The sequence below is a fragment of the Lactuca saligna genome, chromosome 6 (assembly GCF_052625555.1).
Source record: "Lactuca saligna cultivar CGN05327 chromosome 6, ASM5262555v1, whole genome shotgun sequence".
Classification (NCBI taxonomy): Eukaryota; Viridiplantae; Streptophyta; class Magnoliopsida; order Asterales; family Asteraceae; genus Lactuca; species Lactuca saligna.
The window spans coordinates 58,814,513-58,886,601 of NC_136422.1; the positions used below are offsets into that span (position 1 = coordinate 58,814,513).

General features: G+C 36.7%; 2 protein-coding genes and 1 long non-coding RNA gene across 3 annotated transcripts; all 3 read right to left on the reverse strand.

Moving 5' to 3' along the window:
• Positions 1-21,113: 21,113 nt before the first annotated feature.
• Positions 21,114-21,659, reverse strand: LOC145002616 (uncharacterized). The gene has a single exon (XM_078961852.1). It carries the CDS (start codon positions 21,657-21,659, stop codon positions 21,114-21,116), a length of 546 nt encoding a protein of 181 aa, XP_078817978.1.
• An 18,660-nt stretch (positions 21,660-40,319) lies between these two features.
• LOC145001702 (uncharacterized) lies at positions 40,320-55,430 on the reverse strand. The gene is made up of 3 exons (XR_013661688.1): positions 54,827-55,430; positions 54,532-54,750; positions 40,320-40,423 (listed from the first exon to the last, which is right to left on the reverse strand). It is a non-coding gene; the product is annotated as an uncharacterized LOC145001702 (long non-coding RNA).
• On the reverse strand, positions 53,139-53,821 carry LOC145001686 (uncharacterized). Its single transcript, XM_078961032.1, has one exon. The coding sequence runs from the start codon at positions 53,808-53,810 to the stop codon at positions 53,301-53,303; it is 510 nt and encodes a 169-aa protein (XP_078817158.1). The 5' UTR covers positions 53,811-53,821; the 3' UTR covers positions 53,139-53,300.
• Positions 55,431-72,089: the final 16,659 nt, after the last annotated feature.

Below are 72,089 nucleotides of genomic sequence, written 5' to 3' on the forward strand. Positions count from 1 at the left end.
AATTGTTATGCGTGCTGTGTATGCTTATATGGGCCGGAAGGCAATATGTTATGGGCCAGAAGGCGATTATGTTATGGGCTGGAAGGCGTTGTGTAGTGGACCGGGAGGTCAGGGCCTGGAAAGGCGTATATGTGTAAGTTGTATATTGGGGAACTCACTAAGCATTTATGCTTACAGTTGTTATGTATGTGTTTCAGGTACTAGCGAGGACCGTGGGAAGGCGCCGGCGTGATGCGTACACACTGATTTATGTTTTGAGATCTTGGGGATTCTATGAATTGTATTTTCGACATAACACTTGGAATGATTATATTTAGTTTGAATAAAAATACTTTACCTTGTTTGAAATGAAAATTTTGTTTGAAAATTTGTGTTGTTACATTTACAAGAACTGAGACTCCAAGACCAAACGAGCTAGGGTACCTACACCTTATACTAGATTAAACATTTTTCTTCTCCTGACATAAATTGCAGTGCCCAAAGCACTTGCTCCTGAAATACTTCTAAATCCTTGACTAACATTAATTGATGATGAAGAACAAATACCCCCCTTATCGGAATGGACGGATCACCAATCTAACAATTTACTTGTCGAAAGATTGATGCACCTAAAACATTATCAAATGATACAACACGAACGCTCTTAAAAATCTTTGCAGCTGTACAAATCCATGCAAAAATGCATCACCCACTCCAATAGGTTGATAAGTTATACCCGTTCTTACGGTACTAACGAGAATGATCGGTTCAACAAGCTAACCGACCCTTCAACTAAAATCCCACTTGAGTAAAAAAAGCAACCTTGGACACTAGCTCTATTTTACCAGAAAGAACAACAAGCTACAATAAGATCTTTCTCTAGAAGCCTTTGATGTGAAGACCACACGCCCATGTTTGAAAGCATGAATATGACAACAACTCCATCTGAGCGCACGTTCTGACCAATCCCTTATACCTCTCAACGATGAGAGGTGATAGATGCCATTTTATACATCTTTTAGGGTAGTTTTAATTATTATTTAGCATCATATTTTGTACAATTTCATGTCATTTGTTTACATAATTTTTAGCTCATGTGTTTTATTAGAATTCTCTTACTGCTATAGTTTTTGTGTCATTTTTAGATATTTCGAGTGGAGCGGTACTTCAGGAGAAGGTAGATGCATATTAGCCTAAATGGATATTGGAACTGAATAAAAGTTCTAAGAAATGATTAGAGGCTATTTTTGTTAAAAAAATATTCAATCGAATTGATCATACAAAGATAGAATGCTACAATCTAAAGCCAAAAGGATGTAGCTGGTAGCTTTAACCCCCTGTAAGTATATTGACCATATCTCATGATTCCTACCTCTGATTCATAAGGTTAAAAATGTTCTGAAAACTAGAAGAAATTTTGTACAACTTTCATGTTTACTTAAACTGAAAAATCACAATAGACCTGGGCCGAAAATCCAAAAATGCAATCACATTTTTCATATTTGCGATCACATAAATGGGACAAAGTTTTCCAGGGCCAAAATAGGTCGTCTGAAAGCAATCTGAGAAGAAAAATAAAAAACTATGATCGCATAACCCTCTTTTATGATCGCATTTTTTCCAACTTGTTATGTAAGCTTCTATCTTGAGTATAAATACGACCCTCATTATCATATTAGAATGTAAGCGGATTCAGGATGTTCTAGACAACATAATACCCTTCTGAATGTGATTTTTGATACCTTTCATCAATTTTTTTGAGATCTAAAGGCTGTGAATCATCTCATTCAGTAGGTTTAAAAGATTATTTGGTTAATGTTTCTCTTTATTAGTTTAGTTTTGTTTTTAGCCACGTTTGGCTAAAACCCTAGTTTTCAGCTCTGCATTAGAGTAATACTTTTCATGTGATTAGCTTTGAGATATGGTTTTCTTTTTGTGTTTCTATCTAGATTTTTCAGCTTTGAGCATAATAAATGTTTGATTTTAATTCTTATTAGTGTTTTAACCTAGCTAGGGTTTTATCATTTCGCTCATCAGTTAATAAAATTAATAATTGTTCTTGTCAAATGGTAACAAGTAACAAGTCTTAGATTGATTTCATGTTTGGGATTAACTTTGGTATAAACTATAATAATTCATATCTTTACACTTCTGAGCTTGTGAGAAGTATTGGTTATTGTTGAGTACTTTTACAGAGATGATAAAGCTACTTTTCCTATTTAATTAAGAGCTTGTTTAATTAAACAATATAAATTTAGGGTTAATTCATATAGCTTGTTTTGGTTGACTAATTTAGGTAAAAGAGATTATGTTAGAGCTTGTTAGTTATTCTTAGTACCAGTTTAGATACAACACAATTTGAATAACCTGATCTGAACTGATTGCATGATTTGGCAAATCGTAAGAGAACTGAAATTGTTTTTATTATTGATTTTCGTTTTGTTTATTTTGACTGGAGTTTTGATTTTTTAGTTTAATTTAAAACCCCTCTTTTATAAATTCTGTTTTATCGACTAGAATGTGCCTGATGCAAAAAGGCATTGATCGTTAGGTTATGTCCCTGAAGATTCGATCCTAGTTCCATGTGTTTAATTATTAGTGCAACCAATAGTGAAATTTTATTTGTTTAATATGCTCGCGACAACCTATTAACAAATTGGCACCGTTTCATAGACAATGTGCTTTCTAATAGTTTAATGCCAAGGAATTTCCGTTTCGGTACACCTCTAGCTTTTGATCCCAATATTAAAAGAACAACAAGGAAACTAAAGAAAGAATCAACAAAAGAAAAAAACAATCAGTTAGTTTGTTTGGTTAATCATCTTCAGTATCTCCTGAAATGACAACACCACAAGGCATTCCATTGTGGAACGAACAAGATCCATTTTTCCAAAAGTGCCCACAACTTTAACTTCAAACAGTCCTTTTAAAACATAATCTTCATCATCCTCAGTGAAATATGAAACCAAAAACACTTTAGAAACCAAATTTTAAGAATCATCCATGATTGGAGACGAAGAAAAAAAGACTCTCATAGAGTGAGCAAAACAAGAACTCAATCATCAGCCCCATTACTTTACTTTTCCAAAATTAGAGCTTTTAAGCTGAAATCTATGTTAATACATATTCTTCCCACATTCTGAGGCCTAAAAACGAGTATCCACATAAATTCCTCAAGGAATTTCATGTGATATGTTCAGAAATGAAACTGCATGTTGTTATTGAAGATCATACAAAGTTAAGGGCGATCCCCATTTCAATTCAAGAATCAGCAAGGGAATGGTTATACGAGCCCCCATCTGAATCAATTTCCACTTGGAAAAAACTCATGAAGCAATTTTTGGAGAAATATTTTCCAGAAAAATGAGTTTCCAGTCTCAAAAGAGAAATTCTTGGTATCAACCAAGGAAAAAGAGAAGCTTTACACACTTACTGGGAGAGATTCAAGAGGCTTCTGGTTCGATGCCCACAACATAAGATCAGTGATTATAATTATACAATGATTTTTGTGAAGGTTTGACACCTATGGAGCGATGTGTGATAAATGATTCTAGTTGCAGTTCCTTAGGTGATATGACACCAACCGAAGTCTGCACCTTATATAGCTATACACTAATAATCAATTAATGGGTGGATAGGCGCAATCCCGATTATAAAATGGACTAAACAATTATACAAAATGACACAACACTTAAGCCTAACAATATCCCAAGTTGCATCAATTGAGGCGGGAGCCTCTTCATGGCTATGTCTTCTTTATGGGATTTTAGTGATGTCTGATAAGACATGAAAGTGTTGGATCCCGGGCATAGAGGCCTTCTTTCGAAGTTAACAGAGACTAACACGTGTCTTTGTGGTTTCCTGTTGAATTACAATCAACTGTGTCATAAGAAACAGTGAAATGCATATTTTCTTTAGGCATACAGGGTGGCTTTATCTTCAACCAAACTCCGAAACTTGATTTAAGTACGAACGTTTGGATGAAGTACTTGAGTGGCCAGTGTAATCAATTGAACAAGTATGCTTTATTTTAGTGGCTTTGATATATAGTATCTCAAGAAAAATAAAAATGGATCTATTAGGAAGAAATGTCTTAGGAGTAGAACATTTCATTAAGATCTCGCAGAAGAAATAGTGATTTCATGGTATAGACCACAAACGTGGACTTTCATCAGTTCCATGGTGAAAACCTAGAACATGTAGTTGCTCACCATCAATTCAAAAGTATGTATTGAATTTTGGGTTTCACTTACTTCGTGGTAGTAATGAAATTTAATATCATTTACTCAGATGTTGTGTAACCATAAACCTTAGCGGTAATAACTAAGAGTCTCAAGGGCTATGTTCATCAAGGCGAAAGTGATGGAGAAATTCTAAAGGTGGTTCCAGAGAAATAGTGTACCTCTGCTATGTGAAAATGACCAAGAAGATAACTCTTTTACTAAATATGAGAAGAGTAAGGTTGCTCTTGAGTTATGTGATATCGCATCCTATTTGGGAAGAAACGATTGGTATAATCGACTTATTAAGTCTTCAACATAGAGTCTAGAAGGCTTCAGACAACATGCTACAACATGCTTCTAGGGATACTTACCTAGTTCATAGATAAAGAAATTTATACCTTCCCCATTATTCGTGATTGAAGAGTAAAGATTTTGGTTTCAAATCGGCATATATAACTAATATTTTGGATAATTTTATAAAAATATGAACAGACAAAAAGAAAATATTTTTGAATTTTGAGTTTTTCTGAGAAAGAAATAAAAACAAAAAATAAATATTTTTGGATTTTTTATTTTTCAAAAAAAAACATGTGAAATGAATTTGTATTTTGATTCTGAAAAGAAAATAAAAACAAGAAATATACAACAAACATAAGGATACATGAAGCTCCGAACGAAAAATGAATAGCGGATTACGAATCATTGCGAGCATTCGCACCCTTTCGCAGTACAAAGATGACTGTGAACTGCTGCGAGCGTTCACGCCAATTTGCAAGTCACTAAAAGTTCTACGAATACGAAATAGGTTTTGGAACAGATTGAGCCTCTATCATTCCTAAGCCTTGAAGAATACAATTGAAGGTAGGTTAAAGTAAGGCTTTCGTAAATATGTCGGCCAACTGCTCAGCGGATCTTACGAAATGTATTTCAACATTACCATCTTCCACGTGATCTTTGATGAAATGATACCTCAGTGCTCTGTGTTTCATCTTTGAGTGTTGCACTGGGTTATGATAGATGAGAATGGAGCTTTCAGAGTCGCAATATAAGGGGATTCGCTTCATGTTAACACCATAATGACAAAGTTTGCTTTGAATCTTAATGACCTGTGAAGTGCAAGAAGCAGCAACTACGTACTCTGCTTCAACAGTTGAGAAGGATACCCAAGTTTGCTTTTTAGATTGGAAACTCACAAGTTTTCCATCCAGAAATTGGAATCCTCCCATTGTACTGTTTCTATCTAGATCACATCCTCCAAAATCAGCATCCGAAAATGCTTATACAAAGAAACCTGAGGTTGACAGATACCATATGCCTAGTGAGGAGGTTTGGTTTAAATGCCTGAAAATATTCTTGACGACTACCATGTGGGGTTCTCGAGGATTTGCTTGGAACCGAGCACAATAAAAAACGATAAACAAAATGTCTGATCGACTACCGTTAAATACATCAATGATCCTATCATCTAACGATAAAGAGGCATATCATCAACTGATTTTTCCATAGAAGGAGTTAGTTTTGTTTTGAATGCCATTGAAACCTTCACTTTTGAGTTTCCTACCATTCCAAACTTATCGAGCAACGTCTTTGTGTAGGCCTCCTGGTTGATAAAGATACCTTCTTGACTTTGTCTTATGTTCAAACCCAAAAAAAAAGTTAAACAGACCCATGTTGCTCATCTCAAACTTAGTTTGCATCAACTTTTAGAATTTAGCTACTAAACTGGGGTTAGTAGATCTGATGATGATGTCATCAACATAAATTTGGACAATCATCAAGTGGTCACCATCTTTCTTGTGAAAGAAGGTTGGGTCAGCTGATCCCTACTAAACTTTAGCTTGTTTTTAGAAGCGGGTTTGATTTTCATACCAGGCTCTTAGAGCTTGCTTCAGGCCATGGACCTCTTTGTCTAAAATACAGCAGTAGTTGGGATACTTCTCATTTATAAACCTTTGTGGTTGCTCCACATAAACTATCTCTTCTAGCTCCTCATTCATAAAGGCACACTTGACATCCATATGATCAACTTCAAAGTTATTATGTGATGCATACGCCAGAAAGATGCAAAAAGATTCTAGCCTAGCAACAGTTGCGTAGGTTTCTTCGTATTCATTTCCTTCTTCTTGACAATACCCCTTCACAAGTAGTCCCACTTTGTTTCATATAACATTTCCATCTTTATCAATCTTGTTGCGAAACACCCACTTTAACCCTACAATGGATGCATCATTTGTAGTGGGAATCAATCTCTAGAACTTTTTTTCGTTCGAACTCATTGAGCTCCTCTTGCATCACTTGTACCCAGTCTAAATGATCCAGAGCTATCTGAACATTTTTTGGGTTCGACTTTGGAGATGAATGGATTAAACATGAAATATTCCACTTTTGAGAATAAAGCAGTTTGCTTCGTCTTTTTTTTTTTTTGTGCTCTTGTAAGAACTCCTAAAGAAGATTTGCTTATAAGTTGTTTTTTTGGATGATATCTAGTCCATTTAGTCAGAGGAGGCTAATTAGAATCATAATTTGGATCCAATTCAACAATAATGTCCTCAAATTTTGGCTGCATATCTGAATCATCATTTTGTACATCCGAATCAACATTCGTATTATCTTTCTCCCCCTCGAATGATGTGAATGTCCCCATTTCAGGTGTTGGATGCTCCCCCTGGAGTGGAATTTCATGGGTTTCTTGTGGAGTAGAGTGCTCCCCCTGAAAACTTGCATCAGAACTCTCCCCCTAGAATGTATGTTCATAGCTTGAGGGATATTTGCACTTGGCGGCTCCTGGTACATATCTATCGCAACATTGTCAATTATTTTTTTCAATTCATCAACTTTGTTGTCAACTGATTTTGATTCAGATGATATATCCTTCTCAGGATTATCAAATAGTTGCATGAATTCCTCATAAAGAGTGGAGAGTGGAATCGTAGCTGGAGTTGGTATAGGAAAGATTTCCTTCAATTGACTATTATTCGCCAGAGTCCTCTTCAAGTAGTTGTCGTTGATCGTGACATAGTAGGTTTCTTTGCTATTTTTAGATCATTTGTTGAGAACCCGATACGCCTTGGAGGTCAGTGAATATCCCAAGAAGATACCTTCGTCAGCCTTCACATCGATTTTGTTCTGTTGTTCCTTTGAGTTGAGATGAAACACCTGGAGCCAAAAATGTGGAAAAACTAAACGTTAGGCTTGCAATTATTTAATATTTCTAAAGGAGTGATAGAGAATCGCTAATTGAGGACAAATTTGTTTTGAGTGAAGCATGTTGTTGAAGTCGTATCTGCCCACAAATAAAGAGGCAAATTTGTGAAAGTAAGCATTGTTCTTGAAACTTTGAATAAGGAGCAATTTCGCCTTTCAACAACCCTATTCTGTTGCGGAGTATAAGGAGCAGAAAAGTTGTGTGATATGCCCTTTTTCCTTAAGGAATTCTTCACATGCTTGGTTTTTATATTCCAAAAGATTGTCACTGTGAACATTACGAACCAGTTTTCATAGTTGTAGCTCAGTCTGCTTTATGAAATCCTTGAGCTTTGGCATTGCATCAGATTTATGCTTAAGAAAATACACCTAAGTCAAAAGTTAAAAATCATTGACTATAACAATAATATACTTATTACCACCAACGCTTTCAATCGCTGAAGGATGACAAAGGTCGATATAAAAGTTCAAGTGGTTCAATGACTTTTGCAATTACTATAGTTGGATAACTCTTTCTGCTTTTCTTCTCCATTTCGCAAGCTACACATAAATTATCATTTTTGTATTTTAGGAGAGGAAGCCCTCGTACATGATCACCAAGAACAAACTTGTTGATGTATTTGAAGTTCAGATGCGAAAATATTCTATGACATAGCCGGTTATTGTCTGAGTGAGCTTTTGTTAGTAGGCAAACGGCACGCTTCCATCATAACGAAATTAGATTAATGGATACATCTCGCCTTTTCACTTTGACTTTAGAATAACTTCTTTGGTCTTCTTTTTGTGATTTCAGATCCTTCATCGTGAAAGGATACCTTTAATCCCGTCACAACGACCAACTGTGAAACACTGATGAGATTGTGCTGCAGGCACTCTACGTACGCTAGTTCAAGAATTGAAAATTATCCATTCGTTATCATCCCATAACCAATAATCTTTCCAAGAGACCCATTCCCGAACATCACATTTCTACCATATTAAGTTTTCTAAATTCTCGTAGTTCCTCCTTCCTACCTATCTTGTGACGCGAGCAGCCCCTATCGATGTACCATTCAGTGTCAAACTTCTCGTCACGAATTACTTGCAGAAATTAAGCAGATTTAAGAACTCAAAATTATTTGGGTCCTTGTGAGCCTTTTACAGAAAGAAGAGAAGTAACTGCATGATCAACCATATAATTACGTTTAATAAATGTGGTGCTATCGTTCTTTGTTATTCTAAAAACCTTTATCCTATTATTTTTCAAGTTCGTATCTTTGGAAGATGACTGTTTTTGTTTATTCTTGATTTGATTCTTCATGAACCCTTTCTCAACTTTCATTGAATTAGTTTCAGACTTCTCGATTGGAACTTTATGATCCAAAACTACCTTTCTTTTTCCTTTAACATCTTTCGATGTCTTGGTATGCCACGAAGCATTCATGGTTGAGAGTAATGAGATTTTGGTTTCTCCATAGGTTTCTTTTCATTTGAAAAAGTAGGTTTTTGAAAAACTTTCATTTTGGAATCCTGTGGACTGCGAGAGAGACTTCGCGAGAAATTCCAAGGGTTCGCATGCGAGGAGACTTTCGCATTTTGATTTGAAAGTTTTGCATTGCGAACAAAGTTGGGATTCTTGGATTGCCAAAACTACTTCCTTTCCTTGAGATTTTTGTTCTATCTCGCATTCCTTTGCCGTTTATGAGCTCCGAACTGCTCCACCGATTTCTGAATATTGGACTTTGCTTTTCGCTTTCTAAATGCAGTTTCATTTTGTACATGCAAAGTACCACTAGTAACATTCTTAGTTCCACTGGGTCTTCGTTTCTCATATCTTGAATTGACTTTATTCAAGGGTTCTGCTACATATCTTCCTTTAACTCTCCAAGAGGTTCTTTTTTAAGGACCAATTGTTTCATCCGCATTGTAGATTGGTGCAGACCAAAAATACTCGTAACATACATCTTTTTTGTCATTATCGACCATGGACATTAATTCAGTTATTTGGTTTTTGTCTAATCCTTTAGTTGCAAAGACTTTATTAGGAATAGTTTGGACTTTAGGAAAAATAGTTTCTTTGACTTTCAAAACTTCAGGTTTATTTTTAGAAATATGTGCAAAAGTCAATTGAATTTTCAGAAATAAGACCTTTCGCGCGTTCAGATTTGCTTTTAGCAAACTTCATACAGTCAACCTCATCCTCTACAGAAATTTCGCTCATATCACTATCTATGTCAAATTCAGATGTATTTTCAACATTAATTTTATTATCTGAACTTAACTTGGTACTCAATAATTCAAACTTCTGTACAGTTTCAGATTTAATCTGCCTTTTTTCATTTTCATCAAAAAGTTACATTAACATGTTCTTATGGTCTTTAGACTTAATGTATGATTAAATTTTTTCCAGACCTATCCTGTAGGCATCTGAAGTTTCGTCATACGAGACGATGGATTCGCACTGGTAACAATCGGTGTCAATTTCGTATTCCTTTAATGCAAGGAATGATAATATCATTTTGTGAATGTACTCACCAATCTCACAATCAAGGTGCAACTGAGTAATATTAAAATAAATCTGTTTCACAATCAAACAAAAAATTTTACGTTCTTTCAAAAGCATTAAATTATCCCGTTGCAAGTAAATTAATTGATCCCTAGACTTAGATAAATCGGACTTTATCTTCTCTATGCACATGCATGTCCCCTCGCTCTTTAATGAAACCCTTTTGATTTGATCGATTAGGTTAGATTTTATTAAACGAGTTCTTTTTAAACTGTCACTAAAGCTTGAAAAAGTATATGTTAAGTCATTTAGTTCAGTTTCATACCTGGACAAAGGTATGTTAAGAGATTTAAAAATAGAATTTACCTTGTTGATCATGTGCTCGCATTCGCTAATTTGCTCATGAACTGGCTTCGTAGTGAAACAACTGTCATCCCCACGTCCATCATCTACTCCACATCCATTGTTGGTGGCATAACCTTGCATATGTGACACATCATTCGTCACCATCAAACATCTTCCTCCAAGCTGTGAACTCTCTTCCTTCGCAACAAAACTCTTACCATGAGTAGGTATGTGAACGTATTCATCTTCTGAATCGATTAACCAGACCACTGTTCCTCCAAACTCATTCTCAACATCATTTTCCTACATAATCAAAGTAGGCAAAGTGTTATCAGCACCCTTTTTCTTCTTAATCTCCTCCATCATTTGGATATGGAATGCTTCATCGTATTTTCCTTCCTTTCTGTCATTTAGCCTTTCCAACATACAATCCTTGACTAAGTGGTTTTTTCCGTGAGAATAATTGCAGTCATAGCCAGAGTCAACCATGACCTTCTTCTCCTTCTTCTCCTCTTCTTTCTGAGAACTGTTTGCACTTTCTTCTTTTACCTTCTCAGAGCCGTAACTTCCCCGCCAGTTTTGGTTCTTGATCCTGTAGAAGTTCTTCTTTGCGAACCTCCTTAGGTTAGACACCATCATTGCAAACTATTCATTAAAAGTTCACAATCGGAGAGTTCAAACTCTAAATCATCATCTTCTATAGCTTTCTTAACCTTAGCTACTAGTTCCAGCGAACCTATTTCAGAAACAATTTTCCCTTCATTTGTCACATCATGTTCATGTGACTTTAGGATTCCTACAAGCTTGGCCAGTGCATAGTTCTTGAATTGCTCATGAGTTTTAACTGTAGAAGCAATAACCTTCCATTACACCTTAGACCATTCATGAACGTGACTTTTTGCTCAATGAGCTCACGACCAATCTTATGTTTCATCATCCTGCTGAGAAGATGATTATAACGATTGAAGGTCTGATTCAAACTTTCTTCGGGATTTTGCACAATGGCTCCAAACTATGATAGTAGTAAAGTTTGAGTTGAATGTTCTAGATCTACGTCAGTAGAGTACAGTTCCTTAGGCCTGTCCCAGATGTCTTTCGTTGTATCACATGAGATAACAAAACCAAAAGGTGTCTAGTGGAAAGGCAAACCTAATTATCCTCATTTCCTTGACGTTGCTGATTAACTTGTTCTTCTCATCTTGTGGAATATACTTTACTTCAAGAAGAAGCATGTTATAGTCAGCCTGATTTTTAATAACTCTTCTAATTTCAGTATGAACAAATGCCCCAACTGAGATAGCATCCCAGATCAGACAGCCATTGTCTTCAGGCCATGACGTAGTCTTCAAAATGAAACACCCATACTTCATATTCACTGGGGAACAAGATAGGAATCATGGTTGTGGATCCAACACTACTTGAGAGATTTATCGAGTTAATGTGAGAATCTTTTGAATGCATGTTTGTTTATAGAGTAAAACCTGTATGAACCAAATGTGTAAGCAAGATTAGGGTAATATCAGGATCAAGATTAGTGTCAACAGTTTAACAAACGATGATGATGGCTGAAAAAATATCCAATAACATCGGAAACCCTAATAGCTTCTTTCAATAGAAGAGATGTGTATGGATTACAAAGTCTCCTGCTCTGATACCAATTGTTGAGATAAAATCTGTAATGATCGAAAGATTCAAACAGGTAATGAAAAAAAAGAACTCACGAATGGATAAAAATATGTTTAATGATTCAAAAGTCACGCCTCAGAAGAACTCGATTAACAAATACTACTATAGAGGCGTATAGGGTTACAATACTATTTCCAAGATTAACAAATCATGGTGCATGCATGAAACTTAAATAGCTAAACCCTAATAATGAATTAACGAGTGGACAAGCTCCATCCCGATTACAAATTAGACTAAACAATTATACAAAATGACGCAACACTTAAGCCTAATAGAATGGAACTTGGATCAGCCAATGGGAGCAAAACCAGTCAGCAATGCTCATCTAGAGTCCTAAATATCAAAATTAATGAACACGGTTCTGCTCCTAACAAAGGATAAAATAGCTGCAAAGAAACAATGTGGAATCTGCTTGAAGATAGAACATCCAATGAATATGTGTCCGTTACTACATGGGGATACTACTACACTAAAAGTTGTTAGATGCTATGAAAACAATTATCAGAATAGTTTTCAGCAGAAACAAAAATATTAGATAGCAATCGGATTCCATCGGCAACGAAATCATCAGCAACCGAATTTTTAGCTAACTTTTAAAATCAGAATCAACAAAATTATCAGAGTCAAACTTTTAGAATCAGAACTTGTATCAGCATCCTAGTAGTTCCAATGTGTCCTTAGAAGATATTGTGGAGAGTCTTGTCACGAGCAACCAAGAATTTCATAATGAAATTAGAGGTAGTTTCAAGAATCTGGAATAGTAGGTCTCTCAACTTTCCACTTCTATAAGGAGTCTGGAATCTCACGGAATGTTACTGGGGCATACTAAAAACAATCCAAAGCACAATGTGAGTGCTAGTTCCTTGAGAAGTTGAAAATAGTTAAGGAGGCCTAGGCACATCTGAACCAGAAGAAGAATATGAAGAAGTTTTGGTTGAAGAAGAAGATATAATATATACAGAAAAAAAAAAGATGAAGATTATAAGGAGGTGTGGGTTGAAGAAGTTGCTAAAGAAGACAAGAGGACATAAACTCCACAACCAGCTAAGCAGAATCTGAAGGAGTACAAGCGCCTACCTTCATTTCCATCAAGATTGAAAAATACAAAGCGTAAAAGAGAGCATGAAGACATTATGAAAAAATTTCGTAAGGTTGGGGTAAATCATCTCTTTTTGATGTTATCCATCACATCCCTCATTATGCCAAGTTTCTGAAAATTTATGTGTTTCAAAGATAACATATAAAATTAATGAAACTATCAAAGTTGGCAAAAATATTTCTGCTATTTTGCAAAAAGGCATACCTTTAAAGTGTAAGGATTCGAGAATTTTCTTAGTTCCTTGTAAGTTTACTTTTTCAAATATCATGTTTAGCTTAAGAGCTTAAGTTAATGTCGTTCCTTTTTCTGTTTTAGAAAAATTAAAAATGAGAACTTTATAGAAGACCAGGAAAATTATCCAGGTATCTGACCAATTGACAATACACCCAAAAGGTTTACTGGGGGATGTTCTTGTCTAAGTGGATAATCTGATCTCTCCTAGTGATTTTTATATTCTACACATGGGTAATTTGGACATATCAGATACAAACTCTATCATTTTGGGAAGGAGATTGATGAAAACTGCAAAAACAAAAATAGATGTTTTTAATGGCATGATTTCAATGGAGTTTGATCAAGAAGTGATTAATTTTAAACTTAATGATGATAATTTTCATTTTTGGTAATATTTACGTTAATTATCTGGGTACCATTAGTCATTTATCTTAGGGTTGCTATGATTTTTCTAATGTTTCTGTGCACGACAAATTTGTAGACAGAAAATTACATACCATATTAGAATAGTTGGATAAAAGAAAGCTTATGGAAAAAGAAGAGAAGTTAACTGCTAATAAGAAATTGAACATAAATAAGCTTAGGGAAGAGACGGAGCTAAAATTTGCTGAGGAAGAATCAGATAAAAATCGGAAAAGAAACAAACTTTTAAAAAAGAAGAGGCAAAATTGATGATTTTAGTTGAGAAAGTACTAGAAACAAAAGTGATTTCTGCAAAGGAAACATCAGAGAGAAATTTGAAAAGAAAAGAATCTAGAGAATTCAAAGAGAATATTTATGGAAATAAAAGTAAGATTAGAAAATGAAAGAAAACTAAAAATCATTTGAAAAACTTATCTAATAACTATATGAAGTCTTTCGGTTTGCGGAACAAGTTCCAGATCCACTAATGATGCCATATCGGAAGGGATTTAGAGTGACAAGGAAAAGAGTTTAGATTCAGAGAAGTCCTAACCACACTAGTTAGCAAATTTGGTTGGGCAAAGTCAATCCAACAACTTGAGGAGTAATTTTTTTTTTTTTTTGTCTTTTTTACACTTTGAATAAAAGGATGGTCGTAGTTCTAAGAAAGTTTGAGGAAAACAGAGGATCTTCAGAGTTGTAGAAATTCAGATTTTTCGCCAACATCATCGTCAAAATAAGAATTTCTGCAAACTTCTCAGATACATTTATTCCTAGTTGCACCTTTTTGCTTTTATATGCTTTATTGTGTTGTTCATTCTTATCTAAGCATTAACGAAAATGCATCATTTAAAGCTTGGTGATGGGGTTTGTGAAAATTTTCCATTTTTCGTTAAAAAAAATTAAAATTTTTAGTTTTTAAAGTTTTTAGGTTAAAAGTTTTCAAATATTTCAATTTTATTTTCTACATTTTATTTGTTGAATTGCATTTGCATATAAAAATTTGAAAAATCCAAAAAATTTATCTTCTTTTTATTTTTCTACATTTATAAAAAAAATCTTAAATAGATTTTATTTCAAGTTATTTTTAGTTTTTTAGTTTCTACATTTTAAAAAAGATTAAGAAAATCAAAAAATTAAATTTTTTTATATGAGATGAGGATATTTACTTACATTCGATAGCTCTGTTAAGATGAAGTGTAGTAGGAACCAAAAATAAAAGTCTCATTACAAAAATTTTAAGAAATATCTTTTCATATCATAAACCGTTTTACATGTTTTCGATATAAACCAACATATGAGTTGGATAATTTTTACAATAAAAGTGTGGGATGGAAAAACGAATAGTGTTTTACAAATAATTTCCCTGAATTCCTTAAAAAGAAACTAGATTTGATAACCCTTTTCTTTTGTTGAACTACTGAACCCTATGGTTTCTATGCCTTTTGAGGTTGCGAGAGAACTCTTGTTATATCTACACAATTTATTATTATTTTTGAAGTATTGAAGTATTCAATGTCAAATCCATGTCAAGTTAAAGTCGAAATCAAGAAGTAAGAAAGATAAATATGAAGAGTTGATCAAGACAAAGATGTGTGGAATAGTGAGATTGATACCTCAGTAATGGAATCATATGGGTAAGCTTGAATTTTCATCCCATAATGGAGCTTACCGCGTTTACTGGACTAGTTTGGAAAAAGGGAGTGGTCGGTTAAGCTAAGTCTTTATAAACGAATTTTCATGAAATTATTTTTACAAATACACTATTTTTACACAAATTTCCGATAAAGGTATTGAGACTATTGTCAAGGTAGTGATTTCATTGGAGCTGTCTCGTTGTGAAATCTGATCATGTGAGGGAAAAAAAAGAGTGAAGTACTATTAGTTCATGTTTTAAGCTTCATTTTATTTATTTCAATTTTTATTCTAAATTCTTTTTAGGTCATCTACATCTTTCCATTTTTTTATAATGTTTAATCATTTTTTTTACATGAGGCTAAGTAAGGTTTATGCTTGGAAATATTTAATAAATGCCATTTTATGCGTCCTTTAGGATAGTTTTTATTAGCATTAAGCATGATATCTTGTACATTTTCATGTCATTTGTTTAAACAATGTTCAACTCATCCGTTTTATCAAAATTCACGTACTACAAATATATTTGTGTTATTTTTGGATATTTCGAGTGGAGTGGTATTTTGGGAGCAGTTGGATGTATATTTGGAACCTAAATTTAGCTTGGAACTGAAGACGTATTCTGAGGAATGCATAAAATTTATTTCGGTCATGAAACATTAGAACGAATTTATCATACGAAGATAAATTACTATAATCTAATTCCAAAAAGATTTTGCGGGTAGCTTTGACCCCCTGTGAATATTTTTACCATATCTCATGACTCGTAACTCTAATTGACGAGGTTCAAAATGTTCCGAAAATTACTCAAAATTTTGGATAACTTTCATTTTTACTTAAACAGAAGAATTGTGACTGAAACGAGCTAAAAATCAAAAAATGTGATTGCATTTTTCATATGCACGATTGCGTATAGGGGATGACGTTTTCTAGGGCCGGTATAAGTTATCTAAAAAACATCTGAGCAGAAAAATGAAAAACTACGATCACATAACCTTGTTCTGTGATTGCATTTTTCACCAACTTGTTTTGGAAGCTTCTGTCACACCCCCAAACCGAAACGGCGGAAACGTCCTAGGGCGAATTACTTTATGTACAACATCATAAGAATTGAATATAAATGAAACATAGCATCACAACAATTACATTGAATGTTTAATAAGTTTACATTGTGCTCGAATATTTTTTAAATGACATCAATTGCATGTGACAAAAAATAAAGGAAATGATGTGACGACATTCCATCCTCCAAATTTGTCGTGATTACATGTTACTGATTCATGAGAATACAAGTGATTTGGAAAAGCATCAAAGTTTAAGTTGGTGAAATCATAAGCATTTTGTATGAAAAAGGGTTTGTAATGCTCCGTTAAAATGATAGTGTATACTTCCAAAAAAGCTAATATTTTCATAAAAATGAGTTGTAAGTCATAAGTACCAAGACTCGAAATGTTACAAATATTATATTGTAAACTCTTTTTGTTTGCAAATACTGTACTCTTGTGGGTACGGTGAAGCTAACTCTCACAAAGTTATATCAGTCGATTTATGTATACTGAAAACTCTTTTTATTTGCAAATAAAATAATTATGTCTTTAAATAATCATTTAACTAATACAAAACGATAATATAGTTTTTTGACACCCAACTATACCCATTATAGTTCATCATGTTTGATTGTTGAAAGTTTTATATAATATTTTATATAAATATAAGGTTGTCATCTTGTACTCAACATATATAGTCAAAACATAATGTTTTTTGGATTATGACCTACCAAAGTAGTATAAAGACCACAAAATACCCATTGTTCTTAGAAAAATACCTTTATATAGAAAGATTTCAAAAACCATGTAGTTTTGCAAACCATAACCTTGGAATGATTTTTATAACCTATAATATGTTGTTCTTTTTGCGTTCTTACAAAAAGTATCATAAATATTTGCAAAATGGATAGTAATAAGGATATCTTGTTCATATACCGACTTATATTTTGACATTTAAGTAGGTCATGAAAATATATGTATAACAAACAAATTTATAAGTTGTGTCCCCCCCCCCCCCCCCCCCCCACTAAAACATAAAAATCTTGAAAAAGTGGGGGTATGAACTCACCTTGAGTGGGTTTTGTGGATAGTTTGAAGTGATGTGATGAAGATTTCGAGCATAGGGTCTTGGATGGATTTGATGAACTTCTTTGGAGATGTGATTATCCTAAGGGTTTAAAATATGATAATGTGTGTAAAGATGATGAAATTGTCATGAAAATGTGTTAAAACATTAGAGGATTACGAGAATACTTACCAAAATCCTTCAGAGCAGCTTGAAAGTTATGATCTTAGAGAGTTTTGGCTTGTTCTTTTAGGCGAAGGTGAGTTAAATTGAAAGAAATAGTTTTTGGTGGTGGTGGGGTGATCTTCTACTTTGAATTTAAATAGAGAGGGGTGGGGTGGTTTCATGGGTACTTGGGGGGGGGGGGTATTTGTATGCTTAGTATGGATGTACGGTGGTTAAAAGGGTGTAAAGTTGGATGGTTACTTCACTAGGTCAACACCTTGGCTTCCCCACCCAACTGGGATCCCTAATTCCAAGGAGGAGGGTATTCGGTCTCAAGGATGAGAACTAAGGTGCGATTTCGGTCTATGAAGGCCGAGAACTAAGTTGTCAGTTCCAGCCAAGAACCCTTGGTGCAAGGTTTTCGGTCCGAGGTGGTGGATGTTCTTAGTTGCGAGGCTTCCTGGCTTAAGGCTTGTCGGTCCAAACTTAACCAGCTCGAATACAATTTGACATTTTAAACTTCTTGATAAATTATGTTGAGTATCAGGTGTTTATTATGAATATGATTTTCAAGGTATATATATATATATATATATATATATATATATATATATATACATGTACTTATACACACATTTCCCTTTAAGAATCTATTGTAACAAGTTTTCAATGTGAATTATCTTGTACACGGTTACTTTTTAGACTTGATCCGACTGATTTTGCTGGTTGTCATATCATCCCCCCGTTAGAGTGAATTTCGTCCCAAAATTAACTTTAGAGTAAGCACTTATGAACTAGGGAAAAGATGTGGATACTTCTGTTTCATTTGATCTTCATGCTCCCAAGTGAATTCGGGCCCTCCCGTGGCATTCCAGCAGACCTTCACGATTGGTATGCGGCTCTTTTTCTTTTTCTTAATCTCCCTGTCCATTATTTCCACTAGTTCCTCTATGAAGTGTAGACTCTAATTTATCTCGATCTTGTTGATTGGAACCACAAGAGTCTCATTGGATAGATATTTCTTTAGGTTGGACAGGTGGAAGATTGGAGGTACATTGTTGAGTACTTATTGTAGGCGTAACTTGTAAGCCACCAAACGATTCTAGCAAGAATCTCGAATGGCCCTTTATACTTTGGGTTTAGCTCTCCAGGTTTTCCACAGCGTATCATTCAATTCCAGGGAGAGTCCTTTAAAAGCACATGGTCACCGACCTGTAACTCCAAGGATTTACATTTCTTATCTACATAGCTCTTTTGGCAATCTCGGCATACCTTTAAGTGTTCACGGATTTGAGTGATTTTCTACGTGGTTTCCGATATCATTTTTGGGCCAGTGAGCATACTATCAGGTACTTGTCCCTTTGCCAGCTGCTGTCCCTTTGCCAGCTGTGTGTCACCTACCTCGGCCCAACATAAGGGTAATGTGCACTTGCGTCCGTAAAGAGCTTCGAAAGGAGCGACCTTAATGCTAGTGTGATAGTTGTTCTTGTAAGAGAATTCAATGAGTGGAAAGTAGGTATCGTAGTCCTTACCAAAATCTATCACACATGCTCTCAACATGTCTTCTAGCGGTTGAATGGGTCCTTTCACCTTGATTGTCTATTTGGGGGTGCTAAGCTATACTCATATCAAGTTTGGTCTCCTTGGATTTTTGCAGCGACCGCCAAAACTACGAGGTGAACCTACTATCTCTATCGGAGATGATAGATATTGGCACCACATGTAGTCGCACGATTTATCTAATGTACGTCGTAGTCAACTTCTCCATTTTGTCGGTCTCCTTTATTGGTAAGAAGTGTGTGGATTTGGTTAATCTATCTAAGATCACCTAGATGGTGTCAGTCCACCCATCGTTGGAGCAAACCCGAGGGCTTTTAATATTCCACCTTGACTTTGGCGCAAGTTAGGCACTTGCGCACATAGGTAGCGATCTTTACTTTCATGTTCGGCCACCAATATAGTTTCTTCAGGTCCTGATACATCTTGTCAAAATCAAGATGAATGGAGTATTTTGTCTCTTTCGCCTCATTCATGACAACATCTTTATACCCACCAAACTTTGATGTCTAGATTTGATCCATGAGATAGTAAGCTCTATCATCCTTGATTACAAGGTTCTTCTCCATCCTTTGCAAGGATTCACTTATGACACTCTTAGGCTTTAAGGTTTCCAGCTGAACCTTTTTGATCTGTAGAGACAGGTTAGAGTGGATGGTCATGGTTAATGACTTACTTGGTAGCCCGAGTATTACTTTCGACTCAAGGCGTCTACTACTACATTGGCTTTTCCCGGATGGTACTCTTAGGCTTTAAGGTTTCCAGCTGAACCTTTTTGATCTGTAGAGACAGGTTAGAGTGGACAGTCATGGTTAATGACTTACTTGGTAGCCCGAGTATTACTTTCGACTCAGGGCGTCTACTACTACATTGGCTTTTCCCGGATGGTAACGAATTTCACACTCGTAATTGTTCGGTAGTTCTACCCATCGTCTTTGTCTCATGTTGAGATCTTTCTGGTTGAGGATGTGCTGCAAACTCTTATCGTCTATGAAGATAGTGCATTTGGTACCGTACATGTAGTGCCTCCATATTTTTAGGGTAAACACCACTGCTCCCAATTCGAGATCGTGTGTGTTGTAATTGACCTCATGGGTCTTGAGTTGTATTGAGTCATAGATGATGACCTTTCCTCATTGCATGAGTAGACACCCTAGGCCCTGTTTGGATGCATCACAATAGACCACAAAGTCTTCGGTCCCTTCTGGGAGGGACAAGATATGAGCACTGCAGAAAGCATGATTATGTTTTTAGAAGGCAACTTCTTGTTCTTTCCCCCATCTTAAAGTTACTACCTTGTGTGTTAAGGTTGTGAGCAGCTTTGCAATCTTAGAGAAACTTTTTATAGATCTTTGGTAGTAGCCAACAAGACCTAAAAACTGGCGTATCTCTATCGGTGTTCTTGTTGTTGCACAATTTGAAATCGCATTGACTTTGGAAGGGTCAACATGTATCCCTTCTTCACTGACTACGTGCCCCAAGAAATCTAATTTTCTGATACAGAATTCACATTTCGAGAACTTGGCATATAGCTTCTCTACCGTTAATGTCCCCAAAAAACCTATCATAAGTGTTGGTTGTGTTACTCCTTTCTTCTTGAGTAGATTAGTATGTCATCAATGAATACTATCATGAATTTATCCAGATAGGGTCGGCACACATGGTTGATCAGGTCCATGAACCTTGTTGGTGGAGTAGTTAGACCGAAGGGCATCATTACAAACTCGTAGTGACCATAGCGAGTTTGAAATGTTGTCTTAGGGATATCTTCCTCCTGGATCCCCAGCTGATGATATCCCAACCTTAGATCAATCTTCGAAAAGTAGCTTGACCCTTGCAGTTGATCAAATAAGTCATCGATTTAGGGCAAAGGATAACGGTTCTTGACTGAGAGTTTGTTCAGCTATCGATAGCCTATGTACATGCAGAAAGTTCAATCCTTCTTTTTCAAAAACAATATCGGTGCTCCCCAAGGTGAGTAGCTCGGTCAGGTGAATCCTTTATTCAGTAGCTCACTCAGTTGACTAGACAGTTCTTTCATTTCCGCAGGTGCTAAGCGATAGGGGGATTTAGCTATGGAAGTTGCTCCAGGAGTCAAGTCGATTCGGAACACAACTTGGCATATCAGTGGAATTCCCGGATGGTCTTCTGGAAATACATCAGGAAAGTTACAGACTTCGGGAATATCCTTGAGGTCTTTTATTTCTTGCTTCTTATCAATTACATGGGCTAAGAAGGCATGGCATTCTTTGCATAGATATTTTTGTGTGTTGATGTAAGAGATGATTTGTAAATTTCTTCCAAGTTTGTCCCAATAAATGACGAGGGTTTTGTCATTCGTTAGGTTAAGGTGAATGACCTTTTCATAAAACAAAATATCGGCATGATGGAGACTTAACCAATCCATACTGAAGATAACATCAAAGCTACTGATTGTGACCGACATTAGGTCGATTTGGAAGGAATGATTGTTTAGATTTAATGTGTACCCTACAAATATATCTTTAGTGTGTTCTGTTTTTCCGTTGGCCATCTCTACGGTGAATGTTTCGTTTAGTGTTTCGGTTTATGTTTGAGCAGGAGTTTAAACTGGTGGCTCACGAAGCTTTTCTCCACACCGGTATCAAATAGTATGCATGCATATGAGTTTTTTAGGAGGAACGTACCAATAACCACGGTGGCATCCCTCATGGCCTCCTCATGCCCATTTTCAGAACCCTTCCCATACCTTCACTATTTATGTTATGTGCCTTCAGGCAGCCCGTTTTGAAATGCATGACCTCACCACAGCTGTCGCATGTGCCACTCACCCTAGCATTAGCAGCTTCGGTGGTTGGTTATGTCGGGGCTTTGTAGAAACAGGCGGTATTCCCTTTCTTATGGTAGTTTGCAAATTGTAATTCCCAACATGCTCCATAGTTCTTGTTCGAGCTTCTGCATCTCGCTACTTGGACAGTATTCCTCGAGCATCATTGTTTTCAAGTCCTCCCAACTCTTAAAGTTGGAAATATCTAGAGTCAAAATTTTAAAATGGCCATTCCACCATGACAAAGCTGAGTCTGCGAATCTACATGCAACATACTTGACCTTGAAATCATCAAAGCATGTGCAAATCGCAAAGTTGGACTCATTTTTCTCAAACCATCTTATCAGGGTAATGACCTTGCCATGTCCAAGGTATATCCGAGGTTTTCAATTCATAAACGCCTTGTATGAGCACATTCGCTGGTGCCCTTGATTCTCGCATTGGTTGGAGTTATTGGTTTCATTTCTGCCTCCATTGTTGTTGTTGCTGATTTGAGCCACAGTAGCAGTTACAACAAATTGAAACACCGTAGAGTCCATTTGTGGAGGAGGTAGCGGTGGTGGTGTTAGTGGAGTTGTTATTGTGTTGTTCTTGCGCCTGTTTGACTTTCTTTGTGGCATATTTCTGCCATAAAGTATCAAGACGGAATGATGATAAGTTTTTGAGAAGCCTAAAGGTTATACATTATTGTAAATGAATGCCTTGTTTTGTATATCCATACATTTATCATAAAAATTGCAAGCAATTAATAATAGATTTTTATCACAACAAGAAAACAATTGCATAACAATTGACAACATTCAAATGAAATAAAACACATGTTTATTTCTTGAACAACATAGTGCTAGTACATATTTGTCATGAAAATTAACCTTTAAGAAGGTCTACATAAAAGAGTATCGCCAACACTTACTCATAAATACAAAAGGGTGTGAGTGGAATATGCCCTACTCATGACGGGTAGTCCACTGTGGTCCTTGAGATGAAGTCGAGGTTCTGTGTATCTCTACTAATCGGCGCTCTGCTGTAATCATCCTTTCCTCTAGAGCCACGTGCCTCTCCCAGTAATCCCTCACCTCTACTAGAGCAGTCGTAAGGTCCTCATAGAGATCGTCAATGAGATGGCATATACAAGAGTAGTCTCTCTCTAGTAGTCGAGTACGGGCATCAGTGGCCTCAGTAGCAGCCCCTAGCTCAACAATCTGGTTCGCCAATGCTCTAGTCTGGCCCCCGAGGTGTGAGATCCACTGAACCATGACAAGAAGGGCCCTCTTAGTCGAGCCTCCGTGGTGGAGGTTTTAAAAATCTCACTCCAATCCAAAAGGAGAACACTGGCATTGTTGCTGGCTCCACCTTTCCAAGTCTTCTGCTGAGCGGCGCGTGGGTCCATTGTAACCTAAATAATGTGTGGGGACTCGAGTGACGTAAGGAGGGTTAATGACCTTCGATTCTGCATCTGACTCCTCTTCTGGATCCTCCCTGTCATCTTCCTCCTCTAGGTCCTCCTCATCTTCTTCTTCCTTTGGTTCTTCCTTGGGCTCTTCCTCTTCCTCTACTAGCTCCTCAGGATCCTCCATGGGATCCTCTACGATCCATCCACCATTTCTATGGTTAAGGATGTAGGGGCCTCTAGGTAGGTGAAATCATGCAATGATGTCTGTGCGAGAATGGAGATGTGAGAAATATAAGAACGACTTAAGTGTATGATTTTGTAGTATTCTAAAACACCCCTACAATATTTTAGTTGTTCTTTTGATTCTAAAATTTTAGGGTGGGTAACTTTTAGATTTGTTATCCATCACGTCCATTCCTAAACACATGTTGGTCATATCTTACATAAATATAGTTGATCAAGCTATATTTATCCAATATATGATTACATAATTATCTAGGCTTAGCCGTAGTGTCTAACTCCTCTAAGTACTTTTATATGATTCTTATTATGACATTGTTCCTAGTATGCATGCATGTATACTTTTTATGAAAATATTATTATATTTTTAAAAGTATACTTTTAGTCAGAGTGTTTTAGCCCCATATTATATATTGTTGTATATTTTACTTGGTTTGATATACTTGATTTACTTTAAAAAATGGTTTGTTACCAATATGTCACACCCCCGAACCGGAACAACAGAAACGTCTGGGGGCGGATGACTTTATGTACATCATCATAACAATTGAATATAAATGAAACAGAGCGTCACAACCATTGCATTGAATGTTCAATAAGTTTACATTGTGTTAAAATATTTTTTACATGACATCAGTTTCATGTGAAAAAAAATGAAGGAAATGATGTGACGACTTTCCATCCTCCAAATTTCTTGTTATTACCTGTTACTGATTTCCTGAGAATACAAGTGATTCTGAAAAGCGTCAACGTTTAAAGTGGTGATTTCATAAGCATTTCTATGAAAAAGGGTTTGTAGTGCATCGTGAAAATGATAGGGTATACTACCAGAAAATCCAATATTTTCATAAAAATGAGTTGTAAGTCTTAAGTACCAAGACTCGAAATGTAACAAATATTGTACTGTAAAATATGTAAAGAAATTTTGTCTTTATATAAAACTAATTGTATGTTATCTCGTAAATCAAATGTGTTGTTGATACTCTATGTGAGTTATTATAGAAGAGTTTTGAGCATTCTAACACTCCTATGGTGTACATGCAACCCTAGATGCTTTGGATCTATATTTTCTCTAATATACATGCAAACTTTATTTTTCCAGAGCATCATCGTAACATGCATATAATTGAGTATCTCTACTACAAAATTCTAGTTAGATGACATACCTTTTGTTGTAGATGGAAATCCTAGACCTTTAAGAACTTAGCACCAATAGTATGAATGCCTCAAATAGAATCAAAACACACCTTTTGATAAATGATGAATTTTGAGAGAATATCTTAACACCAAATCGGCTCAACGATTCTCCAATAATACTAGTGTCCTATTTTGGATGCTAGAGGGCTTCTTATATAGTGTGGCAAGATTAGGGTTACACCATGTAAACCATAATGGCCATGACCTTCCATATTCCTTGGGATCCATGGCTTTAAACCTCCATGGATCATCCATGGGTTGTCACATGCGTTTAGCCCAACCTAAGGAATCATGGATTATTGGCCCACACAATAAGAATGCGTGATTTACTAATCAACCCCTTATATTTAATTAGTCTCTTTTTGATTGCTAAATTAATTCCAAATTAAACCTTCATCAATAATAATTAAATAATATGATTTCATATTAATATATTAGAACTTATAATAAATTAACAAATTATAAATAACCTTTTCTCAAAAGTCTAGCCTATCAAATTCTCTTGGTGGTATGCAACCCAAATGGACCATGCTACTCTCGGTTCAAGTACATACCAATAATAGTTATGGACTTAGACACCTAATCCAACAGTCTCCCACTTGGATAAGTCTAATAATTATCATTGTGAGCATGAGTCCAACTCGACTAGAAATCGTTGCTCTTAAAAGTTGTTGTCGAACTCTGACCTAGTCAATGAAGTGTCCATTAGATAAGGGATCATAGATTCCTCCATTCTAGATATCATATAGACTGAGACATGGATTATAATCATTCTCTCTTTCCATCTGTTGTTTCCTGATTTCCGATTTATGAAAATCGACTAATTGAACAAATCAAATCAGTCCAAGCTTGGACAAGCACTTAAGGGTGTCATCACTAAATCATCGAGGGCCCTACAGATATCGCTGTTATCCATATTGAGTAAAAGGAATGGATAAACTTTGACTCAAACGCTTGCTTGTACTTACTCAACAAATCACACACAACGATATGTTTTATAACACCAAGTTACCGGTGCGATTACATATGTCAACATGCAACCGACTTGAAACTACAACTTAGACATCTTGGTTTAAAAAATATAAGATATTCTCATCTCACAATCACTCACGATAAAATCCATGAAGTGATTCAGATGAGCGTGGGTTGAATCCAATACTTGAATCTTATTCCAGTAGCACTCATGAACACTGTAGCAAATTTGTGCAATGACTAAAATACCTCTACAGACGCACTCATGAAAGTCTTGCCTCAATACCTACTTCCAAAGTATGATCAACGGTGGATGGCTTAAATAACCTAGTTATTCGAGAAGTCAAACATGCAAAGTGAAACATAAGAATAATACTAATCCTATATGACCCAAAACTTTTGAGTCCCATATTGATTTCTCATTATTCATTGTATAATGTTTCGAATAATCAACTTAATAAGTGAACTAAAACAATATCTATGCCATGCTCCAAGCATATACAATATGTTTGTTTATGGTCCTGATTTTGTTAAATAGATCAATTGCTAAACATTTAGATTCTAAACTATCATGCAATGATTTTTTTGTAATGTCTAGGTACCAAAAGTCACAGAGACTTGACCAATGATATTACAAAATATTCCTTTGGAGATTGTTACAAGACAATTCCATAGAAATGAAGTCTTAAATTCAAAGTACATTCCTTTGAACATTCTTCTTACATAAAAATTTTCTAACTTTCTCATCTATTCTTCAACTCCTAATATGGAAACATTCCATATTTGCCATAGGACAACTCATTATTAATAGACTCCTGTCTATTTATAATAATGTCAATATTGTCCATCATTTACTATACTTCCAACTATCCTTAAGTGACCAATCATTGGCGAACCATAGATTATCCTTAACAGTTGTTTAACCACTTTAGTTATATCCGGTTCTATTCCTTTTTCACTCTAAATTCCCTATGCATTTGGAAAGTTAGAACACGTGAATATTATAGCATATGTAATCGATCCTATACCCAAAGCGTATAGGACACAATTTATAAAGTCTAACATAAAGACATGATAGTTGATCAGTCTTTTGCTATAATATTTTTATTTTCCATTTCTCATAATTCGAATTATGAAGAGGGAAGACTTAAGCATAATAAAATTCTGAGAACGCAATTAACATTTCCATATATAGAATTTCCTTATGTTGAACCATCCCAACATTCATATTTATTTGACTAAATTTGATTAACAACTCAATCTAAGCTTTTAGATTTTGAAATGAAGTATAATTTCCTCTCCCTTAATTATAGCAAAACAATTTTTAAAACCCTACAACTTTGCAGTTTGAAACCTTTTGTTTTTCCATAATTAACATTGCTAACTTTCAACACTTTCCATAATAATTATGCTCCCACTAGCATAATAATTATTATCTTGATAGCATAACACTTATGCTCCCACTATCTTTGACATGTACCCAGAAATCAATTGGACTTCTATAAATCAATAATTATTGACTTTCTTACCAAATTTCAGATTCCTAATATGAGATACTTTGATAAGACTTTATCTAGGCTTCTCAAACTTATACACCTTTCTTATATAGCTCACATGTGTGTCTTAACTATTCTGAACTTACGATAATAAGTTCTAAATGTTTAGATCCTTTTCCATTTCAAATTATGAAAAGGGATGTCATAATCATAATTGAATTTAAGAATGCAAATATCATAATTCTATCTCCTTAAAATCTACTTAGTGAAAGTGTTTCCTCACAATCATTTTCATGAATTGGAGAGAAACCTTATGACACATAGATTTTATGGTGTATGTGTTCCTACCCATGAGAATTTGTCAAACCATAATCATAAGACTATGTTTGTGACAAATTCAAATCTCTTATGGACTAAACATGTTTAATCTTAATTTCTTGCCATCTGACAGCACAAGGGCCTACCATTGTTTCCAAGTTGTTGTCTTATGCAGACAATTGAGAAATCACAGAACTCATATGCATAGTTAAATTTAACTGGAATGAACACAACAATAAAAATATTTCAACATGATAGGTTATAAACCTCAAATTGCATGCTAGTGATTAACAACAGGTTCACCCTTGATTGGTTCTTGTAACTTTCAAGATCATTAAGACTCCCACTGACCTGTAGACACATAAGACTCTTTTAAAGAACCATTCTTTGACAAAAAAAAATATTCAAAAGTTAGTGTGGATTCTAATCAAGACTAACACTTCACACAATTGGCCTTAGTTGGTCTTTGTTTTAACCAAAACATCACAACTTACCAAATTCAGATGTATAAAAGTAGAAAACATTTTACTCTACCATTGATGAGTGTTATAAATCTTCTTAAGATTATGAAACTCAAGTCACAATCTTGGAGTATGACTCTAAGACTTGTTTTTGGAATGAAGTATTACTCATCTTATTGATTTAACTATTTCAACAATTCACGAATCCACTTCTTAGCCATAAGAATGCACTATGATGTCCGAAGAGGATCAATTGTGATATGGTTTACATAATCATTAAGATGATCATAAAACATGATACTAAAGTATTTTCCCATCTTCTCAGATTGGAGAAACTTTTATCTTTCTACCGACTTTGATTCTTCTCACTCGTTCTGCCATACATTGAAACTTTTCGAATGTTTATGAATTTTACTTAAACTTGTAAGCATAACCATATTTACTAAACTTTAGTAAATCATGTCGAATAGCCTTATCAATCTTTGTGGTGGACCTAACCAGTGCACACGCAGTGTACCCGAACCCCTACTCCTTCACTTTACTCACATATACATGTGAACAAGAAATTAGTCGTAATTTACCAAAGATGAAGGTTCTCATTCATCACACACTACAAGTTGCATGATTCCAAGTTTCTATCCAACTGAAGCTTGGGTGATGAGAATCTTTCCTTATTTGGTATATATTTTGACTCTACCACAAACAAAAGAATCAGATTCATATTGCTAACATAGAAACATACAAACATCAATTTCGCATAAATGCCATCGTAAGGAGATATAAGATAAGATAAAATCAATAAAAAATTTATTTATTCATTAAAATGCGGAAAAAACTAGTTAAAATGTAATTACAAATGATATTACATATTTCCTAGCAATCTATCATAACTCTTAAGCAGAAGCTCAAAGATCCGATCATCGAACCATGCGATTGAAATCCATCTTCGTGACCAGATTCAACATATTCTTTTTTGAAGCTTCCTTTCTTTTGCATGATCTCGAAGCAAAGTTAAATTTTTTGATTCTACCTTCTCTCAGAACTTTTAGGTAGTTAGGACAACTTCACTTCCAATGTCCCTTCAAATGGAAGTACAAACAAATGGCTTCTTTTGCATTGGTACATGAGACAATCTCAGACTTAGCCTTTTTCTTTACCGTTTGGTCAACTGGGTTGACTATGGCCAATCCTTTTCCATTGGGAAGAGGAATCTTTTCTGGACTTCTAATATTACCATTCTCAATGCCTATGGAAGTTTGATAAGTTGATATTCCAATCAAGTTTGCGTTACCATTGTGCTAAATCATTGTTGATTCAGCAGCAACAAGCACATAGGTAAGATGAATAAGGGACATGTCGTGTTCTGTCACATAGTAGTCCTTAATGAACTCACTATACGAAACGCGAAGTGATTAAAGAACCCAGTCAATAGCTGAATTCCTCGAGACAACAACACCCAATACTCTCAGCCTGTCAATAAGTGACTTCATCTCTAAGATGTGAATACACACCGGCCTTCCATCTTGATGTTTCATTGCAAGTAGGGCTTGAGTAACCCTAAAATTTTCAAGTCTTCAAACTTGTGGGTCAGGGAGAATAATTGGAGAAGGTGGAGGAAGTGAAGAATGATATTGTGGAATATCATCTTCAAGAGGAAAGCTTGTTCCAATAGATTTGGGAAGACCATAGTTGTCTGATCTAGACATATACAATGGGAGATATCCAATTTAGTTGATTTAAGTCCTTAATATAACACCCAGATGAAATATTAAGGTTAGGACCCAACAAAATATTTTAACAATTCGAAATAGGGATGTCGTAATCCGAATGCAAAATAATTGAAGGTAGGTAAATGACAATTAACCAATTTTCCACCATGAAAAACAAAATTGATAATTAAGTTTTAAATAGATTGAAATTCCTAGATCATTTGAGATTCATTGAACTTTTCAATGGCATATTTAAATCTCGATTGTGCCCTTCGATTTTGTGACTGGGATGTCAAGGATCACAAAAAAGGTGTGAATAACCATGCAAATTAGCTTGGGACACCCAATGTTACAACCACCTAATCAATGTGCCAGTTAACCACACACACTCCATTGATCTATGATTAACATTAAGATACCCTTTGCCACACACTGTCAGTCCCATATTAGTGTTCCGGTTAACCACACACGTTCCACTAATGACTTAACAAGATGCAAAGTACAATTTCATGTGTTAGCACCAAATTCATATTTTCCTAAGTAACTAAGATTGGGAATTTATAAGTGTTAAGTTACTTAATATTTCATTATACTTTTAATGAGAATTTAAGTCCTAACTTACCCGTTCGGCTAACGACCCTCCACCAATCTAGGAAGGGGTGGGTGAGAGTGGACACCCATTAAACTGCCATTTTATAGGTAGTAACCTTATACCCCATTATAGATCAGCTTCGTAAATGAGAACTACTAACGGTAAGACTGACTTTACTCTTATACATATATACAAATATTAAACCTATAATATTATGATAATATAAGGGTCGAATTTTAAACTTTAAAATTCTAGGGTTTGAAATTAAATGCTTCTAAAGTTAGACTTTTACATTTAAAAATTCCAAAACTTGAGGCCAAGTTTTGAACTATTCAAAAACTTTTGGAATCCATAACTTATGAGTTTAATATAGTTTTTAATGAAAAAACTCTTGACATTCCATAACTTGAGAACAAGTTATGGAGTTCATAAAAAACATTTATGTAAGACCCTTCAAGTTCCATAACTTGAGGACAAGTTATGGAAGACTTAAAACCATTTCATGATGATAATTAAAAATGAGACTCTTCACTTTCCATAACCTGAGGACAAGTTATGGAATTCATCAAAAAACCATTTAAATCAACTATTGTAACGTACAAAATGAAATAATTTATCTATGATCTAAATTAAACTTGTAAGAATAAGACAATTCATATCAAACAAATTTCATGTAATTAGCCTAACCACATAAACTAATAAAGAACATGAAACTTTGATAATTGTCTTTTAAATTAGATAAGCATGATCATTACCACATCAAAAATAGGTTTATAAGTTCAAAACCAGTTTAGGGTAATGATCCTAGTCCAATTCCAGCCTTAGAACTCGAAAATCTGCATTCTAGAGCACCAACTCTTCAAGTAGATGAACTAACTTGGTGACTTGGTCAGTTTTTTGAGGGCACTCAGCGAGTTCCCTATTAGACTTGGTGAGTCCACTGTCCTGAAGCAGAAAATTGATTTTCAAAGCTTTTGAAAGTAAGTAGCAACAAGTATATTGGAAAACAACCCTAGGCTTTGATATCACTGAAGGGTTTTGAGCATTCTAACCTCCTATGGTGTACATGACACCCTAGATGCTTTGGATCTATGTTTTCTCTAATATACATGCAAACTTTATTTTTCCAAAGCATCATCCTAACTAGCATACAATGAAGTATCTTTACTACAAAATTCTAGTTAGATGATATAACTTTTGTTGTAGTTGGAAACTTTGGACCTTTAACAACTTAGCACAAATAGTATGAATGCCTAAAATGGAATGACAACACACCTTCGGACAACGGATGACTTTTGAGAGAATATCTTAACACCAAATCGGCTCAATGATTCTCCATAAATACTAGTGTCCCATTTTGGATGCTAGAGGGCTTCTTAGATAGTGTGGCATGATTAGGGTTATACCATGTAAAACTTAATGGCCATGACTTTCCATATTCCTTAGGATCCATGGGATTAAATGTCACACCCCAGAACCAAGAATGGCGGAAACATTCTGGGGCGGAGGACGTCATGTGTAGTATCACAACACAGTAATTGTAAATAAGCAAACAACATCATCCATTGCATTAAATATAAACATTTTAATACAAGTGTGTTCCGTACAGTTTTAGACACCAAAAATATAATGTATATCAAAATAGTATGATGAGACTTGAATGCGCTCCATCTTCTCAAAAGCTAGCATTGGTACCTGTCTACTGATGACCTGAGAATACAAGTTATTTTGGAAGAGTTGATCAGCATTAAGCTGGTGAGTTCATAAGTATTTTAGTGTCGTGGTTCGTTTATCAAAAACGTTTTGAACCTGTTGCAAGTATGAGTTGTAAATGTATGTAAGTGTTTGTAAATGTTTGAATCTCTCAGAAAAACCTATATTTTCTGTTTAAAGTATAAAAGTAGCCCTTTACCAAGGCTTAATAGTTTGTATGCTCGTTTGATGTAAAAGTGTGAAATTTCCCAAGTGTAACTATCATTTAACAAAATATAGTTTGTACATTTAAGTTTAGGTGAGGCTATCACCAAAATGCAATGGGTAATTTCTTGTAGTACGGTAGTTTCGTTTTATATGAACTACTGTGATACTAACTACCTTAAACCAGGTTTTTATTAAGGTATCGTGTGATAAGTTGCACCATACTATTGACTGGTAACATCGACAACGTATAGTCGAAAAATAGGTTATGACGTTTGGCACCCGTAGACCTGCCGGTCCCACTGTAGCTAACAGAAAGGTGTAGGATAGTCAATCCAGTATAGATCTATACGCAAACTCAACGCTCTCCCTCCAAGAGACTCTGGCTACAACCCGGGTCATGACAATTAAGACATGAACCCATACAGTGGATCACAATTGTTAAAGTATTCGTATGCATGTAATATAATATTACCCGTTCTAGTATCGTTGTATATGTTCTCTTAGTAATGAATATTGACTCATGAATGAACTGACTCGTTGATCTAGAAATCGTAGTAGTATGATCTCGTGTTACCCCGATGGTAACTTACAAATGATGTTTTGATAAGCATGAAAATTGGGAGTACCTTTATGTCTATACACGTATATATGACATATAACTAATATTGAAACGACCCTCGGATAGTCACCCGAAATTCCACCAGACCACATCCAAATCGAGGAAAAGGAAATAGGATAGGTGGCTTTCCTAAGCCCTTTAAACATTATTTATACAGTTATACGTATATAAGCATGCAAATTTATAAGTAGTAAAACAAAGTTTACAATAAAGCATTTGGTAAGTAAAAGAGTTTGTAAAACATTTTGAAGTAAAACAGTTTGAACAGTGATAAAATCATTGTTTTCTTAGTTATTAATCACATGTGATTAACACCGTCACATGTGACCGAAACAATAACTATAAGTGTTTAACTTGTATCCCCCTCCCCCCCCATAAAGCATTTAAAAGTATTTAGAATAGTTAAAACAGTTGATTAAGGGGGTATGAAACTCACTTGGAAATTCGAAGATAGCGAACTCGAAAACCGGGCAAAGTTTCGTCTCGCGAAACGGATTTTCTCGGGATTCTCGGGAATCTCGGGAGTAAAATCGACCCTCGGGACTTGAGCAAAAAGACCAGAGCTTCGGGTTTGAACGGGCACGGAAATCGAGGCAAGATCGGGAGAGAAAGAGAGGAAATGAACAACATTTTCGGAAAGGCTCGCATCCCTTTTATAGGGTTGCTGAACCGCCTCCGAACGCGGGGCGTACGGGCGTACGCAGCGCGTACCCGTACGTCATCGCTTACGCACTTCGGACGGGACGGGTTCCTGGGTTCGCGGGTCAGATGGGACGGGTCGGTAGCTTCGCATAGGGCGACGTGGTCGATCTGAGACCCTTCATTCGAGTACGCGGGGCGTTCAGGCGTACGCGGCGCGTACTTCGGCCCTAGGCTGACTCCTCCCTCGGATAATACCGAACTTTTAATAAAATTTATATTTAAATTATTTATCAAACTTCAAAAATTCATATCTCTTTCATACGAACTTCGTTTTCGACGTTCTTTATATCCCCGCGAAGGTGAGAGTACGATCTACAACTTTCGTTTAGATTCCGTTGACAAATTCCGAAATTATTTTTATTATTGTTTTTATTATTTAATATCAATCCATCGTGTTTAAGGAATTTCTTTGAAAACTCATAACTTCGCTATCTGAAGTCGGATTTGGGCGATCTTTTTACGCACGATCATGGTTCAAAGACATTAAATCATAGAAAGAAATTAAGTAGAACTTATTTATACATTTTATTACTCATAAGTGGTTACAATACTTGACTTATTAGGTCATTACAAAGAGTTAAAATATCGGGTTGTCACATCATCCCCCCGTTAGAGGGAATTTCGTCCCGAAATTTAAAGTAAGGGAACACTCGTGGACTAGGGAAACAGATGTGGGTACTTGCGTTGCATCTGATCTTCGCGTTCCCATGTGAATTCAGGTCCCCGCTTAGCGTTCCAGCGAACCTTCACGATGGGTATGTGACTTTGTTTTGTTCTCTTGACCTCACGGTCCATGATTTCCACTGGTTCCTCCACAAAATTGAGGCTCTCGTTGATCTCGATTTCGTCGAGTGGAATTACGAGAGTCTCGTCGGATATACACTTTTTCAAGTTAGATACGTGCAATGTAGAATGTACGTTACGGAGTACGCCTGGTAGATCGAGTTTGTAAGCTACAGGGCCGACTCTTGCAAGAATCTCGAAAGGCCCTATGTACCTCGGATTTAGCTTCCCACGCTTGCCAAAGCGTATCAAGCCCTTCCAGGGTGAGACCTTGATAAGGACTCGGTCTCCCACCTGAAATTCCAAAGGTTTCCTTCGTTTATCTGCGTAGCTCTTCTGTCGGTCTCTAGAGGCTTTCAATCGTTCGCGGATTTGAACGATTTTCTCTGTCGTTTCCCGGATGATTTCCGGACCGGTAAGAGTAACGTCGGAAGCTTGCCCCTTTGCTAGTTGGGTATCACCAACCTCAGCCCAGCACAGAGGGGATCTGCACTTTCGGCCGTAGAGGGCTTCAAATGGAGCAGCCTTGATGCTCGTGTGATAACTGTTATTATAGGAAAACTCGACAAGGGGTAAATGAGTATCCCAAGCCTTCCCAAAGTCAATCACGCAGGCTCGCAACATATCTTCCAGAGTTTGGATGGTTCTCTCACTCTGTCCGTCGGTCTGAGGATGGTAGGCTGTACTCATGTCTAGCCTTGTTCCCAGGGAATGTTGTAGTGATTGCCAAAATCTTGAGGTAAACCTACTATCTCTATCGGAGATAATAGATATAGGCACACCATGTAGCCGTACTATTTCCCTAATGTATGTCCTGGTCAGTTTCTCCATCTTGTCGGTTTCTTTGATAGGTAGGAAGTGTGCAGACTTGGTCAATCTATCGACGATGACCCATATGGTGTCAAGTCCACCCGTCGTCTTGGGCAACTTGGTTATGAAATCCATAGTGATCCGCACCCACTTCCATTCCGGGATCTCGGGTTGTTGCAATAAACCAGAGGGTTTCTGATACTCGACCTTAACCTTTGCGCAAGTAAGGCATTTACTCACGAAGGTACCAATCTCTGCTTTCATATTAGGCCACCAGTATAGCTTTTTAAGATCCAGATACATCTTATCTGAACCTGGGTGGACAGAATACCGAGTGTTGTGCGCCTCGGTCATGACCAAGTCTCGGAAACCACCGTGTTTCGGTGTCCAGATCCGATCCATGAAATATAAGGTTCCGTCACCCTTGGCTTCTAGATTCTTGTCCATTCCTCTGAGGGATTCACTCGTCACATTTTCAGGTTTCATGGCTTCGAGTTGGGCCGTCTGAATTTGTTTAGACAAGTGGGAATGGATGGTTATTGACAATGACTTGATTTTTCGACCAGAATATTCCTTCCGACTCAGGGCGTCTGCTACTACGTTGGCTTTACCCGGATGATAACGAATATCGCATTCGTAATCACTGAGTAGCTCGACCCACCTTCGTTGTCTCATATTGAGCTCCTTTTGATCGAAAATGTGTTGTAAACTCTTGTGGTCGGTAAAGATAGTGCTCTTCGTTCCATACAAGTAATGTCTCCAGATCTTCAGAGCAAACACCACTGCTCCTAGTTCAAGGTCATGGGTCGTGTAGTTAACCTCGTGTGTCTTCAACTGTCTCGAGGCATAGGCGATGACCTTACCTCGCTGCATCAGGACACATCCGAGCCCTTGATTCGATGCATCGCAATAGACTACGAAGTCTTCTATTCCTTCGGGCAGGGATAGTATTGGTGCGGTGCACAAGGCTCGTTTGAGTGTTTGGAACGCTTCTTCTTGTTTCTCTTCCCAGTCAAAGGTCATGCCTTTCTGGGTCAGGGTTGTAAGAGGCTTCGCTATTCGGGAGAAGTTTTGAATGAATCTGCGGTAGTAGCCAGCAAGACCTAGAAATTGACGAATTTCTGTCGGTGTCTTAGGTGCTGACCAGTTCTCAATAGCTCTAATTTTGGATGGGTCTACGTGGATTCCTTTTTCGCTCACCACGTGTCCTAAGAATTCGGCCCTCCGAATCCAAAATTCACATTTCGAGAACTTCGCATAAAGCTTCTCTTTTCGTAACGTCTCTAGAACTTGTCGCAGGTGATCACCATGCTCTTTCTTACTTCTGGAGTAGATCAGGATGTCGTCAATGAAAACGATGACGAACTGATCCAAATAAGGTCGGCATACTCTATTCATCAGATCCATGAAGACTGCTGGCGCATTGGTCAATTCGAATGGCATCACCACGAACTCGTAGTGTCCGTAACGGGTTCGGAAGGCTGTCTTTGGAACATCCTCCTCTAGTACTCGTAACTGGTGATATCCGGACCTCACATCAATCTTGGAAAAATAGTTCGCCCCTTGCAGTTGGTTGAATAGGTCGTCTATGCGAGGCAGCGGGTAACGATTCTTGACCGTCAGTTTGTTGAGTTCTCTGTAGTCAATACACATGCGGAATGATCCGTCTTTCTTCTTAACGAACAAGACCGGTGCTCCCCAAGGTGAGAAACTTGGTCTTATAAAGCCTTTGCTGAGCAGTTCGTTAAGTTGACCAGAGAGTTCCTGCATCTCAGCTGGTGCTAAACGGTAGGGCGACTTGGCTACTGGAGTAGCTCCTGGGACCAAGTCGATTCTGAACTCGACCTGTCGTTGTGGAGGTAACCCGGGTAGTTCTTCTGGAAAAATGTCGGGAAAGTCGCTCACTACCGGGATGTTCTTTAGTTCTTTCGTTTCAAGGCTTGTGTCGACGACGTGAGCAAGGAATGCATGGTATTCTTTGCGCAGATATTTCTGTGCTTGAATACTTGATATAATGCGAAGACCCGTACCAGGTTTGTCGCCGTAGACTATAAGAGTTTCATTTGACGAGAGGTTTAGACGGACTGCTTTCTCATAGCACATGATGTCGGCGCGATGAAGGCTTAACCAATCCATGCCAATGATAACGTCGAAACTTTTTATTGAGACTGGCATGAGGTCGATTGGGAATGAATGGTTATCTAAAGTTAGGGTACAACCTAGGTATATGCTACTCGTACTTTCGGTTTTTCCATTAGCCATTTCCACCGTGAATAGTTCTTTGAGTGCATGTGGTGGTTGAGCAAGCATGCGAGTGAATTTATGGTTTACGAAGCTTCGCTCCGCTCCACTATCGAATAGAATGCATGCATAGGAGTCATCGAGGAGGAACGTACCAGTCACTACTGTCGGGTCAGCTACTGCCTCTCCGTGGCCTATCGCTAGTACCCTCCCTGTTCCGCCAGTATTTTTCGTCTTGGGGCAGTCCCTTTTATAGTGGCCTGTTTCGCCACATCCATAGCATGTCGGGCTCGCGCCAGAGCCGGGGACTTGGGCGATCGGTCTCGCCTGAGATTTACAGAAACGGACTGTGTGTCCTCTCCTGTGGCAGTTAGAGCACTGCATTTCCTGGCAGGGGCCATTGTGGTGGTAGTTGCATTTGTTGCACTTGGGCGATCTTCTAGCATACCCACCCACCGGAGTAGTTGTAGCAGCAGGGGTTATTGCGGCATGTATCGCCACAATTTGCTGCTTCCTGGCCGCCTGTTGCTTCTTCTTTTCACCCCAGTATTTCCGTTTCGTATCAGCGGGTTTGGAGAGTTCCGGGGTGGCTAGGGTGGTTGTGATTTCAGGGGTTTTGACTCCGTGGTCAATGAGTCGTTGTGCCAACCGTTTGGCACTGTCGAAGGTAGCGGGGTTTGATGCTAGGACATTCCCCTGATACGGAGGTACAAGCCCCCATATGTACCTTTCGATCTTTTTCCCCTCAGTGGGAACCATGTTGGGGCAGAGGGCCACCAGTTCGCTGAATCTGGCGGTGTAAGCAACAATATTGGTGCCCTTCATGGTCAGGCTCCACAGTTCCTGCTCTAGTTTCTGGATCTCGCCCCTCGGGCAATATTCCTCAATCATGAGGTCTTTCATTGTTTCCCAGCCTATGTCGTTGGCTACGACAAGAGTTAGAGATTTAACGTGGCCGTTCCACCACGTTAGGGCCTTTCCTTCAAAAGTGCATGCGGCGTATTTCACTTTGCTCGCAGCAGGGCATGAACATATTTCGAAGACCGCTTCAGTCTTCTCGAACCATTGCGAGAGAGCAATGACTCTGCCGGTCCCATGAAAGGACTTCGGCTTGCAGTTGGTGAAATCCTTGTAAGAGCACTCTCTCGAGCGCACAGGGGTTTCAACCGGAATTGATTCCATCGGGGTTCCACCTCTGCTGGCATCAGAAGAGTGATACTGAGCCATGGCAGTTGCCACTGCTGCAGCTACGGCAGCATTTAGGGCTGCAGTATCGATGACCGGAGGCGGTGGAGGTGGTGGTGCAGGATTATTCCTGGGAGATTTGCGAGGAGGCATCCTTCAGCTATAAGTTTATAAAGGTAAGAAAATGGTAAGAATCAATTTGTAAGCAACGTGAGAGTGATACATGGACTAAATAACCATAGCCCAAACAGTTGTATGAGTGTTTGCAATCACAACAAAAAAAATGTTAGTAGGAAAACACAAATGTATAGATTTTTCCCACAATTTAGATAGATTTCAATAATACTGGTATTACTGATGTAATGAGTTTAATGAAAATTGACCTAACAGTAGGTCTTACATCATACCACATAGAAAAGTTTGACAGTTCTTAGATTCCTACTTAGAGTACTGAGAGTTTACATACAAGTGCTACTTAGAGCATATATGTTAAAGGCAAATCTTTAACCCAAAAGATAATGATGTATTAGACATCATCTAACGACGACGAATATTCCTTAGGAGGGCCCTAAGGTCTCTCATTTGACGGTCCATCTCTTGAAGGTGTTGCTCATGAGCACTTTGGCGAGTTCGGAGTTCCATGACTTCAGCTTGAGAGGCAACCAGATGTTGCTGTAGGGTTCCATTGGCTCTCCGGGTCCGTTCCATGTCTTCTTCAAGACGGTGGATGCGGACTGTGTTGACACCTGAGTTGGCATCAATTTGCATGACCCGGTCGATGGCTGCTCTACCTTGCTCGACATTACGAGCTATCCTGCGGATAATGACAGGCAGGTCTCGGTCAGCAGAGCCACCATTGCTGACGTTGTGAAAGCTTCGGTCCCCAAAGTATGGTAAGGGTTGACCATGTTCTTCACTCCAACGGTTCAAGTGGTTTGCCCATAGGGGAGTAGGATCTGTAAAAGCTGGTCGAGGGTTGTTGTTCGGGGGTTGTCCTACGAGTGGTAGGTTGTTGACTTCAGGCTCAGAGTCTGATCTATCTGAGAAGCCTTCAGCTTGATGATCATCCAATGGAATTTGGTGATCATCGTCAGACTCTGCTTCGAGCCTTCCTATGTTGCCTTCATTTGGAAAGTACGGGTTGTCGTGACGGAATCCATCCATTTAAATCTACGTGAGAAGAGAGGTATAAAGATATAGTATGTATGTAGTTAATAGCACAAAATACGCCTATAGTATTTTAAGTTTAAGTTCCACCGATCTTTTTGTGGCATTGTTGGTAAGTTTTTAGACTTGTTAACACATCACAACTATTCTAGGGCATATGCTAATCACTCCTCGGACCAGCATAGTTGATCAGGCTATGCCATTCCCAGGACTGACCATACATCCCCTAGCTTACCTGTGATATTTAACAATCGTAATACTTTTGTTTTTGTCGTTGTGACACCGGTTTTAGCATGAATGCAAACTAGTATACTTAATTAACTATTTAAAGTATGACTCCTGGTCAGAGTGTTTTAATCCCAAATGGGTTTATAGTTTAGTATATCTTTTATGGGTTGATATACTTGCTTCACTATAACCAATGCTCTGATACCAATCTATCACACCCCAGAACCAAGAATGGCGGAAACATTCTGGGGCGGAGGACGTCATGTGTAGTATCACAACACAGTAATTGTAAATAAGCAAACAACATCATCCATTGCATTAAATATAAACATTTTAATACAAGTGTGTTCCGTACAGTTTTAGACACCAAAAATATAATGTATATCAAAATAGTATGATGAGACTTGAATGCGCTCCATCTTCTCAAAAGCTAGCATCGGTACCTGTCTACTGATGACCTGAGAATACAAGTTATTTTGGAAGAGTTGATCAGCATTAAGCTGGTGAGTTCATAAGTATTTTAGTGTCGTGGTTCGTTTATCAAAAACGTTTTGAACCTGTTGCAAGTATGAGTTGTAAATGTATGTAAGTGTTTGTAAATGTTTGAATCTCTCAGAAAAACCTATATTTTCTGTTTAAAGTATAAAAGTAGCCCTTTACCAAGGCTTAATAGTTTGTATGCTCGTTTGATGTAAAAGTGTGAAATTTCCCAAGTGTAACTATCATTTAACAAAATATAGTTTGTACATTTAAGTTTAGGTGAGGCTATCACCAAAATGCAATGGGTAATTTCTTGTAGTACGGTAGTTTCGTTTTATATGAACTACTGTGGTACTAACTACCTTAAACCGGGTTTTTATTAAGGTATCGTGTGATAAGTTGCACCATACTATTGACTGGTAACATCGACAACGTATAGTCGAAAAATAGGTTATGACGTTTGGCACCCGTAGACCTGCCGGTCCCACTGTAGCTAACAGAAAGGTGTAGGATAGTCAATCCAGTATAGATCTATACGCAAACTCAACGCTCTCCCTCCAAGAGACGCTAGCTACAACCCGAGTCATGACAATTAAGACATGAACCCATACAGTGGATCACAATTGTTAAAGTATTCGTATGCATGTAATATAATATTACCCGTTCTAGTATCGTTGTATATGTTCTCTTAGTAATGAATATTGACTCATGAATGAACTGACTCGTTGATCTAGAAATCGTAGTAGTATGATCTCGTGTTACCCCGATGGTAACTTACAAATGATGTTTTGATAAGCATGAAAATTGGGAGTACCTTTATGTCTATACACGTATATATGACATATAACTAATATTGAAACGACCCTCGGATAGTCACCCGAAATTCCACCAGACCACATCCAAATCGAGGAAAAGGAAATAGGATAGGTGGCTTTCCTAAGCCCTTTAAACATTATTTATACAGTTATACGTATATAAGCATGCAAATTTATAAGTAGTAAAACAAAGTTTACAACAAAGCATTTGGTAAGTAAAAGAGTTTGTAAAACATTTTGAAGTAAAACAGTTTGAACAGTGATAAAATCATTGTTTTCTTAGTTATTAATCACATGTAATTAACACCGTCACATGTGACCGAAACAATAACTATAAGTGTTTAACTTGTATCCCCCCCCCCCCCCCATAAAGCATTTAAAAGTATTTAGAATAATTAAAACAGTTGATTAAGGGGGTATGAAACTCACTTGGAAATTCGAAGATAGCGAGCTCAAAAACCGGGCAGAGTTTCGTCTCGCGAAACGGATTTTCTCGGGATTCTCGGGAATCTCGGGAGTAAAATCGACCCTCGGGACTTGAGCAAAAAGACCAGAGCTTCGGGTTTGAACGGGCACGGAAATCGAGGCAAGATCGGGAGAGAAAGAGAGGAAATGAACAACATTTTCGGAAAGGCTCGCATCCCTTTTATAGGGTTGCTGAACCTCCTCCGAACGCGGGGCGTACGGGCGTACGCAGCGCGTACCCGTACGTCATCGCTTACGCACTTCGGACGGGACGGGTTCCTGGGTTCGCGGGTCGGATGGGACGGGTCGGTAGCTTCGCATAGGGCGACGTGGTCGATCCGAGACCCTTCATTCGAGTACGCGGGGCGTTCAGGCGTACGCGGCGCGTACTTCGGCCCTAGGCTGACTCCTCCCTCGGATAATACCGAACTTTTAATAAAATTTATATTTAAATTATTTATCAAACTTCAAAAATTCATATCTCTTTCATTCGAACTCCGTTTTCGACGTTCTTTATATCCCCGCGAAGGTGAGACTACGATCTACAACTTTCGTTTAGATTCCGTTGGCAAATTCCGAAATTATTTTTATTATTGTTTTTATTATTTAATATCAATCCATCGTGTTTAAGGAATTTCTTTGAAAACTCATAACTTCGCTATCTGAAGTCGGATTTGGGCGATCTTTTTACGCACGATCATGGTTCAAAGACATTAAATCATAGAAAGAAATTAAGTAGAACTTATTTATACATTTTATTACTCATAAGTGGTTACAATAATTGACTTATTAGGTCATTACAAAGAGTTGAAATATCGGGTTGTCACATTAAACATATATGGATCATCCATGGTTTGTCACATGGGTTTAGCCCAACCTAAGGAATCATGGATCATTGGCCCAAACCATAAGAATGAATGATTTACCAATCAACCCCTTATATTTAACTAGTTTCTTTTTTATCACATAATCAATTCCAAATTAATTCTTGATCAATACTAATTAAATAATATGATTTCATATGAATAGAACTTATAATATATTAAAAAATCATAAATAACCTTTTCACAAAAGTCTATCCTATCAAACTGTCCTGGTGATATGCAACCCAAATGGTCAATGCTACTCTTGGGTCAAGTACATACCAATAATAGTTATGGGCCTAGACACCTAATCCAAAAATTATAACCATAATAATACGACTAGTGGCCTATCGGTCTAACTGTAGATAACAGTTTAGGTGCGGGTTGTCAATCCTATATAGATCTATACACAAGTGTCACATTCTCCCTATAAGAGACGCTGGTTAAAAATCAGGACTTCAACGTGTACTCTGGTGGGTACGGTGAAGCAAATTGTCTCACAAAGTTATATCAGTCGAGTTATGTGTACGAAAAACTCTTTTGTTTGCAAATAACATAATTATGTCTTCAAATAATCATTTAAATAATAAAAACTGATAACATAGTTTTATGACACCCAACTATACCCATTATAGTTCATCCTGTTTGATTGTTGAATTTTTTATATAGTATTTTAGATAAATATAAGGTTGTCATTTTGTACTCAACATATATAGTCAATACATAATTTTTTGGATTATGACCCACCAAAATAGTATAAAGACCACAAAATACTCCTTTTTCTTAGAAAACTACCTTTATGTAGAAAGATTTAAAAACCATGTAGTTTTGCAAACCATAACCATGGAATGATTTTTATAACCTAGAATATTTTGTTCTCTTTGCATTCTTACAACAAGTAAAATAAATATTTGTAAAATGGCTAGTAATAAGGATATCTTGTGCATATAAGGGCTTATATTTCGACATTTAAGAATTCATGGAAATATACGTATAACAAACAAATTTTTAACTTGTACCCCCCCCCCCCACCCCACCAAACCAAGATCCCTAAGGAGGAGGGTATTCGGTCTCAAGGCCAAGAACTAAGGTGTGATTTCGGTCCATGGAGGCCGAGAGCTAAGGTTCTCGATTCCAGCCGAGAACCCTTGGTGCAAGGTTTTCGGTCCGAGCTGCTGGATGTTCTCGTTTGTGAGGATTCCTATCTTAAGACTTCTCTTTCCAAAATTAAGCACTTCAAATACAATTTGAGATTTCGAACGTCTTGATAAATCATGTTGATTATTAGGTGTTTATTATGAATACGATTTTCAAGGTGTGTGCGTGTGTGTCTATATATATATATATATATATATATATATATATATATATATATATATATATATATATATATATATATATATATATACAAGCATTGCCCTTTAAGGATCTATTGTAACAAGTTTTCATTGTGAATTCTCTTGTACATGGTTAATTTTTAGACTTGATCCGGCTCATTTTGCTAGTTGTCATAGCTTCTGTCTTGAGTATAAATATGACCATCATTATCAGATTAGAAGGTAAGATGATTCAGACGGTTCCTGATGGCAGAATAGCCTTCTAAAGGCGATTTCTAATACCTTTCAATGATTTTAGGAGATCTGAAGGTTGTGAAGCATCTCAATAACTTAGTTTAGAAGATTATTCAATTAACCTTTCTCTTTGTTAGTTTAGTTTTGTTTTTAGCCATGTCTAGCAAAAACCCTAATTTTCAGTTCTGCATTAGACTAGTAATTTTCATGTGATTAGTTTTCAGATATACTTTTTTTTTTGCGTTTCTATCTAGATTTTTCAGTTTTGAGCTTAATGAACGTTTGATTTTAATTATTGTTAGTCTAATCACCTAGCTAGGGTTTTTATCATTCTAGTTCGTCATATAATATAATCCATAATTGTTTTGTCAACTGGTAATAACTAACAAGTATCAGATTTGTTCCGTGTTTGGGATTTAACTTTGGTATAAACTGTATAAAATCATATATTTACGCTTCCAAGTTTGTGAGAAATATTGGGTATCTCTAGGAATTTTACACTGATCATAAAGATGCTTTTCTGATTTATTTAAGAGCTAGATTAATTGAACAATAAAAAGTTAGGGTTATTTCAAAGAGCTTATTTTGGTTAACTAATTTAGCTAAAAGAGATTATACTAGATCTTGTTAGTTTTTCTCAGTACAATTTTAGATAGAACACATTCTGAATAACCAATTTTAAACTGATTGCATGGGTAGGAAAATCGCAGTAGAACTAAAATCATTTTTATTATTGATTTTTTGTTTAGCTTATTTTCACTGTAATTTTTTAGTTTTTAGTTTAATTAAAAAAAACCCCTTTTATAATTTGTGTTTTATCCACTAGAATATGCCTGATCTAAAAAGGCATTGACCGTTAGGCAATGTCCCTGAGGATTTGACCCTGTTTTGCTGTGCTATATTATTAGTGCAACCAACAGTGATATTTTTTTTTAATACACCCACGACAACATGTTAACAAGAGATCCATACTATCTCGAATTCTAAAAATCTAATGAACTTACACTACAACTTCGGATATTGATCCTCCAATGAAAATACTTAGTTCATGCCCTTCTTGAGCTCATAATAATGATGATTGTCGCCTCCTGTGTCGATGCCTACAATCAGCTCAAACAGATACCCTTTAAATATGATTATCGGTATGCTAAATCGCATATGAGAAATCCTCTGTTTGCAATAACCATACAACAATAAAGAAACTACAATCCTTAGGTAGAGACATAACTAAAACGAACATAATGCCTCACATATAATCACAAATATTACAGGCATGAAGGAGCTGAATATGATATAAAGATGTGACAACATTTGATGGAACTCGGGTCTCCTTGGCATGTAACTGAAACGCTCGACCCATCACAATTGGAGCATCCACCCTACCCTTTCGGCTATCGATAATCCTATGTGTATCTAGAGCAGGTACCTCAACCACTCCACTCATCAGCCTCAAACATTCAGCCATCTTGTGGCCCACTTTATTGTAGTGAAAACATAACAGACTCGATCCCTAGGGAAATCTCTGCTAATATGACCAATTCTGCCACACTTGTAACAACCCATACCTCTAGATCGACATACCTCATCATGCGGTTTCCATCACTTTTCGTAAAGACCATAACCTTGCTGGCCTCCAGGTTACAAATAACCGATCTTAGGCTTCTTAGCCGATCCCTCTGCTAATACGTACTATGAACCCAACGGAGATCTCTCCATGAAACGAATCATGAACTCATCCCATGACATAGCCTCCAATTCATAAATCATAATAGATTATGCAATCAAATCCCAATAGCTCTTTTCTGCATAATGGAAAAGGTCTATAGCAAACCGAACCTTAGCTTCTATGTGATAGGGACCGATGTAGAAGAAAATCTCCATCTCCTCAATCTAATGTGAACTTAGAACGCTGGCATTCCTCTCACAAACCATAAAAGGCTAATATATAGCTATTTCAGCAGGTGATGTGATAAACTCATACATCCCCTCATCAAGCGGCTCAACACCAAATCTTCAACATGAATCAGAACCATAACATCCTCCACGAGTGCTCATCACCATACTTGAAAGTGACAATACAATTATCAGAACCTACCCAAAGAATCGTCATTCTATAGGCTTCTTAGAATCTCCATGACTTTCCTTGATTCGAGTAAAGATCTTGTGCTTTTAGTAGTACGGGCCCAATACCACATTCCACACCTATCCATACTTAGCTTAAGAATCATCTCGAATCCTCCAAGTCACCTTCTCATAATGATACTCCCAATAACCGCTAAACAACACACCACTCACACAAAAGCACTTCCTAGGCTCTCCTAGGATCCCCACCCCACCTTGCCATCAACTGTTGATGAACTCCAAGTAGTGTCAGCTAACTACTTCATGAATACAATTACATGTAGCAAAACTTAAATAGTCTTTTGACTAAAAGAACCAAGCCTACAATGGTAAACGAGAGCTGCGCAATATGGTTAAATTAATCATTTTAACATTATTTATCCTTTCAGCATGTAACTTATAATATTCGTTTAATAGTTATCTCACATCAATAAGAGTCCCACAAAACACAAAGCAAGCAGCATTTGAGCAGAAACACTCACAAGCCATAAAACAATCAAAGGACATCCTCAACTCACTCGCTGCTACGATGCTAGTAACTTCCACTAACACTATCGGTTGCCTTATGCATGCAAATTATACACAATACGATATCAAATAGATTGTCGAAAAAATGAGTCTACCCTAAGACCACAACTAGTCGAGGAATAGGAAATAAGGCTAAATCAATCATTCTAGGGCTATATGATCCTAACTGTATATAATTCTTAAACATACACTTAACAATCAATTCTATCAACATAAACTCCAAATCTGATTTAGCATCCAATTCCCCCTAGACTAAAAGTCATCACAAATCATGATATTCTATCATGCAACTCCTAAAGGTAGCATACAACATAACATCATGTATGGGTATTCGGGGAATCACTTACTTGAGCTCGGATGATTATATGCATCATATTCTTTTCTTTACAAAAAACATTTCAGAAAAAAATATTTTCTTTCAAAAAGACTACCAATTCCTCGGTGTGAGTTCTGATACATCCGAGAGCGTGTCTGAATCCTTCAAACCAAGGCTATGATAACAACTTGAGACATCCCAAAATACCAGTAAAAAAATTCATTTTTAAACATCGAATCATACAACCAATTATTCCAAAACCAAACAGAGTAAAAATGTATTTTCAAACATTAGATATCTCAAAAAGTAACTAATGCGGAAAAACCCAATAGAGGATGTGGTGCAGTCAGACCAGGCCCTTCCCTATGAATCTGGAAATACCTAAAAAAATTTGAATAAAAAACCGTAAGCACAAGGCTTAGTTAGTTTCACAAAATACCACATACCACATAAATAGGCCTAGAAGGACATATAACTAAATGGGCCCAATCCAACATATATAAATGGGCCCAACCCAACATAATAATGGGCCCAACCCAACATACATACTAATGGCCCATCCTAACATAATACTAGGTCCATTCCTACATACATAACAATGGGCCTAACCCAACATATAATCAGCCCAGCCCAACATACAAATAGGCCCAGGCGAACATACATAATAATAGGTCCAACCTTGCATACAAATAGGCCCAACCCAACCTACATATATAAGAGTCACAAAGGCAACTAGTACAATCTAGTGGGCTGACATTGGTGCCTTCGACCCACGAGCACAGTGAAAAGACTCACATGCACTCTAAAGACAAGATAAACCACCACTAACGCTAGTGATATCAAGACTCCCTTACTGAACTTCTCCATAATAAAACCCTAATTAACAATTAAGGAAATTACTAACTCATGAAAGGTCTTGGCTTATAGCTAAACCTCCTTTAGGCAAATGAGCATTTTTCCATTACTAAGTCTCAACATGGTTGACCCAAACTCAAACTGGACAAAAAGTGAATGATCAATAAATTTAACTTACACCCTACATAACTAAACTATGCCCTAGATAGAGCTACACCTTGCGTAGAGAGGCTACGCCCTGCATACATCCCCTGATCCTAAAAACTTTTTTTAAGCTCTTAATATAGCAAGACAAACTCTCCATCTCACAGATCTGATTTAGATCAATGTCTTAATGGATAAAGTCTCTGACTTCATCCATTTGCATGGCCAAGAACGCACAACCAAATTGTAAGTACAAGATGCCACCTTTTTCTCATGAACTCATGTGTGGCCGAATAAGAGTGTCCATGCTCTCATTTTTATGACTCTATAATCTTAAAACATTAAAAAGAGGCATTCAAATGGACTAGAGTAACCCATACTCCCAATGACCAAGGTTAAGGGATAAAAGAATAAAAACCCATGAGCTAATTAGATCTAACAAAAGGAGTATCTAGATGTAAGCTTTATACATTCTAGAGATAAATGATGAAGTGCAAAGTCTGGATCTACGAAGCTTGGAGCTCACACTTGCTTCTTCGATGACCTTCTTCAAGAATGCACACAAAATTCCCATTAATGCATCCAAAACTCACAATTGGTGGATAGGGTTTCAAAAGAATTACAAGTAGTGATGGAGGCTGGTAATTGGAAGGGTTCCAAGAAGTTAGAACCCTTAAATAGGGCTTAAAACCTTAGGATTAGGGTTTTGGTCAGTAGCTTGTACACCCTGCATAACCTAAGTTATGCCATGTTCAACTCATTAAAAACGCGATCTGATTTTAGCATTTGTGTTGTGTGTAGCTCCCATACGCTCTACGTAGCTCAAAACGTTCACCTTACAATTCAACTTCGAACAAACATAACTTCTTCATTTCAACTCTATTTTCAATGTTCTTTATATGCAAAAAAAAAAGATATTGACAAGCCCTACACTTCTATCTAGTTACTTTTGGCTTAAGACATGTCGAACTAAAAACCATAACCCACTCAAGAAGCCTAACATATAACTTTTCCCATTTTATCATTTGGTTCCATCACACGAATCAAGGGATTAGATCTAATAACCAATATTACTAACCCTCAATAAGGTCCAAACTTTACTTCTTTAAAGCCCAAAGTCTTTACATGATCAGATTACGGTCAACGAGCCATAAATTAAGGAATGTCCCAAAACAAGGTGTTCCAAGATGCACAAACTTTATGGATTTAAAATTGCTACTCGCTTCCAAGCACCTCAAAGAAACCTTAGTCCTCACAATTTAGGCATAAAACATGGAAAAATAAGGTCCAAAGGTAAAGAGAGGTTCAAATCAAATTAGAGGATGATAGGCTTTTCTGGGATCTCTGTAAGGAGTGATGGAGGCGGAGAATGAGCTAACCTTAGGGGTTTTGGTGCTTAAATAACCTCCAAAACCCTAAAAAGACTTTCTGGCCATGGGTCGGGACCGTCGTGTCCTTAATAGGTGCCCTGCATCCACTTGCGAATAAATCTAGTTTTCAGATTTTAAACAATTGATCAAGAAAACCTAATTAAATTATGCATCCAGAAAAGGATGTTACATGTTACCTAAAAGGGTGAGTATGCCCTTTTCGCTGACTTTTAAGCGAGTTTGAACCACTAGATCGACTAGAAAAATATGTAAAACTAGGTTCTAAACCACAATAGCATCTCCCGAAAGGGTGATTGTGCCTTTTTTGTTGACTTGTAAGTGAGTTTGAACCATTAGATAGACCTTAATTTACTTTTTTTTTACAAATAAAACTTCTAAATCGATCTACTAAACCACAATAACATCTCATCAATCGATCAGTTGGTTGACATTACAACAAATTGTAAATGTAATGACATAACAGAGAATAAAAAAACTCGATGTCAAAATCAAAATTTTAAGGTAATATAGTGACTGTCTTCCAATTTGAATTTCAGTGATAAAATCAAAATGTTGTTAAAGTTAGTGACTTTATTGCAAGTTAGGAAAACTGCTGCTTATCTAGATAACATAGAGAACCACTCATTTGATTGATATTGCAACAAAATTGTAAATATAATGACATAATTAAAAGAAATCAATTTCAAAATCAAAATTTTATGGTAATATAGTGACTTTCTTGCAAAAAGACACTTTTCTGCGAAAGAGACTAAAAAAGGTGGGGGTCGAAACAAAAAGACCCTTTTCTACAAAGGGAAAAAATTTCCGTATTTCTATCTATCACAGCTCCATTCCATTATAATATATATATATATATATATATATATATATATATATATATATATATATATATATATATATATATTGCTCTTCTATAAGTCTAAAATAAATCATACAACCTTTTAATCATATCATATGATTATATAACTAGCTATACTCTCTAGTTTTTATTATTTTTATGAAACTATAATCCCCCAAATCAATACATGTGTCATATAGTATATATTTTGTAACATCTCGAGTTCAGGGGTGCAAAGTTCGGGGTTTAAAGTGAAAATGTGAATGATCAACTCGGCGAGTCCATGGGTAGACTCGGCGAGTAGGGTCGTGATTCTGGTCGCGTGTCTAGTGGCCAACTCGGCGACTCGGTGGCTGGACTCGGTGAGTTGGTGTTGTGTGGAGAAAAACCTAATCCCAGGGATTTGGCCCTATATAAAGAACATAATACCCTATCCCTAGCTTCTTTGCTCTCCCTTGAAGTCCAGAAACCCTAATAATCGTTGTGAGAGAATTAGAGAACATTTGGATCTTGAAGGAGTGTTTGTTGAAGTGATCTTTGAAGATTAAGAGGCTTGGAGCAAGGGGCTTTTCAAGGTTTTGACTTATTCTTCTGTTGGAGCCTTCTTTTGAGTTAATGATTCATTGCTTGAGCTGTTATCCATCTAGATCTATCATTTGTGGGATTTTTTGGTGTATATCTAGTGCTATCTTGAGTGTGGAGGTTAGATCTGAGGTTGCTACCTCAGATCTAGAATAGTGATGATCCAAAAGAGCATAAAGTCCCTGTTCAAGAGTTGTTGATGAAATCTTTTAGCCCCAAACCTTAGCCCAAGAGTGTATTATGCTTAGATCTCCTTGGATTCATGTAAAGTTTGCCACTTTACATGATGGATGGCTTGTATAAGAGTAGATCTATGGATTGGAGACCCTGCATGGCTTGGAAAGCCTCTGTATAGGTTAAGAGCTAGTGGTACTCGGCGAGTCACATGGGTGTACTCGGCGAGTTGCATGAAGATAGGAAGAAACTCGATGAGTTGGAAGAACAACCCGGCGAGTTGGTTGAAGATAGCCTTGGACTCGGCGAGTCTGTTCTTCGACTCGGCGAGTCTGGTCTTCAGGTCCTAACCTTTTCTGCTTAAGCTGAGAATCGGTGAGTCAAGGGATGACTCAGTGAGTTGAGTACGGTTTGAATCAGAGTTGTGGGACTCGGCCAGTCTTGGGGCGACTCGGCAAGTAGAGTCAATCAGGAGGGTTGACTTTGACTGTGGACTTTGACTTTGACCAAGAGTGGACCAGTTGACTTCCAGGGGTATTTTGGTTGTTATTAGTATTTATTGGTTTCAGTGATTCAGTGGTGGAGTTCGTGACAGTGGTCAGAGCAGCATGATCTTGTTCTTCAGTCAGCAGTAGCAGGTGAGTCTTCTCACTATACGTTACCTAGAGTGGTAATAGAGTTATGTGACAGAGTTATTGTATGTTATCTATGCTATGTGTGGCACTGCATTATTTCTATGTGATTTAAGATGTGTGTATATCAGAGTTAGGACCGGAAGGTCCACAGAGCTAGGACCAGAGGATCTACAAAGTTAGGTTTAGAGTTATGTGCCAGTGTAATTGTATGCTATTTATTTTTTGAGATTTATTGTGATATGTGATATGCAAGATTCTAAGTTATCAGAGTTAGGACCTTTGGGTCCATAGAGTTAGGACCAGAGGGTCCACAGAGAGTTGGGACTGGAGGGTCCCACTAAGACATACATACCAGAGGATCAACAGAGTTATAGCCTTGAGTGGCTAATGTGTTAGAGTGGTATTTTGGGGAACTTACTAAGCTTAGTGCTTACAGTGTTTTGTGTTATGTGTTTCAGGCTTCTCAGGTTCACGGGACGGTACCAGCTCGATTGTACACACTGGGGGAAGCGTTTGTTTGATGATCCTGATTTATTAATTGATTGAACAAAAGAGTTATGTATTGTAAATTAAACAAATGGGATTTTTATGAAAAACATCAAAGAGATAAACTATTTCAATTTAAAAAAAAAAAAAGAAAAAAAAAAAGAAAAAAGAAAAAAAAAAGTTTGAAAAATTACGGTGTTACATATTTAATAACCAAATTAGTAAATAATTAATCAGTTAGAGCTAAATTTTGTAAGGTATGACTCTATATCATTTAACAATATATTTATCTTTGTGTGTTGGACTTGTGTGTATGTGTGTTTCTCTTCATATTGGTAGTATGGTTTGTAGAAATCAAAAGCCTGGAAATCATGTCGGTTATTGTTTCCAAAATTCAAGTAAAAGGTTAAGTGGAATCAATAGGTTATGATTTTTTTTGTATTATTTCTTGAATTTTATATGAAAGAGAGATCTTTTGGGTGTAGGTGTGAGTGTGGGTGTGGATCTCATATTTTTTATTTAATAAAACTTAAAACTAAAAGGAAAAAAATATATATTGAAAGAGAAAAATAGCCTTTCAAGTTGATGAGTAACCGGAACAACAACAAATGTCCTAGTTAGGGGACCAAATCTACAGGTTGAAAAGGTTTTGGACAAAATCCAAGAAAAATTGCAAACCATGGGACTGATTTTACAATTTTCTAAAAAATATATAAAAAGTGTAGTAAGGCAAAGTAGTATTGTTTTAACCGAAGTCGAAACAAAAGAGTACAAGGACTCTCAAAGTGGAAAAACAAAAAATTGTGATGAAACATTTTTACCGAATGACAAGCATGATTTTATTAATTAAATCTATATCTCTATCAGTTTAATATTTAAAACCTAATCCGTCGAAAATTTGTCAAAAAAAATATATTTTTTATTTATATTATTTTCTCTAGCACTGATATATTACATATTTATCATCATACATGATCATGTTCCATTCCTCTATATTCATACGCATAAATCAAAACATTATCGTAAACTCTGAAATGAATTAAAATATGTGCACGTACGAACATTCATAACTCATCTTCTGCTAATCGGAAACCAACGCTCATGAAAAGAAGATTGGTGAGACACCATATAAATAAGGAAAACAAGCACAATGGCTACACCCCATGGAGACCCTCCAGCTCGATGAAATGAATCTTTCTCAGGCAAAGGCACTAAGGACGGGAACCATGGCCTTTCACCACTAGATAGCCAGTGAACAAGAAGCAAAAGCACGACAGGAGTGAGCATGAGGAAGATCTTCAAGTTGTACAAGAAGCTCTCAACCTTTGGCTCATAGTTGAGGTACCAAGTGAAGCATAAGAAGAGGAAAACAACACAAAGGAAGAAGAAAAAGTGGATTGGGATAGAAAGTTGTCGGATGTACTCATAGTAGGATACCTTATTATCGTTGTTGTAGTACCTAGCCATGTTTCGGAGGATTTTTGCTTTGAAAATGAAAGACAGTGTGTGTTTATGTATCAGGTAGGAATGTTTATTGAGAGATTGAGGAGGAAATGAGATTGTGTATTTATAGGTAAACATAGCATTATAAAACAATCATATTTGTCTACAAAAAATTTGAATATATTATGTGGTTTTGCTTGGCATTGGGAAAGTAGAGACCTTTATTTTGGTTAAAGGGAATCCATTTATCAAGAAGGAGTTGTAGGGCTTTCGAGCCTTTGAGTCTTTCATATTCTTTACGAAATTGTTGTTAACCAACAACAGAACGCCACGTAACACCGACCATGGACACGAATCTTGGGGAATGGTTAAATAAAATGCGATTGTTAACTTGTAAATGGAAAGACTTATATTTATTTACCGAGTTTTAATATAGAAAAAAAAATAAAAATAAAATAAAAAAGAGACAGAGAGGTTAAAAGAAAAAAGAGAAAAAGAAAATTATATTTTGGAATGGATTATATTTATTTACCGAGTTATAATAACGAAAAAAAGAAAAAAAATTAAATAAAAAGAAAAAAATAAATAAAAATGAAAGAAACTTATATTTTGTAATTGAGAAAAGACAAAATTGCCAAAATGGTCCCTGTGATATTCATTTTTTTGGAGTTTTGTTCAAATCCCGATTTTTTTGAATTAGTAGTCTTTTAAGCTAGTTTCCTTACGTTTTTGATCCCTCTAAATAAGGAAATGACTGTAATTCCTTTAGGGTATTTATTTTCCATTTTTCTTTTAACTCTCTTTAAATCTAATAACAATATATTTATTTTAATAATTAAAAAAATAAGAAAGGACTCACATTCTCTCTCTCTCCGCATCTTCCACCCCGCTACTCTTCACTGTTTAGGTTCATAGCATCTTCTTTCTCTTTCAAATTCATCTTTTTCGGAATCCAAATGGGGTTTTCTTCGATGCATATGTTGTAGAAAATGGATGGAATCCCCAAATCTCTTAGGGAACAAAACTCGATGTGGGTATCCCTTCCCCCATTTCATTTTCAGGAACGCCATTTGCAATCCTGAATACAGAAAAAAAAAAATACAGAGTATAAATGAAACGAGGATATCATAAAGTAGATTCAATGTGATACATACGTGAAGTTAGCAACGGGAAATCCAACGAAGAACGCATTGCCTCTCAACTCGTTTCGATTTCCATTAGTCTCCGAGGATTTCCATTAAACCTCAATCACCCATAAATATACTTTGATTCAATCTCCTTGTTTTTAAACCACACTTTTGCTTATCCTACAGGGCGTTGGAGGAAGCAGGAAAAGCATGAGGCAAGGCGTTGTCAGGAAGAACGCTGCATAAATCTTGCCCGCCAACTGTTCGACCAAATGTATGTGTTTCTGATTGAGTTATGATCGACCAAAGGGAAGGGGCTGTGAAGATCGACCGAAGGAAATAGAGAGGTCTCTTGGTGGTTACTTCCTTGTCTGATTAGAAGATAACACAAAGGGAGGGAGAGGGTGGAGCAAATCGGAGGCAACACAGCAGGTAGTGGATGGAGACAATGGGGCTATTGCCTTCGATCCATGGTGATAGCGGGGGGCATGGGGTTGATTGGGGTGGTTTTGTGAGGCAGATCGTGAAGAAAGGGGAGGGATTCGTCGAGACCGGTGCTCCTTTGTTGGTCGAATCTCGTCACCGGCTCTCACGAATCTACTGAGCAAAGCAGCTGCAATTGGTGGTTGGGCAGTGGTTGAAGCAGGAAGAACGTCCATTGTTGCTTTGGCTGCGATCAAGAAGGGGCAGGGGAGAGAGAGAGATGTGGGCCCCATAATTTTTATTAATCAAACTTTAAATTAAATAGCAAAACCATAAAAACATATTAGAAGGGCATTTTAGTCTTTTTAGTTTTCTGAAGGACAAAAAACGCAACGAAATTAGTTTAAAAGGACCACCAATTCAAAAAAATCGTGGTTTTGATAAAAATCCCGAAAAAATGCATACCACAGGGACCATTTTTGCAATTTTATCTTAAGAAAATTACTAAACTAACCAAAAACTTTAATAATTGGCTACTCTTTTTTTTCAAAACCCATCACCCTATAATATGTATATGTTTATTTTTTTTAGATTGCCTCATTTGACATACTTGTTTCTTTGAGACAACTACTACTTTCTCTCAATGGAGGCACCAAAGAACAACGAGTTATGTGTTGTTATTGGCTGGAATTTACCATATTATTGATTAGGAGTAGTTTTATTTTTTTTCCAAAAAAAAAAAAGTAAAAAAATGAAACCATAGGCTTCATACGAAACATGCGGTGTAAAGCCTACAATGCATAGACTGTGTATTGTATACTTATACACCGTAGGTTTCTCCCCAAAACCGTAGGTGTCTCCTTGAAATCGTATTTTTTTTACCTACGGTTAGGAAGATCGTAGGCCATCGAGAGCATAATGTAGTTTTCTAAATGTAGTTTTCTAAAATCCTACGGTTTTGATTTCCAAATCTGAAAAAAAAAATGTTTAAAATGAAACCATAGGTGAAAAGGCAAAAGAATGGACAACCCTAATTGGCTTTGGTTTGGTAGCTATTTTGGGACAGTTGTTAATTTTTTTACCAAAAATGGATAATTAATTAATGTTTTTGGCTCGTTATAATTTGCTCTTTGTATTTTTGTTATAAAGAGAATTACAAGTAAAAGTAAATATTTTATTATTTAAGTTCTTTCAAACTAGAAGAAAAAATAGAAATGAACGTTTTCTTTTCATTTCCTTTGGTTTTCTTTTCATTTCCTTTCATTTTCTTCGTTTAGTGCTACTTTCATTTCTTCTCACTTTCTTTCCTTTTCTTTCTTTTGATGTTTTTTATTCATTTAAAATTGTGTTTAACCAGTGAAATGAGATTAGTTTTCACTTTGAAACCATTAGATTCAATATTCAATGTGTTAAAATATTATATTCATTTCACTTTATACAATATAGGACAAAAATCTAAGTTAACATTTTGTTTTCGTTTTTTATTTATTTTAAAAAGTTAAACAAATATTTTTTTTGTTAGATAAAGTTATCGGGTATGCTCACCACTAACCACTAATGTGGTGGATATCACGGTTAAGAAAATAGATTTTGGCGTGAATAGCCCTGAGGGGTATAATCTCATTATATAGAAACACTTCACAAGTAACAAGATAAACAATCAGATCCTAAAACTTTGGATCTAATCTTTACAACAATGTTATATAAACATTTAAATATGAGACTTATCTATTATCCATTTTACATTCCCCTTCAATCTTAACTACAGCAAGGTTAAGATTGTTACATAAACATTCCAACATATTCCTTGTAGTTGGCTTTTGTGAGACCATCTGCTAATCGATCATTAGATGATATAAATCATACATCCAAATTGCCACCTTTTCTCTAACAAAATGAAAATCAACTTCTATGTGTTTTGCCCTAACATGAAACATCGGATTTGTTGTTAAATACGTGGCTCCCAAATTATCACACCACATAATGGGTGCTCTTGTTTGAACAACTCCCAACTCCTTAAGTAATGTTTGTATCCAAGTTGCTTCAACTGTACCATTTGCTAGTGGAGGTGACACATGTCTATTACTTTGGATAGCGGATGAGGAAGAAATAGATGGTGAATTTAATGTAGGAGATGGCAACGGAGTGATAGCTGACATACTATCAGTTGGTGTTTCAGGCTCCGGAGAAACTGAAGTTGAACTGGCTAGTTCTGATTTTCTGTGCTCAGGTAATGGTGACTGTGAGTTGTCATATGTGGTAGGCATGGGTACCATAGGAAGCGATGATGTCACTTCTAGATGATATGGTACTGCAACTGCATGAGAATCATTATCATATAACAGTGATAAGTCACAGTTTCTCATATGATCATTAATAATTGTCGGTTCTTTTTGAGGATATGAGACCTAGGTAGAGTGATTAGATGGAGATGATGAGCAATTAGTATTAGCTAAAGGAAATTACGACCTATCAAAAAAAATATCGCGAGAGATATAGATACGAATCGTAGTTCTATCCAAGCACTTATACCCTTTATGGAGTGAACTATATCCCAGAAAAACACGTTGCTTGGATCGAAAATTAAGTTTTCGATTATTGTACTTCCTAAGACTCGACCAACAAGCACACCCAAACACGCGAAGAAAAGAATAGTCAGGTTCGATTTTAAGAAGACGTGTGATAGGTGTAAGGTTGTTAAGATTTCTATTGGGCATACGATTGATAAGGTTACATGCAATTAAGAAAGATACATCCCAAAATCTAATAGGAAGTGAAGAGTGTGCAAGTAGTGATAACCCAGTTTCAACAATATGACGATGCTTGCGGTTAGCCACACCATTTTGAGAGGAAGTATGTGGGCTTTAGACACGATGAGCAATTCCAGAAATTTTAAAATAGTTATGGTGTTTTTTGTATTCACCACCCCAATCAGATTCTATACATTTTATTTTGGCATTTAATAGGCGTTCCACATGAGTTTGAAAAGTATAAAACACTTGGTCAACATCTTATTTATTTTTAATAAGATAGATCAAAGTAAAACGGTTGTAATCATCCAAAAAACTGACACAATATCTAAAACCTCCACTAGACGTCTGAGCTGGTCCCAAAACATCAGTATGAACCAGCTCAAGAGGAGATGAAGTGACACGACCTGAAATATGATAAAATAATTGGTGACTCATAGCCCATTAGCAAGCATCACAAACAAATGAATCTCAAGAAAAAGAATAACCTATTCTATTCAACTTCAAAATAGACTTGACTACTATGGAATTCTGATGACCAAAACTCCCATGTCATTGAGATGATGAGACTTTGACACTGGAAAAAGATTAATGGTGAGTACGATTGATAAGTACTGGATAGAGTCCCCCTTTAGTTCTACCGAGCAGGATTGTTTTCTTCATGGCAATGTCCTTAACAAAAAATACATTGGGATAGAGTTCAATAAACACATTGTTATCTGTGACAAGTCTGAGCAGATAAAAGTTTTTTGGTAATATGAGGCACATGAAGAACGTTCTTGAGAACAAGGGATCTATCAATATCGGGAATTAATGAAAGATCAATATGAGAAATAGAAAAACCTGATCCATTTGCCACCTGAACTTGATCCTTCCCAGTGTTAGTCGATCCAAATCATTAGTAAGATCATTTGTCGCTCCACATTCCATAAACAAGCCACTATCAGGATGATAGCCTCCTAGAGTCACACTATTTCCACTGCGAAAATCATCAACATGGTAAGAGTGATTGAACCTCTTTCTACAAGTTAAAGTTATATGACCTTGTATTCCACAAACTTGACACCGTGGCCCACCATTGTTTCTTCCACGACCACGACCACGTCTTCTGCCATCAATGCCTCTATAGTTTCCTCTGTGATAGTTGTTGGATGCGTGATATCCTCCGCTATTATTGTTGTTATTGTTGTTAAATTTGCAACATGGTGCACTTGGTTCTAGGCGAGTCACACTTTTTGCTGATGAAGTGAACTCGAATGTATTTCCCACAACTTTAGATTGGGCTTCACGAGCAACCAAGTAAGAGTAGAACTCAGGCAATGTTACCTTTCGTTCGTCGCTTAGAATTGTAATGGTTGTGAAGATCTCACTATGATCGGGACCTAATCCGGCCAAAATGTACCCGATTACTTCGTCATCATTCATGGGTAGTCCAATATTTACCATTGTATCGGCAAACCCTGCCATCTTCTAATAGTAATCAACTATACTCATGTCTCCCTTCTTGGTAGTTAACAATTGTGTTCGTATTAGGATCGAGTTGCCTCGATGTTGGGTGGAAAACATAGTGTGAAGAGTGGTCCACAATTCATGAGCAGTGTTGTTATTTTCAATTAATTGAGGGAGAACCTCTTCAGTCATGGAGGATAACAGTCCTTTAATTACCGCCTGATCTTGAATCATCCAGGTTTGATACTCTAGATTGGCTGTTTTCTTGATCAGAGATGGAGATTCTTAATCAGCAGCCCTAGTTTCACTAGCGATTGTGGCCTCTGGTGTCGGTGTCGTCCCATCGAGGTGCCCAAAGAGTTGCACTCCTCGAAGAATATGGATAACCTGAGCTTCCACAATAAGAAATTTATGCGTGTCAATTTGCACAATATGGCAGTAGCTATGGTGGAGGATTTAACTGTGTAGTCACTGTAGAGATGCTCGTTGAAAGAAGAACAAGGAGCAGGAAGGGGATTTTAGGTTTTAGGAAGGGATCATGGCTCTGATACCAAGTTAAGAAAATAGATTTTGGTGTGAATAGCCCTAAGGGGTATAATCTCATTATATAGAAACACTTTACAAGTAACAAGATAAACAATCAGATCCTCAAACTATGGACCTATCTTTACAGCAATTCTATCTAAACATTTAAATATGAGACTTATCTATTATCCGTTTTTACAGTCACATCATTACCACAACCAACCACTAAAACTATTGGGTGTCGGCAACATGTTAAGACATGTTATCACATCTAAAAGTTATCACCTCAAATTAGGGATGAGTGGTTAATATCAAATCTCGATCGTGTACCAATACAATACCGTAACTGGTACCAAACCGTACCAAATTTAAAAATATGGACGGTACTTGGTACTCCAAAGTCACGAAATTTGGGATTCAGTACTGCTACTGGTACCGAAAACCAGTACTAATCTAGGTACCGATATCGGTAATGTTAATTTGGTTCGGTATTCGGAATTGAATTTCGATGAAATTCAGTTTTCAGGAAATCGAGAATGGTACTGGTTACCTCCCACGCTCATCCCTACATCACATGTCATTTATATATTGTGTTATAACACCAATTGAGAAAATGAGCAACATTTTATAACATTTATTAATTTCCATGTAATCATTTCCTTTTTATTTATTTTTCAATTGTTTTTCTATTTATTTATTTTCTATTTTTTCCAATTTGATTTTTTTTGTTTTATTTACGTTATAATAATTTTAAACATTTAATAAGACATGCTATTTAATGAATCCTAAATTAAACATAACATTTAAAACTAAAACTAACATTATGCAAAAAAAATAATAATAACATTGAACATCAAAAATATGATAGTCCTAATTTAAAAAAAAATGATACAATAGTCCAAGTACAAATATTTATTCTCGATCTTCTCTTACATCTTTCGGGGCACTTACACTTCTCGTGGTGCCATATCTTGCGCGCTAGTGCGAACAATTGTTAAATCCTTTATCATTTTATATTCCTCTGCTTGACGTCGAAGGAATTCCAAGTGTTGGCGTTGTACTTTGACTTTTTCTTTTGCTATTAAATTGTGTTGGTTGACCTTTGCTTACATTTCCGCCAACTCTTGTGCCTTACGTTCAGCTTCATCTGCGTATCGTTGAGTGGGCTTCGCTTTGTCGCGTCTGACTGGTCGACGTTGGGAGGGGGATCCCTTCAATGTTGTCGGGGATGTCATCAGTTTTGGCATCGAGGTCAATGTTAGTTCGTGTGTCAGAAATGTCAAACAAAACTGAGTTGTGAGACCTTTTTTTTTATTGTGTCTTCGACGATGTTTGCGTTTTAATCCATTTTGGATCTTTTCTCACAATCTCTCATATTTCATCATACTAAAAAATGTGTCCCATTTCGACATGATATTGGTCCCTCATGGCTCTAAACACATCAAAATTGTTCCCACCACTTTGCTTTTGCGAATAACATTTGTTGAAAATCCCATTAAACTTGGTGCACCTACGAGTGATTGGAGTCCACTTGCTATTTAGCATATCAATATTGCAATACAGAGTTTTCTTCATAAGCATGTCAAATATTCCAAGAACGTCTTCTAAAAAACTAACTCTCCTCATATCATTTCCTGTAGTTGGATTTTTTGACGTCCCGAACCATGCGACTGCCAAAGCATACTCCTCGTACGGTGTTCATCATAATAAATGTTCGTCAATTTTTGCGATCTCTTTCCCTTTCGTTTTCCCTTTCCCTCTACCTCTCTGAATACACCGTGGTTACGTTTCTGGAACCGTATTCTACATTTTTTGTGTGGGGTGGTGGTTGTATAGTTATTTATGGCATAAAAGAAAATTTGAAAAGGTTTTGTTGTAGGCTTGGGTTTTGTCGCATGAAGGGCAATATAAGAAATTGCCTTGGCGTGACGTGAGATTAAAATAGTTTCCTTGAAATGGTATTTGTGGTAAGTTTTGAGAGTTGGGAAGGTTAGCCCTCTAATTGCGCAAATCCAGTCGGTACGGATGTGTTTGTGTTTGGTGGAGGTGTTTTCAGATTTTGCTCCATAATTGGTTGAAAGAAAATGTGATTGATTTTTGTGTAACTAGAATGAGAGAAATAGAAGAATGGTGTTGCCAACCTTTACCATATACAAAGAGGAGCACTTAATGTGTTACAGGGATGGTGTTCGAGGTGTTATAACATCGTTGAGGGGGTGATACGTTTGCAATAACGCCCCTCAATGGGTTGCACCAAGTGGCCTAAACATATGGTATAACTACCACTAAAACACCACTATACATCATTTTTTTAATTAAATATAAATAAAAAATGCAGTAAAATATAGATTTTTTTAATACTATTTTTCATTCAATAAAAAAAACTACATTATTTAAAAACAAAATACACAAATTAAAAAAAAAAAGACAAAAAAACATAAAAATTCCAAACATAAAAAAAATTAATCTACATTCATATTCTCTAGTGCCAATGCTCTGTGACGTCTTATCGGAGATCGAAACACGTTTCACTGTTATGAATTTCATCTACTCTTGTTAAAAACAGTTGTTCCAGGTACGAACTCTTCAACCGGGTGACCTGTGTCGTTGACATCATACGTGCAAATCGGTTGACGTTCATACTTAATAATCATATTATGCATTATAATACATGTATGTATTATTCGTTTTATTTTATCCATATCCCAAAGTCGTGTAGTGAATTTCACTGCGTGTCATGTCTGATTGAGGACTGTAAATGTCCTCTTTATATCCTTTGTGACAGATTCTTGTCTTTTATGAACAACTTTACCTTTTCAGTTCACCGAGTATGCCTTCATAAAAGTAGCTTAATTTAGGTATATCCCATCGCAAAGGTAGTATTCATATTTGTACGAATGCATGTTCAACATGAACGACATATAAGGTGCTTTTCCGGTCCATACATCGTTGAAAGTAAGGAACTGGTCAAGAATATTACGATTATTGTTAGGTCCTAGAACTCCAAAGAACGAATGGCATATTTACAAATCTTGGGATGCGACCTCTTTTAGTATTATAATCGGCTAACCTATATTACCTCGAGTAAATTGACCATGCTACACAGTTGGACATTTTTCCCACACGGCATACATACAATAAATGCTACCAATCATTCCTAGAAATCCATGCCTCTCTCCATGTGCTAAATACAATCTCTCTATGTCACGTGTAGTAAGTTTTGCAAATACTATTTATGAAAAACCATGCACAAAAGTAATATACACACAATTGTGGTCTGCTCAGATACTTTCAAGTAATTTTTTGATGCATCAAAGGCTATACTGTGTCCTAAACGTCTAAGAATAGCCGCACATTTTTATATACTACTAAAGCCCATTCTACATCTAGCATTTTATTTTTTCTTAAAAAATCATATAGCGCTTCTAAAACATTACTAACACATAAAAATAATGCCCTACAGACGGAAGACATTCGAATGTCGCATCATTATAAAGGCAATTATCAGGAAAATAATCAGGTACTAATAGATCATGTGCCGCTTGGCGATATCGATTGACAACCGCTCTTGTATGCAAAACATCTGTACGTTCTTCATTGTTTTTGTGTCGCACAACATTACAGAATGTTGAGATAAATTATCCACGATCATCAGAATCAAAATTTGTAAAAAAAAATCCATCAATTTAAGTATTAAACTTTTCAATACTTTTGATTTCCATAACTTATGGATTTTAATGTTTCATGAATGAGACATTTCCAATTCCAAACTTGAGGAAACATTATGAAACCTTTCAAGATCTCTTGAATTTTGTAACTTACAATAATTAATGGTTTCATAAGTAAAGACTTTTCATATTTCGTAACTTGAGGATAAGTTATGGAACTTTTCAAGAACTCATAGATCAAATTAAACTAATCCAATTAGCATATAATCCATCATTTACCAATTTAACCTAGTTCACATTCAAGATACTTTCAAATTTTACCAACAATTAGTTTTTCATAAAATCAAGTAATTATTTTAAATTTTTGATAACCTTCATGGTTTTGGATGTGGATAAACATTACCATACTAGTAAATCAAAATTTATAAACCAAAACAGTTTGTGGAAATGATTTTAATCCAAAACATGCCAAAAACTTGAAAAATATGCCACCTGATGAGCCAACTCGTCGAGCCATACATTGGACTCATTGATTTCATGGAAAAACTCATCCAACTCATTGAGTCTATATATGGAGTCATTGAGTTCATCAGATAGTGGCCAGAAAAAATCATTTTTCCTTCTTTGAAAATCACACATTTGCATCAATATAATAGAAAACACCCTAAGCTCTGATACTACTAATGGGTTTTATGTAGTCTAACATTCATATGGTGCACATACAACCCTAACTCTTTGAATATAATTTTTCTCTAATTATACATGCAACATTGTTTTTCCAAAGCCTAAATCCTAAACTAGCATGCAAGGTAACATTTAAATCACAAAACAGTTAGAAGAGTACCTTGTGTTGTAGTTTGCTTGTCTTTGACCTTTAGGAGCCTAGCACCTCAAGTGTGATGCCTCAAATGTTTTATAACAAACCAAGAACAAGATAATCGACTTGAGAGAAAGGTTGGGAGACCATGAAAACCCTAATGACTCTTCTTATATAGCTTAGGATTACAACCATGAAAACCCTAATGACTCTTCATATTTCTTAGTCTTTTGGGCTAAACCTTTATGTACTTTCACATAGGTTTAGTCCAACTCTAATCAACATGAGTCATTAGCCCAATAAGAAGTATTACTTATTTACTTAATCAGTCCCTGTAACTTTAATTAGTTTCTTTTGATCACTAAATTAATACCAATTTAATTCTTGATCAATACTAATTAAATCATTTGATTCCTCAATTAATATATTATACTTATAATATATTAATAAATCACAATAACCTCTTTATCAGGTATCCATCCTATCAAATTCTTTCAGAGTGTTACAACCCAAATGGACCATGCTATCATTGGGTCAAGTACATACCAATTATAGTTATGGGCTAAGACACCTAATCCAACATATCCTTCCTTATACAATCCCTTAGATCAATTATTATCTTCCACTTGGATTCGACTACGCCCTTCCAATCCCCAAGATTTGATGGATTTCCAATCCATCTCGCAACCTTAAAATTCATACTATCGATAAACTGAGCTAGCATTCCATTACTAGCCAATCCTAGCAATCTCACACCATCCAAAACTCTATGAATACTTTTTGAAATCTCTATGAGCTCAAGAAATCCAAATCACTTACCACTGACTCAACTACAAATCCTCGGTAACTTATAGGATGATGAAGATAAACATCACAAATTTTGAAGCGGGCACCCAACTAATTCCTTGTCCTACTCACACCTAGAGGAATTCCCATGTGACCCTGCATCTATCCACGATACGAAGGTATGAAATTGGGAACTACTGATCTTACGCATACGATCAACCCATCCCCTATTTCTACGTAACCATGAGGAACCCCTACATGACTGCATCCGAACCCGACATGTCCACCTAGTGTATTTACTTCAATTCTTGATGAAACTACCAAAGGTTGAATCAACTATATATCTTTTCTCACTTCATTCTGGTTCCTACGTTAGTCGATGCCTCCCACATCGCAATCCAAATTCGGCTCACCCATCATCCCCTAAACACGTCTCTCGACATGTAAAATGGCATATGAAGATTCTCAAAATAAAACGTCTAGACTACCATGACGAAAAAATTTATACCTAGGCTGAGACTTTGATACATTCCACATAGCATCTCATACATAACATATAATCATGAGCATAACTAATAAGAACATGAATGAAAAGCATTCAATACATACCCGTGACATTAATGGATAGAAATCGGATCCTCTCGGCATGTGACTATAATACTATGCTCCTCACCTTAGGAACCTCCACACTGCCCTCGCATTCATTAGTAATCCTCATGTTCTCTAGATCAGGTATCCTTATCGCTCCTCTCATCAACTCCTGAGAGTCGGCCTTCTTGTGGCCCACTTAGTTGCGGTGAAAACATATCGAAACCGATTATCGAGGGCTATCCCTACTAAAATAACCCATTTTTATGCAACTAAAACATCCCCTCCCTATCTCCCGACATTCTCCCACAAGGGTCCTCCTACAATTTGCACAATGGCCCCGACCTTGCTGGCCTCCCAAACGCGAATCCTTAGTCCTAAGCTTCTTCGCCTAGCCCACTGAGGTATGAATTTGTTATGACTTCTTGAGGTGCTCCCAATCAATCTATCACTTGTGGGGTCCAAAAATCACATCATTCAGGGTCTTTCACCCTGAGATGCTCACTAGCTTCCTTGCCAATGGCTGCACTACGATAGTTGGTGCAACCTCCACCCTAATCCGGGACACAAACTCTTCCCAAGATATAGTCTCTAACTCGGAAAGTGCAATAGATTATGCAATCAATTCCCAACAACTACTTGTCGCATGATGCATGATATACAACGAAAACCGAACTTTGTATCTTATGGGATAAGGACTAGTACGGAAGATACCTTCCATCTCTTCAATCCAATGTGAACAGAGAACCCTGGCAATCCTTCCGCCAATTGGCTCATCACCCCAGCCTGAACCAAAACCTAAACCTTCTCCATGCACGCTCATCATCATTCTAAAAAGCAATCATACATATGATCAAAACATACCTAAATAATCTTCATCCTACTAGCTTCTTAGATTCTCCGTGACTCTCCTTGAGTTGTGTATGGATCATGTGCTTTTAGTAGTACGGGCGCAACACTACCTTCCATACCTACCCATACTTTCTTGCTTAGAATGATACTTCAATTCCCTGCTAAGCAGCACAATCAACCAACTAAAGCGCTTAATAGGCTTCTTAGGTTCCCGAACTGACCATGCCATCATCTGCTGAAGATCTCTCAATAATGTCAGGTAACTATTTCATGAATATAACCACATGCTGCAAAGTTGTTGGAACCTGAAAGTGAACCTCTAGCAATCTTTATTCTTTGTATGTTCCGGAGTCAACCCAGTTCCAAAGTCATCTCTTAGTCCGAAGTCAACTTGTGGTCCAAAGTCTATTTGGTGTCCGGAGTGAAGATTGGTGCATGTCCGAATCCATTTGTCCATATGTATTAATTAACTTTGTCATTTCGTTTGATGTAATGTATCATATGACTTAGTATCTATTGAAACCTTAGATAATCAGAGTGTCAGGAGTAATTCTTTTATCCGGTCCTATGTATGTTAATGGTTTCTATGATATATCTTATTCTCCTATAGAAGGAGCATTCAATGACAATATAAAATAACAGATTGTTCCATAAAAGATAGACATTTTCACATTTACTTCACTTGCACCTTTCTCTCTAGTCTATCTTTCAAACATTCCTTGTGTTCATTTATTGTCTTTACTTGATCATATTCATAGTCTTATATTTAATACTTGAAGTACTTTGTTGATTCTTATATTCAGTCTTGACTGGTCTTGCCAGACTTGATTGGAACTACTAATATGAAGCAGACATTGATCTCAAGCATTAACTCAAGGTATGAGTTTTCAATCCTTGTCCCTGCACAATCAGATTTGTGTTCTTACAACTGGTATCAGAGCTTCAGTCGTTATCCTTTGAATCCATAAGAACATATTATAGTTGACTCGAGATTACCTTGGTATTTCGATCATTTTTGTGTTTAGGATAAGAGTTCTTCTATATACCACTTTTTCTCAAAATATCTTAGCTTCAAGGCTGCTTCAAATTCTTAACAAATGTACTCAATGCAAATAGCAAATATCTGGGTTGCCCTACACGTGCCCCACTCTTAGTTGATGAAGAATGTGATCACTAGAAAGTCAGAATGGAAAGATTTTTACATGGAAAAGAAAAAGGTGAATCTATCTGGAGATCCGTTAAAGAAGGTCCTCATGTTCCATTTTGAACCATTGTTAGAGACGTTGCTGCAACTCTCTTGGGACAGGATCAACAATGACAAGCACCTCTCACTACTAATGATCTTGAAAAGTTGCATGCTGATCAAGTTGGCTTTTCAAAAATGGAGTTTGGTGTTCCACCTCCTCTTTGAGCACATCAAATTATGCAAGTCCAAAAAATATATTTGGGACACACTTCATGATTTGTTTGAAGGGTCAGAGAACATGAAGGATAAACATTTGACTTTGGTTGTCAATAAATTCAACACTTTCACCATAACATCTGGTGAATATGTTGCCTCAGCTTCAAATATATACCAGATCGTCGTCAACAAGATGACAAGTCATGGGATAGTCCAAACTCCACTTGAGTACAATCTCAAGTTCATTAACAGTCTCAGAAAGGAATGGGGAAATGTGAAATCATGTCTTTAGAGAAATGGGTCTCTGAAAAAGCTCAACCTCTATCAACCTTTCAATGAGCTTCAAGGTCATGAGTCAAATGTTGCACAAACTCTATGCAAACTTATTGGATGTCCTTCAGATCTAGTCAATTCCTATGATCCAAAAACCTCAAACACTGTTGTTTCGGACCCCCTCACAACCGTTGTTCCTTTTATTCCTCCTGTTCAACCCTCACCTCCAACCGTTCCTGCTCTCAGAAATTGTAACCATCAATCTATGGGTGATCTTTACCATGAAGAAATGGACTCTGAACAATGTTTAACAAGAGTTTGCCCTACTCTCCATGAAATACAACCATCCTTTCAACAAGCCTCACAAAAATCGATTCCAAACTCCATACCAAAACAACCGTTCTCAAGCTACTCACCAAAATAATCATCAACCATTCAAGAAACCTTCCGAAAACCCACCTGCCTACAAGCCAAATCTTCCTACTCCGAATCACACCTTGGAACGAACACAAATTCTGAAGCATGAAAATCCCAAGATTGTATGTCACAAATGAGCCCATGCAAACACTTTGATAAAGATTTCTTAGCCGAAGTCCCACTAGAATTCCAAGATCAAGGACTTTGCTAATTATGCACGACGAGCTCAAGAAATGGAAGAAAGTGAAAAACCCTTTGTTACAACCGTGTCAAGGGATGTGGAAGGATATTGGTTGTCCAGAGATGATGATGACGTACCCACTGCCAGAAACATCTGTCTTATGGCTCGACAAGAAATTGAATGTGATGAAGGCTACTAGTCATCATGTTCAGAAAGAGATGATGAATATGCTGAGCCAAACTACTACTACATGGCTACTAACGATCCATCCGGTAGAAGCATCGTTAAAAAGGTAAAATCTATGATTACTAATAATAATTTTGACCTATCTCTTTGTGAACCATATTTAACCCATATCCAATCAGATATGAACATATGTCACACCCCAAAACCAAGAATGGCGGAAACGTTCTGGGGCAGAGGACGTCATGTAAAGTATCACAACACAGTAAATGTAAATAAGCAAACAACATCATCCATTGCATTAAATATAAAATTTTAATACAAGCGTGTTCCGTACAGTTTTAGACACCAAAAATATAATTTAAATCAAAATAGTATGATGAGTCTTGAATGCGCTCCATCTTCTCAAAAGCTAGCATCGGTACCTGACTACTGATGACCTGAGAATACAAGTTATTTTGAAAGAGTTTATCAGCATTAAGCTGGTGAATTCATAAGTATTTTAGTGTCGAGGTTCGTTATCAAAACGTTTGAACCTGTCGCAAGTATGAGTTGTAAATGTATGTAAGTGTTTGTAAAAGTTTGAATCTCTCAGAAAAACCTATATTTTCTGTTAAAGTAGCCCTCTACCAAGGCTTAACTGTTTTGTATGCTCGTTTGATGTAAAAGTGTGTAATTTCCCAAGTGTAACTATCATTTAACAAAATATAGTTTGTACATTAAAGTTTAAGTGAGGTTATCACCAAAATGTAATGGGTAAATTATTGTAGTACGGTAGTTTTGTTTTATATGAACTACTGCTGTACTAACTACCTTAAACCGGGTTTATATTAAGGTATCATGTGATAAATTGCACCATACTATCAACTGGTAACATCGACAACGTATAGTCGAAAAAATAAGGTATGACGTTTGGCACCCGCAGACCTGTCGGTCCCACTGTAGCTAGCAGCGAGGTGTAGGATAGTCAATCCAGTATAGATCTATACGCAAACTCACGCTCTCCCTCCAAGAGACTCTGGCTACAACTCGGGTCATGACAATTAAGACATGCTCCCATACAGTGGATCACAATTGTTAACGTATTCGTGTATATGCAATATAATGTTACTTGTTCTAGTATCGTTGTATATGTTCTTTTAGTAATAAGTATTCACTCCTGAATGAACTGACTCGTTGATCTAGAAATTGTAGTAGTATGATCCCGTGTTACCCCGATGGTAACTTACTAATGATGTGCTGATAAGTATGAATATGGAAGTACTTTTATGTCAATACATGTATATATGATATATAACTAATATTGAAACGACCCTCGGATGGTCACCCGAAATTCCACCAGACCACATCCAAATCGAGGAAAAGGAAATAGGACAGGTGGCTTTCCTAAGCCCTTTAAACATTATTTATACAGCTATACATATATGGGCATGCAAATTTATAGGTAGTAAAACAAGGTTTACAATAAAGCATTTGATAAGTAAAAGAGTTTGTAAAACATTTTGAAGTAAAACAGTTTGAACAGTGATAAAATCATTGGTTTCTTAGTTATTAATCACATGTGATTAATGCAATCCCATGTGATCGAAGCAATAACTATGAGTGTTTAACTTGTATCCCCCCCCCCCCATAAAGTATTTAAAACGTACCTCGGCCCTAGGCTGACTCCTCTTCAGATAATACCGAATTTTTATTAAAAATTATATATAAATTATTTATCAAACTTCAAAAATTCATATCTCCTTCATACGAACTCCATTTTCGACGCTCTTTATTTCCCCGCGAAGGTGAGACTACGATCTACAACTTTCGTTTAGATTCCGTTGGCAAATTCCGAAATTATTTTTATTATTTATTTATTAAAATGACGTGATTAAGGAATTTCTTTAAAAATTCGTAACTTCTTTATCTGACGTCGGTTTTTGCCAGACTTTTTACCGTTGAAATACCATTGTCGAGACCTTCGATTCTCGTTTAGGTCATTCCGGCCAAATGTCGGTCGATCTCCGTTTCGAGTTTTTAGCTGTCTGTTGCTAAGCTGAACTTGGAAAAATCATAACTTCAATATACGAAGTCGGATTTGGGCGTTCTTTTTACGTACGATCATGGTTTAATGATATTTAAACATAGAAGAATTTAAATAGAAACTTTTTGGACATTTTATTATCAAAGTTAATTTTATTAACTCAAAAATGTTTACAATACTTGACCCTTTTTGATCATTACAAAGAGTTGAAATATCGGGTTGTCACATCATCCCCCCGTTAGAGGGAATTTCGTCCCGAAATTCAAAGTAAGAGAACACTCGTGGATTAGGGAAACAGATGTGGGTACTTGTGTTGCATCTGATCTTCGTGTTCCCATGTGAATTCAGGTCCCCGCTTAGCATTCCAGCGAACCTTCACGATGGGAATGCGACTTTGTTTTGTTTGCTTGACCTCTCGGTCCATGATTGCTACTGGTTCTTCCACAAAATTGAGGCTCTCGTTGATCTCGATCTCGTCGAGTGGGATTACGAGAGTCTCGTCGGATAGACACTTTTTCAAGTTAGATATGTGGAATGTAGAATGTACGTTACGAAGTTCGCCTGGTAGATCGAGCTTGTAAGCTACGGGGCCGACTCTTGCAAGAATTTCGAAAGGCCCTATGTACCTCGGATTAAGCTTCCCACGCTTGCCGAAGCATATCAAGCCCTTCCAGGGTGAGACTTTGAGAAGGACTCGGTCTCCCACCTGAAATTCTAAAGGTTTCCTTCGTTTATCTGTGTAGCTCTTCTGTCGGTCTCTAGAGGCTTTCAATTGTTCACGGATCTGAACGATCTTCTCTGTCGTTTCCCGGATGATTTCCGGACCGGTAAGAGTAATGTCGGAAGCTTGCCCCCTTGCTAGTTGGGTATCACCCACCTCAGCCCAGCATAGAGGTGATCTGCACTTTCGGCCGTAGAGGGCTTCAAATGGAGCAGCCTTGATGCTCGTG

Excerpts from the sequence above, each read along its gene's own strand:
- LOC145001686 (XM_078961032.1), bottom strand. The coding sequence starts at position 53,810 with ATGTTTACCTATAAATACACAATCTCATTTCCTCCTCAATCTCTCAAT.
- LOC145002616 (XM_078961852.1), bottom strand. The coding sequence starts at position 21,659 with ATGGCCAACGGAAAAACAGAACACACTAAAGATATATTTGTAGGGTAC.